We start from the raw sequence: 72,089 nt of genomic DNA on the forward strand, positions 1-72,089 counted from the left end.
GCAATAACATGTCCTCGCTGCATCAAAACACAACCCAATCCTTTGTGAGAAGCATCACAATAAATACAAAATCACCAGTACCTGATGGAATAGTCAACACCGGAGTACTGGTCAATCTCTTCTTCAATTCCAGGAAGCTGGATTCACACTCTTCTGACCAAACAAATGGTGCATTCTTCTGAGTCAACTGAGTAATCGACTTTGCAATACTGGAGAAATCTTTAATAAATCGTCGATAGTAGCCTGCTAGACCCATAAAACTACGTATCTCTGGCACTGATGTCTGTCTCGGCCAACTGATCACTGCCTCAACTTTGCTAGAATCAACATAAATACCATATCCAGATATAATGTGTCCCAAAAGTATCAATTGATTCAGCCAAAACTCACATTTAGACAGTTTTGCATATAATTTCTCATTTCTTATAATTCTCAATACAGTTTTCAAATGCTCATCATATCAATCATATTCTTCGAGTAAATCAGAATATCATCAATAAAGATAATCACGAAATCATCAAGATATTTCTGAAATATGCGGTTCATCAAACCCATAAACATAGATGGAGCATTCGTTAAACCAAACGGCATGACTATATACTCATAGTTGCCATACCTGGTTCTAAAAGCTGTCTTCGATATATCAGAATCTCTGACTCTCAGTTTATGATATCCAGATCTCAGATCGATCTTGTAATAAACAGAAAAACCCTGCAACTGATCAAATAAGTCATCGATACGAGGCAAAGGATATTTATTCTTTATCGTAGCCTTGTTCAGTTGCCGATAATCAATGCAGAGTCTCATTGAACCGTCTTTCTTTCTATCAAACAGTACTGGAGCACCCCAAGGAGAGACACTCGGTCTGATGTAACCCTTGGCCAGTAAATCTTCTAACTGCTCTTTTAATTCTTTCAATTCAATCGGTGCCATTCTGTATGGAGTTTTAGAAATAAGAACTGTACCTGATACCAATTCAATACTGAAATCTATTTCTTGGATTGGAGGCAAACCCGGAATCTCATCTGGAAAGACATCAGAAAACTCACATACTACTGGCAAATCTGCCAATGACGGGCTCGATTTCAGTACATCTACTTAATACACAAGGAATCCCTCTGCTCCTTTCTGTAATAATCGAGTCATAGACAACACAGATATCAAAGGAATTCTAGCTCTAGAACCCTTACCGTAAAATTTCCATTCATCAGCCATATCAGGTCTGAATCTCACAATCTTCTGGAAACAATCTACGGTAGCTCTGTACTTGGTCAGCATATCAATACCGATAATGCAGTCAAAATCAGAAAAACCGAGTACAATACAATCTAACTCAATCTCATTCCCATCAAACTGCAGTATACAACGTTTACCAGATTTCACTGATATCAGACCTCTCCCCAAAGGTGAAGAGATAGATACTACAGCAGATATTGAATCAACAGGAAAATCATGTAGCAATGCAAATCGCTCAGATATAAAAGTATGGGATGCACCCGTATCAATCAATACATAAGCAATGTAACCACAGAGAGAACAGTTACCTGCAACAAAATCATCTGGTGCTTCCTGTGCCTGTTCTTCAGTCAAAGCAAATACTTTAGCCTGCTGTCTCGGAGGCTGGCTAACAGTCTGGCTTCCTCCTGGCCTCTGCTGTGACTGAGTAGTAGTCGGTGGCTGGAAAGAGTGAACAGCAGATGATCATCTATCAGTCTGAGCCACTCATCTAGATGATTCTGCTCCCTGGGATCTTTGAGAATTTCGCTGTGGACAGACTCTGGCAAAATGTCCCTGCTGCCTATAGATGTTACAACTACCAAACACTTCTTGGCATTGCTCGGTAGGATGTCTTCCTCCACAAGTTCTGCAATAGATCCCTGAATAACTCTAGCTCTATCGTGAACCACTGGAGCTAGATGAACTACTACCAGATCTCTTAAACTGTCTTCCTCTGGCTTTCAAAAAATCTTTCTTCCCACTGCTGCTACTACCACTATCAAATCAGGGAGGGGGTTGGTGGAACTGAGTGGGAGGTTGTTGTTGTTTCGGTGCTGGAGCAACATACGAAGCTCCTTTCTGCTTAATCAAACCTATTTCTGCTCCTTTGGCTCTGTTCAATGCATCAGCAAAGTTATTCGGTCTCCTAGCATTTACCAGTGTAAAGATCTTAGGATTCAGCCCATTAATGAACTGATCAGCAACAATTTCAACATTCTCAGCAACATGTGGAGCAAACTGTAGCAAGGTCGAGAACTTGGCCACATATTCTTCTATGTTCAACTGACCCTGTCTTAGATTGGCAAACTCTGCTCCCTTGTCTTTCCTGTAGGATACTGGGAAGAATCTTTGATAAAATTCAGTCTTAAAGATTTTCCAAGTAATAACTGTACCTCGATGCTTCAAAGCCCTCTTAGTCGTGAGCCACCACTTCTTTGCAACGTCATGCAATTGATGCGCAATCAGTGTAACTCTTCGCTCATCTGTATAATCAAGTGAATCAAACAGCATCTCAATATCATCTAGCCAACTCTCACAGTCAACAGAATTCTCTGTGCCCTTCAAAGTAGGCAGTTTAAACGACTGAAATCTCTTCAGCAGTGTTTCCATAGGTGTCGCTGTAACATCCATTGGATTATTCGAGGTACTACCATGTTCTGGGATTCTTCGAGGAGGCATATCTGATTATCAAAAGGATTATCAACCAAATACAACAATTCTGTTTCAGTCCTCCTCTGATCATCTTACTGCTGATCAAGAATCGGTTCTGATTCATTCTCAAGTCATACATGTTTCAAATAAAATCAGATATTCAGGTAAACATGTATTAAAGCAGTAAAACATGCTGGCATGCAAGAGCAAGGAAAGAAAATTCAATCTACCACGATCACTCTCTTCTAAGTAAGTCTAAGGAACCTACTGCTCTGATACCACCTGCTGTGGGGACCCGGACGCTAATTCATCTTCTTATTCATTATTAGGATCAAATGTAACAATTAAGTAAACTGGGTCATAAAGTTTTTTTTAAATGTTGAACACTATATAAACAAGTGTACAAAGTCAATAACAAAGTAGGCTAATCTTATTCAAATCACAAGATCAAGTTAATATCTACAACATGATCCATAAGTACAAGTCTTGTACAAAAGTAATTCATAATAAACTACTGTTCATTCACTACATATCAAGTGATGGAAATCAACTCTACTTCTGGGTCCGAATCTCCACGCTAATCTCAATCTCTCATCATCTTCTCGACTCTGATCCTATCCCACCTGTTGTCATGCACACATACAAACACAAAAACAGCCGGATAACTCCGGTGAGAAATATATTCCTAGTATAAACAATGTATACATGCAATCATATAAACATATATATAAGCATGGAACATTTATCAATAACATGCATCATAATTTGAAAGACATGAATCGATATAAAACTATAAATCAAACTCTTTGACTCATAATCTCTGACTCGACTCTTCTCTAATCTAGGGATCCCGATCGAATAAGAATGCAACAGTCTCCCACCTACTCTCCCAGCTAGATGGTGGTACGTTATTATTCCCAGACTTTGGTATTCTATATCGAATCTCTACAATTGGAGTCGATCTACTCCTAAGCACATCGATATCACCAAAAGTCCAGTGACTTGGCACCTCTGCCAATGACTAGGCACATCTGCCCAATACTCTAACTCATGCTTTGCTATAAATCAATAGACTTAGCATATCAATCTCATGAATTGCAAACATCAATGCAATATAATAAAGTATGTGGTTTTGGGAAACTCAAATCGAATCTAACTCGAGTCGTATCTTCCCGGGTTAACATTGATTTATACCTTTCTTTTCGTAGATCAATCTGATCAATGAAATCAAATATCGGTCTGGCTCTGATCGTTCTTCGAAGTTATCAATACCCAATCTGGCAATGACATTATTGAGAAGTACGATATCAATATACAACCCAACCAATACTGGATATAATCAGAACTCAATCTAATTCTGTTTCGACGGCATAACAGCACAATCTCAATATACCCAGCAAAACAATATCAACAGATACCATCTCAACCACTCATAATCAATCAACAAACATAATCTTATACCAAATCTGTATATTCTCAATCAAATCAAATTTGAAAATGATAACAATTCCATCATCATCCGTTCTTCAATTTGGTTTCGATTATACGATTACAACAATCTCAGGAACGGATAATATAGATCAAATCATGATTTCTTCAATATCATATTTTCAAATCATGCTAAAAAGAAAATAAACTCACATATTCTTGAAGCTCTTGACGAGAGGAACACAGTACTAAACTCGGATCAAAATTCTGACGACCGGATCTTGCGTAAATCAACTTTTAGTACATGAAGAAATTCAATTCTTCTCTGGAGTTCTCGGTTCCTTTCTTTCTGAATCTGAAGGGGAATGAAGACTTAATATATGTACCATGCATGATTAAGAAACGTGGCTCACTTTTTTGTGCAGCATGTCTCGCGCATATGCGCGACCTTCCTCGGCGCATATGCGCGAGACTCTCTGCCTCGGCATTTTTCATTGCAACTGCTCGCGCATATGCGCGCCCTGTCCCCGCGCATATGCCCGAGACCTAGTGTCTCGGTACTTGACAATTCTACCTGCTCGCGCATATGCGAGCCCTGTCTCACTCATATGTATGAGGTTCTCTGCCCTGCTCGCGCATATGCGCCACTCGTGTCGCGCATATGCGCGATGTGTTCTGTCCTCGCACAACTCAAATCACATGCTTTACCAAATCTGGTCTCGGAGTGGTCCGTCTATAATCACATCAATTCATCAATCTATAATCTCAGATTAACAGAATAAAAATCTCGGGCATTACAATTCTCCCCCTTTAAGATCTCATATTGTACCCGAAATCACAGGAAATCAAATCACATATAAGAAGGAGATATACAGAAGCTAAATAAGAAAACTCACATCAATGAAATAACTTTGGAAATTTCTGTCTCATATCTGATTCAGTTTCCCAAGTAACTTTTTCAATGCCATGACGACTCCACTGAACTCTCACAAGCGGAATAGTCTTCGTTCTGAGCTGTTTTTCTTTTCGATCAAGAATCTGAATTGGTTTTTCAAAATAATTCAGAGTTTCATCAAGTTCTGCCTCGTCTGGCTGAAGAACATGAGAATCATCAGGAAGATACTTCCGCAGCATAGACACAAGAAAGACGTCATGTATACCAGATAAAGAAGACGGTAAAGCAAGTCGATGGGCACGATCACCTATCTTCTCCAGAATCTCATAAGGACCAATGTAACGGGGAGACAACTTTACTTTTTTGCCAAATCGTACAACGCCTCTGAAAGGAGAAATCTTCAAAAATACTCTGTCTCCTGTCTCAAATACCAACGGTCATCATCGAGCATTGGCATATTTGGCCTGTCTATCCTGAGCTGTCTTCATTCTCTGCTGAATCAGCTTCACTTTCTCAGTCATCTCTCGAATCATATCAGGCCCAATCTCAGGTACCTCAGATATCTCATCCCAATAAAGAGGGGATCTGCACTTCTTGCCATACAACGCCTCAAACGGAGCCATCTCTATACTCGTCTGATAGCTGTTGTTGTAGGAAAACTCACAAAGTGGCAAAGAATCTTGCCAGCTAGTGCCAAAATCTAGCACTACAGCTCTAAACATATCCTCTAATGTCTGGATAGTCCGCTCTGAGTGTCCGTCGATCTGAGGATGATATGCAGTACTCAAATGCAATTTTGTGCCTAGCGCTTGTTGCAGACTGTGCCAAAAGTGAGAAGTAAATCGAGGATCACGATCTGATACAATCGACTTAGACACACCATGCAATCTGACCACTTCTCTGACATAAATCTCTGCCTTCTCGTCATGTCTGTACATCATTCTGTACGGGATAAAACATGCTGATTTGGTCAATCTGTCAATAACGACACAAATCGTATCGCAACCTCGGGAGGATCGTGGTAGCTTCGTCACAAAATCCATATAAATGTGATCTCATTTCCATTCAGGAATAGATAAGCTATGCAACAGACCTCCTGATTTCTTTCTTTCTACTTTCACCTGTTGGCAATTCAAACATCTGGATACAAACTCTGCAATGTATGATTTCATCTGTTTACACCAATGTAAGGCCTGAGATTTATTAGTCTTCATTGATGCGATATTCAAAGATATGAGAATGCATGACATGTAATGAGAAGCAATAAATGAGATGGAGGAAGGAGAGACCTGAAAAATTAGAATTTTGAATGAAGGGCAGACCGCACCCGCACCATGAAAGATACCGCACCCGCGGTGCATGGACAGAAAATTGGTCATTTTTACAGTAGGGTCACCGCACCCGCGGTCCAAGAAAGAGTGCATCCGCGGTTGATAGACAGAGAGTTGGAAATTATTTACAGAAATGACACCGCACCCGCGGTTCAAACGTAACCGCACCCGCGTTGATGTCACCGCACTAGCGGTCTTATATGTAGGGCACCCGCGGTCGTCGATTTTGGAAAATGAATAGACTGCCGAAGCTTGAGCGCACGTGCGGTCTAGATGGAGCGCACCCGTGGTGCAGCATGCGAGAAAGCCACCTTTGTTTCTTATGATGACACATGGCCTATATATATATAGAATTGTGCTGAGTCTTCATTTTTAACACTTCCATCAGCTGAGAAACGAAGGAGAAAAGGGTTCCAAGCTTTCTTCCGTCTTTACTATTTGATTGTGTAAGATTTACTTATCCAAAAGTTAATCCAAGCTTAAATTCTTGTTCCTCACTTCAAAGGCTACAAGAGGATGTAAGTTTCATTCATTTCCTGCATGATTTGAGATATTGATGTTGGGGAAACTTGGATATGCTTGTGGCTATATGTTTTTATGATTATAAGCAACGGTTATTCGCAACCAGATCGAAGAAATGGTACCGTATGTAATTGTTATGAATTCAAGCATATGTATGATTTAACATTTTCAGATTTCAGAGTTAATGTGTATTATGAAGAGAATGGTGAATTGTTGATATTGATCATATTGTGTTGATTTATGAGTTGATCGGTATATCGAGAATCCGTCGTTATGCCGTCGAATTGTATTCAGATTGAAGATTGAGTCCTATATGTATTGATAGAATACACTTTGATCATGCCATTTCAGATTCTATTGGCAACTTTGATAGCGATACTTCGACTACGACAGATTGTGCGACGAAAGGTATAATTCATGTTTTGTTTGGGGAAGACACAACTCAAATGAGATTCAATTTGAGTTTCCCAACCAAATCACATACTAGAATTGTTGTCTATCTTTTGATATGATTTTGATTTGTTTATGGACTTATATTCTAATCCCTTGATATGATGATGCCTTGTTTATAGATTTATATTCAAGCATTTGAGATAGAAGAGTCATTGACAGACTTGCCAAACTAGACGTTCGGTGGTATCGACGCTTCGGATCAGATTCACTCCGATTGTAGACATTCGATACAGACAGGGCCGAAGTCTAGGAATAAGACGTACAGTTACCCCGATTTGGAGGGTAGGTAATAGACAGTGACGTCTTATTCACACCGGGATCCCTAGAGTAGAGTCGAGTCGAGTCAAGACATGATTTGATTTGAATTGCATGTCCATATAGATTGGTTTCATAGACTATGGAACCCATTGTTATTGCTTTCATGCATGAATTATGATTATGTATTAGCATGCATACATGTTTTATACTGGGATTTGTTCTCACCGGAGTTTCCGGCTGTTGTTATGTCTGTATGTGTGCATAACAACAGGTGGAGCAGGATCTGGGTTACGACAAAGATGAGTTCGAGATAGCGTGGTGACTTCGGGCGCCCAAGATTACTAGTTGTTTCTTACTAGACTTGTATTACTTGCGGTTGTAGTTTGTATTAAACACTGGTTTGTATGAATGTATTAGAACAAGACATGTAATTATGTTTATTGAAATAAAATAAAGAACTATCTTGTGCTTGTTTATATACATCTGAATTAATGTTAAAAAGCAAAATTTTGACCCACATTTTTGAATAAAGATCCGATTAATCCCGAAAAGAATTGAGTTAGAGCCCGGGTCCCCACAACCAAAACTGTTTCTTCAGATCATTGTACATCTTTCTGCCACTAGGATGAATACTGAATCGACTACTGTGCGCTTCTGACAATATCTGTCGTTTCAAATCTGAAACATCGAGCACAACTAGACGATTTTTCACATATAGTACATCATCACGTACCTGATATTCTGACTGATTCCCTGATCTGACCATCAATATCGAGTTCTGAACATTCTGATCAACTTTCTGAGCTTCTTTAATTCGAAGAATCAACTCTGGTTCGACTTGAATGGCATATAATCTCAGAGGTTGACAATCTGTTTCAAATACAAATCCAGAAAGACAGCAATCTTCAATCAAATTAGAAACATCAATCGTCGATAAGAATAAAGAACATACCTTTTGACTCAGTGCATCAGCTGCTGCATTCGATTTTCCAGGATAATATTTGATTTCACAATCAAAATCTTTCAATAAATCAAGCCATATTCGTTGTCTCATATTCAATTCAGATTGTGAAAATAGATATTTCAAACTTTTGTGATCAAAATAAATCTCAAATTTCTCACCGTATAGGTAGTGTCGCCAAATCTTCAAGGCAAATACAATAGCAGCCAATTCAAGAACACGAATCAAGTAGCGAGTCTCATGTGGTTTCAATTGTCTCGAGGCATAAGCAATAACATGTCCTCGCTGCATCAAAACACAACCCAATCCCCTGTGAGAAGCATCAAAATAAAAACAAAATCACCAGTACCTGATGGAATAGTCAACACCGGAGTACTGGTCAATCTCTTTTCAATTCCAGGAAGCGGGATTCACACTCTTCTACCAAGCAAATGGTGCATTCTTCTGAGTCAACTGAGTAATCGGCTTCACAATACTGGAGAAATCTTTAATAAATCGTCGATAGTAGCCTGCTAGACCCATAAAACTACGTATCTCTGGCACTGATGTCGGTCTCGGCCAACTGATCACTGCCTCAAATTTGCTAGGATCAACAGAAATACCATCTCCAGATATAATATGTCCCAAAAGTATCAATTGATTCAGCCAAAACTCACATTTAGACAGTTTTGCATATAATTTCTCATTTCTCAGAATTCTCAATACAGTTTTCAAATGCTCAGCATGATCAGTCATATTCTTCGAGTAAATCAGAATATCATCAAAAAATATAATCACGAAATCATCTATATATTTCTGAAATATGCGGTTCATCAAACCCATAAACACAGCTGGAGCATTCATTAAACCAAACGGCATGACTATAAACTCATAGTGGCCATACCTTGTTCTAAAAGCTGTCTTCGATATATCAGAATCTCTGACTCTCAGTTGATGATATCCAGATCTCAGATCGATCTTGGAATAAACAGAAGAACCCTGCAATTGATCAAATAAAACATCGATACGAGGCAAAGGATATTTATTCTTTATCGTAGCCTTGTATAGTTGCCGATAATCAATGCAGAGTCTCAATGAACCGTCTTTCTTTCTAACAAACAGTACTGGAGCACCCTAAGGAGAAACACTCGGTCTGATGTAACCCTTGGCCAGTAAATCTTCTAACTGCTCTTTCAATTCAATCGGTGCCATTCTGTATGTAGTTTTAGAAATAGGAACTGTACCTGGTACCAATTCAATACTGAAATCTATTTCTCGGATTGTACGCAAACCCGGAATCTCATCTGGAAAGACATCAGCAAACTCACATACCACTGGCAAATCTGCCAATGACGGGCTCGATTTCAGTACATCTACTTAATACACAAGGAATCCCTCTGCTACTTTCTGCAATAATCGAGTCATAGACAACACAGATATCAAAGGAATTCTAGCTCTTGAACCCTTACCGTAAAATTTCCATTCATCAGCCATATCAGGTCTGAATCTCACAATCTTCTAGAAACAATCTACAGTAGCTCTGTACTTGGTCAGCATATCAGTACCGATAAAGCAGTGAAAATCAGACCCGAGTACAATACAATCTAACTCAATCTCATTCCCATCATACTGCAGTATACAACGTTTAACAGATTTCACTGATATCAGACCTCTCCTCAAAGGTGAAGAGATAGATACTACGACAGATAATGACTCAACAGGAAAATCATGTAGCAATGCAAATCGCTCAGATATAAAAGTATAGGATGCACCCGTATCGATCAATACATAAGCAAACTAACCATAGAGAGAGTAGTTACCTGCAACAACATCATTTGGTGCTTCCTGTGCCTGTTCTTCAGTCAAAGCAAATACTCTGGCCTGCTTTCTCGGAGGCTGGCTAACAGTCTAGCTTCCTCCTGGCCTCTGCTGTGACTGAGTAGTAGTCGGTGGCTGGAAAAAGTGAACAGCAGATGATCGTCTATCAGTATGAGCCACTGATCCAGATGATTATGCTCCCTGGGATCTTTTAGAACTTCGTTGTGGATAGACTCTGGCAAAATGTCCCTGCTGTCCAAAGATTTTGCAAAAACCAAACACTCCTTTGCATTGCTCGGTAGGATGTCTTCCTCCACAAGTTCTGCAATAGATCCTTGAATAACTATGGCTCTGTCGTGAACCATTGGAGCTAGATGAACTACTACCAAATCTCTTAAACTGTCTTCCTCTGGCTTTCAAAAAATCTTTCTTCCCACTGCTGCTACTACCACTCTCAAATCTGGGAGGGGGTTGGTGGAATTGAGTGGTAGGTTGTTGCTGTTTCGGTGCTGGGGCAACATACAAAGCTCCTTTCTGCTTAATCAAACATGCTTCTGCTCCTTTGGCTCTGTTTAAAGCATCAGCAAAGTTATTCGATTTCCCAGCATTTACCAGTGTAAAGATCTTAGGATTCAGCCCATTAATGAACTGATCAACAACAACTTCATCATTCTTAGCAACATGTGGAGCAAACCGTAGCAAGGTAGAGAACTTGGTCACATATTCTTCTATGTTCAACTGACCCTGTCTCAGATTGGAAAACTCTGCTCCCTTGTCTTTCCTGTAGGATACTGGGAAGAATCTTTGATAAAATTCAGTCTTAAATATTTTTCAAGTAATAATTGTACCTCGATCCTCCAAAGCCCTCTTAGTCGTGAGCCACCAATTCTTTGCAACGTAATGCAATTGATGCCCAATCAGTGTAACTCTTCGCTCATTTGTATAATAAAGTGAATCAAACAGCATCTCAATATCATCTAGCAAACTCTCACAGTCAACAGAATTCTCTGTGCCCTTCAAAGTCGGCAATTTAAACGACTGAAATCTTTTCAGCAGTGTTTCCATAGGTGTCGCTGTAACATCCATTGGATTATTCGAGGTACTACCATGTTCTGGGATTCTTCGAGGAGGCATATCTGATTATCAAAAGGATTATCAACCAAATACAACAATTTTGTTTCAGTCCTCCTCTGATCATCTTACTGATGATCAAGAATCGGTTCTGATTCATTCTCAAGTCATACATGTTTCCAGTCAAATCAGATATTCAGGTAAACATGTATTAAAGTAGTAAAACATGCTGGCATGCAAGAGCAAGGAAAGAAAATTCAATCTACCACGCTCACTCTCTTCTAAGTCAGTCTAAGTAACCTACTGCTCTGATACCACCTGTAGTGGGGACCCGAACGCTAATTCATCTTCTTAATCATTATTAGGATCAAATGTAACAATTAAGTAAACTGGGTCTTAAATTTTTTTTTTAAATGTTGAACACTATATAAACAAGTGTACAAAGTCTATAACAAAGTAGGCCCATCTTATTCAAATCACGAAATCAAGTTAATATCTACATGATCCATAAGTACAAGTCTTGTACAAAAGTAATTCATAATAAACTATTGTTCATTCACTACGTATCAAGTGATGGAAATCAACTCTACTTCTGGGTCCGAATCTCCACACTAATCTCAATCTCTCATCCTCTTCTCGACTCTGATCCTGTCCAACCTGTTGTCATGCACACATACAAACACAACAACAGCCGGATAACTCCGGTGAGAAATATATTCCAAGTATAAACAACATATACATGCATTCATATAAACATATATAAAAGCATGGAACAGTTATCAATAACATGCATCATAATCTGAAAGACAAGAATCGATATAAAACTATAAATCAAACTCTTTGACTCATAATCTCTGACTCGACTCTTCTCTAATCTAGGGATCCCGATCGAATAAGAATGCAACAGTCTCCCACCTACTCTCCCAGCTAGATGGTGGTACGTTCTTATTCCCAGACTTTGGTATTCTATATCGAATCTCTACAATAGGAGTCGATCTACTCCTAAGCACATCGATATCACCAAAAGTCCAGTGACTTGGCACCTCTGCCAATGACTAGGCACATATGCCCAATACTCTAACTCATGCTTTGCTATAAATCAATAGACTTAGCATATCAATCTCATGAATTGCAAACATCAATGCAATATAATAAAGTATGTGATTTTGGGAAACTCAAATCGAATCTAACTCGAGTCGTATCTTCCCGGGTTAACATTGATTTATACCTTTCTTTTCGTAGATCAATCTGATAAATGAAATCAAATATCAGTCTAGCTCTGATCGTTCTTCGAAGTCGTCAATACCCAATCTGGCAATGGCATTATTGAGAAGTACAATATCAATATACAACCCAACCAATACTGGATATAATCAGAACTCAATCTAATTCTGTTTCGACGGCATAACAGCATAATCTCAATATACCCAGCAAAACAATATGAACAGATACCAATCTCAACCACTCATAATCAATCAACAAACATAATCTTATACCAAATCTGTATATTCTCAATCAAATCAAATCTGAAAATGATAACAATTCCATACGGTATCCGTTCTTCAATCCCGTTTCGATTATACGATTACAACAATCTCAGGAATGGATAATAGAGATCAAATCATGATTCCTTCAATATCATATTTTCGAATTATGCTAAAAAGGAAATAAAATCACATATTCTTGAAGCTCTTGTCAAGAAGAACACAATATTAAACTCGGATCAAAATTCTGATGGTCGGATCTTGCGTAAATCAATTTTAGTACATGAAGAAATTCAATTCTTCTCTGGAGTTCTCGGTTCCTTTCTTTCTGAATCTGAAGGGGAATGAAGACTTAATATATGTACCATGCATGATAAAGAAACATGGCTCACTTCTTTGTGCAGCACGTCTCGCGCTAATGCGCGACCTTCCTCGGTGCATATTCGCGGGACTCTCTGCCTCGGCATTCTTCATTGCAACTACTCGCGCATATGCGCGCCCTGTCCCCGTGCATATGCGCGCCCTGTCCCCGTGCATATGCGCGAGACCTACTGTCTCGGCACTTAACAATTCTACCTGCTCGCGCATATGCGCCAGGTTCTCTGCCCTGCTTGCGCATATTCGCGGCTCGTGTCGCGCATATGCGCGAGGTGTTCTGTCCTCGCACAACTCAAATCACATGCTTTACCTAATCTGGTCTCGTAGTGGTCCGTCTATAATCACATTAATTCATCAATCAATAATATCAGATTAACATAATAAAAATCTCGGGCATTACAAATTTCAAGTAGTTCAAAATATGGTACGTTTCAGTTGATATCAGAGCGGTGTTCTTGTAAAGGGTTATGCCTACTGCCAGTTGCGAGAAGCTCACGAAGTCACACCTCAAGTCTGTAAGTTTTAAAATTTTAAATTTTACGCAGGCTCAGATGCTTGCAAGGATGACCCAGTTCTTCGCACAGTTTGCGGGGAACCAGATTGCAGTAGATATAGGGGCGAAGCCCAGACCGGAGGCAGTTTATGAGAGGTTTAAGTGGATGGATCCAAAGGAGTTCTAGGGACTACTGACCCGATGATAGCGGAAGGATGGATTAAGTCCATCGATGTAATATTTGCGTTTATAGAGCTGCAGGATGCAGACAGAGTTAGATGTGCCACATTCTTGTTGACTGAAGACGCCAGGCTTTGGTTGGAAAGCGCGTCAGTATCAGTGAACTTACAAACACTGACGTGGAATGGGTTCGATGAGGTTTTCTACTCCAAGTACTTCATTGAAGAAGTACGCTCCTACCTGACCAGGGAGTTCATGTCGCTGCGACAGGGAGACAACAGCGTGGCAGACTTCATCAGGAAGTTTGATAGGGGGTGTAACTTTGTGCACCTGATTGCAAATGATGCCCAGAAGAAGTTGAGGCATTTTGTGGATGGGTTGCGGCTGATCTTGCACCGTGATGTTCGAGTTGATGGTCCTACAACTTATGCAGTTGCCGTGTAGAGATCTTTGGTGGCAGAGCAGGACCAGAGGGACATTGAGGTCGATAGGCAGGGCAAGAGGCCCTATCAAGCACCTCAGCAGCAGCAACAGCAGCAACCTCAGTTTAAGAGGCATTTCCCAGGACAGTAAGGGAAGAGACCATTTCAGGGACCACCGAAAGGAAAAGGTCATATTCCTCAACAGAAGTCTCTTCAGAGACCCGGTTAGTACCCAGTGTGCCGGAAGTGCAACCGCTAGCATCCGGGACAGTGTTTATTGGGATCGGGCAAATGCTTCAAATGCGGAGCCAACAATCATATGCTGAAGGACTGCGCACATTGGAGGCAGCCGACCCAGGGTAGAGTGTTCGCCATACATGCAGAGGAGGCGAACCTAGACATGACCCTGTTGACTGGAAATATTTTCATAAAGAGAGTAGCCACGAAGGCCTTGATAGATTCAGGGACAACTCACTCTTTTATTTCGGAGACGTTCGCTAATCACCTGGACGTCAAGTCTATTGGACTCGACGTGAGATACTCAGTGACAGTCCCATCAGGGGAAGAATTGTCAGCTACTAGCGTGGTCAGAGACATCGATCTCGAGCTGCAAGGCCACCTAGTGTATGCCGATCTAATCGTGTTGCCGATGCCACAATTTGATATGATCTTGGGAATGGACTGGCTGACGAAGTACAGAGTTCTTATTGATTTCCAGAAAAGGTCAGTGTTGGTAAGACCTTTGGGCATGGAGCAGTTTCTATTTGAGCCAGATAGATTGAGGAGTTTCCCTCGCATGATTTCTTGCATGCAGGCTCGGAGACTTATTCTGTAATGGCCGGTTACTCGTACAAATGATAATAATGCGTTTATGTCATTTAATATATAGTTATTTAGCTCATTATGTTTTACATGTTGATTGAGGTATCGATATTGAGATTGAATATGATTTCTAGATTGTCCATGGTGTATTGAGAATGAATATGTGTTTAAATAGTGATAGTAAGATGTGTTGGTAGAAGTAGTGTAATGAAGTTGGTAGGAAATGAGATGAAAATATGACAGTTTTTACGGGTTTTAGCATAAATATTAGAATATTTATCCAAATTGTGTGACGCCACAACCATTAGAAATCTAAGATATAATGCTACAACTTTCATGTTTTGGGTTTTGTCCAAGTCATTGTTGAAGACAAGCCAAAAGTGCCCCGAAGTGTGTCGTGTATATCGTCATTCCTTCATTGACACATGTTGGGAGAATAAGCATAGCTTTTTACTCAAACCTTCAAATGACATAAAACTAGTTGGAGATTCAAGCAAAGACATAGGGCTACAACTTCTATGTTTACCACCTTTTCAGATTATGATAGAAAGAAACATTTTTGGAGTGATTTTTGATGAACAAGTGCGCAAGGCTGAAAGTTGCTCGCCCGGGCCGAAGTGAATGTCCGCCCAGGCGGACCTGTATAAAATATTTAAATTTTAGGGCCGGGAGTTCCTCTCCCGGGCGGTTAAAGACGTCCGCCCGGGCATCGCCTCATGTATAAAAAGATAAGTATCGACTTTTCCAAGCTTATTTCACCAATCTTACCTTCTTCCCCAGCTTAAGCACGAAGGAAACCTAGAAAAATTCCTCCCAAAAGCTCCCTTCTTCATTCCTTTCATCATTTTGAAGTTAGAATTTAGTTCTCCATCACAAGAACTTCCCAAGGGTGTAAGTTTTCTTATCTTTTGGCTGTTCTACATGTATAATACAATAAAGGAATGATTTTCACCTAGTATATACATAGTAATTGGTTTATTGATGTATTTAACAGTATAGAAGTGAAAAACATTGGCTCAAACCAGTATTCATACGCTTAGACAGTAAGTTGGCATGTTCTTGAAGTAATACATGAGTAATATTATGAATTTCAAATGCTTCCCATTGATTATTGATATATGGACATTGTTAGTATGTTTATCGATGAAAACATAGCACCATATTCCATTGTTATGTATTAAATATGAAAGAAACTCATGAATATTGAAGATAGGTGCTATGACATGAAAATGAACATGAACATGAAAAGAAAATGACTGATTTTTACATGATATAGAACTTGTTGCCATCATGGGTGGTTTTAAGTCCACCAAACCTATTGGCCGATATATGTTCATGAGGCGTGGGGTTGCCAAAGTTTCTCCCTGACGTCCAACACAGTAGTAGCTATATAATAAATCAAGCACGGTAGTACAGGTCAACTAATGAGGCTCAAGCACAAAAATGAACATGAATATATGATATAGTATGACCTGGGTTAAAGATTCATTGTTGATCACGACTTGATATGTATGTTCCTTCTACGCATATTGATACGTATAAGTGCCAACTTATTGAGTTTTATAAACTCACGTAGCTCATGTATTATAGGATCAGGTAAAGAAGAGACATAGGATTCCGGTTTGCCATTGGATGCTTGTGACGTGCCTTACCTCGACAAGAACCATGACGTCTTATTGTATAGCTTTCGCATATATATTATAATGAATGTTATGTCAGGGTTTGAAACAAGTTTCACAATGTTATGATTATATGTATAACAATATGGTGTATGGTTGTGTATGAAAATATGTTTGATATTATTGCTTGAGTTGAGTTTTTGGCTTTTACAAGAATGTAAGGACATCATGCCGAAATTTTTATAAACCGTCATGTTGATGCCTCTTTTTTAAATTGCTTCATAATATAGATATATCATTCAAATCCTATTTTGATTATGGTAATCATATCAAGTATAGAGTAAGGGTGTGACATTTTAAAGTGGTATCAGAGTCCACGGTTCTTCGACAGGGAAAACACTGCACTTCATCCATACATGGGGAACTCGGAAAGTAAGTATCTTTGTATCCCATAGTTTATGCTAAGTTATGTGTTTCTACGTGACCTATATGTATGTTAAGATAAAAGACCATGCCACCTAAACGCAAGGTAGGCAAGGCCCCAGCAGTCGAAGGTGAGGGCAGTGCCCCACGACCTGTAGATGATTTTGCTCAACTGCTCCAACAACAAGCGAAAGTCCATGGAGAGCAGATACAACAATTATTTGAGATGCAATGGACTATTCATGAGCAGGCACACGCACAAGCCATGATACCCAGACAAGGGCCTATTTAAACAGATGTATATGATCGCTTTCGACGTCTGAATCCTCCTGAATTCATGGGAAGCACTGATCCGGCAGTAGCAGAAGAATGGATTAAATCATTGGAGTCCATATTCTCCTAACTTCATAAGGAAGATGCAGATAAAGTAACTTGTTCCATCTTTTTTTATTAACAAAACATGCAAGAATATGGTGGGAGAGTACAAGGGTGGCATTACCTGTGATACCATTGACATGAGATACATTTAAATCCACGTTTTACAACAAATATTTCAGTAAAGATGTACGAGCCAAGAAAGCTAGTGATTTCCTTAATCTGAAGCAAGGAACCAGGTCAATGGCGGAATACATACAACATTTCGAGGCTGGAGTTCAATATGTACCATATATTGCACAAGATGACACAAGTAAGGGCGAACACTTCATGCGGGGAATTCGCTATGAAATTAAAAGAGATGTACGGATGTCGAAGGTTGTTACATAGGGAGAGATAGTAGAAAGAGCATTTATGGCAGAACAGGATGAGCAAAACATTGACAGAGATAGACAACAACGAAGGCAGCAGTACTTTCAAAGGAGCCAAGGAACGGGACAAGGCAAAAATATTGATAGTAGGGGTACTCGACCAGAGGAACTTTGTGGCAAGGGTCCCCCTCCACGTAAAGAACAAGACAGACCACCTTGTCCTAAATGTGGCAAACTTCATGGCGGGGAATGTATGCAAGGTTCCAATGTTTGTTATCATTGCAAAAAGCCAGGGAATCTCGCCAGGAATTGTCCAGGAAGTTCAGAGAAAGTACATGGACGCCTTTTCGCCATGACTAAAGATGAAGTGGATGCGGATACATCGATGATCACTGGTATGTTCTTGATTTCTGGTATTACTGCTATTGTTTTACTAGATTCAGGAGCCACACATTCCTTTATTTCGGAATCATTAGTAAGGAGACTGGGCATTACAACAAGTACAACAGAGACACAACTCGCCATAGCTTTACTTTCTGGGCAAGAATTACAGACAGATCAGATTGTGTGAGGGTGTCCAATATATGTCCAAGGCCATCAGATGTATGATGACTTGATATTTCTGAGGATGACTGATTTTGATGTGATATTGGGAATGGATTGGCTCTCGAAGTACAGAGTTACTATCGACTGTGGAATAAAGATGATCAAATTTGCACCAGTAGGAGCTGAACCATTCACAGTAGCGAGTGCAGGTATATCCTTACCTCTTCGGATAATCTCTTGTATGAAGGCTTGTAAATTACTACAGAAGGGGTGTCAAGGATACTTAGCATCTGTTTTAACTATTGACCCACCTGTTCGTGAATTAAAAGATACAGATGTTGTTTGTGAATTCCCAGAAGTATTTACTGAAGATGTAACAGGCTTACCCCCAGATAGGGAGATCGAATTTGTGATTGATATTGTGACAGGAATTCATCCGATCTCAAAAGCTCCTTATCGATTAGCTCCTACAGAAATGAAAGAATTTAAAGAACAGTTACATGAGTTACTTGATAAAGGGTTTATTAGACCGAGTTTTTCACCGTGGGGTGCGCCTGTTTTATTTATGAAAAAGAAAGATGGCACCCTTCGTCTATGTATTGATTATAGGGAGTTGAACAAAGTGACAATTAAAAACAAATATCCACTCCCCAGAATTGATGATTTGTTTGATCAATTACAAGGAGCTGCTATCTTTTCGAAGATTGATTTACGATCAGGCTATCATCAACTAAAAGTAAAGTCAGATGATATCTCAAAGACTGCCTTCCGAACCAGGTATGAGCATTATGAATTTCTTGTAATGCCATTTGGACTAACGAATGCACCAGCTGCTTTTATGGATTTAATGAACAGAATTTTCAAGTCATTTCTAGACAAGTTAGTGATTGTATTTATAGATGATATTCTCATCTACTCACGAACTATAGAGGAGCATCGAGAACATCTGAAATTAGTTCTGCAGACTTTGAAAGATAAACATTTGTATGCCAAATGGAAGAAATGCGAATTTTGGCTTGAACAAGTAGCATTCTTGGCTTGAAGTTGTTAATAACTGGCTATGACCAACTACTGTTACTGAGGTACGTAGTTTTCTTGGGTTAGCTGGTTATTATCGTTGGTTTATAGCTGGATTTTCTAAGAACGCATTGCCTTTGACTGCTTTAACACGAAAGAATGTGAGATTTGTATGGAACGAAACATGCGAGCATAGTTTCCAAGAGTTGAAAATAAAACTGACGTCCGCACCGGTCCTTGCTATACCAGAAGGACCATGAGATTTTGTGGTATACAGTGATGCTTCGAAACAAGGTTTAGGAGCAGTGTTAATGCAGCACGGGAAGGTCATTGCTTATGCATCAAGACAATTGAAAAAATATGAAAAGAATTATCCCACACATGATTTAGAACTGGAAACAGTGGTATTCGCCTTGAAAATATGGCGCCATTATCTGTATGGTGAATGGTGTGAAATATACACGGACCACAAGAGTTTGAAATATTTAATCGCGCAAAAAGAACTGAATATGCGACAACGACGTTTATTGGAATTAGTGAAAGATTATGATTGTGTTATTAATTATCATCCAGGTAAAGCCAATGTTGTTGCAGATGCGTTAAGTCGAAAGTCCAGTTCTATTGCTGCAATGCAATTACAAGAACCAATTTTATTGGATTTACAGAACATGAAAATTGATGTTATTTCAAAAGGAGCTACAATCCAGTTATCCTCTCTCATGGTTCGATCCACACTTGCAGACATGATCAAGGCCAAAAAAAATGCAAATAATGAATTACAACAACTGAGACAGAGAGATGAAGAAAAAGGAAATTTGAACTTTGAATTGAATAGGGAAAAAAATATGGACATATCGAGGGAGAATGTGTGTGCCAAAACAAGGAAGATAAGAAATGACATTCTTATTGATGCTCATTCTACACCCTACTTGATCTATCCAGGAAGCACCAAAATGTACAAATATTTGAAACCATTATTTTGGTGGTCAGGTATGAAAAAGGACATTGCTCAATTTATTGCAGAATGTCTAACTTGTCAATAGGTCAAAACTGAACATCAAAGGCCAGCAGGACTCCTGAAACCATTACTCATTCCCGAGTGGAAGTGGGAACATATCACGATGGATTTCATCCTTGGTTTGCCAAGAACACAAAGAGGGTTCAATGCTATATGGGTTATTGTGGATCGACTTACGAAATCAGCTCACTTTCTACCTGTAAAGACCACATAAACGATGAATCAATATGTTGAAGAATACATCAAAGAGATAGTGAGACTTCATGGCATACCAGTGTCCATTGTATCTGATAGAGATCCCAAATTTACGTCTGCATTTTGGAAGAATTTACATCATGCAATGGAAACTCGATTGTCATTTAGTACGGCGTTCCATCCTCAAACTGATGGACAATTATAACGAGTTAATCAGATATTGGAAGATATGTTGAGGGCCTGTACTATTGATTTTCCAGGCAATTGGGACAGTAAACTACCGTTGGCTAGGTTTACATATTACAATAGCTATCAGTCAAGCATTGGAATGGCACCATATACTGCATTATATGGTAGAAAATGTTGTTCTCCGGTACATTGGGATGAAGTAGGAGAAAGAAAATTATTAGGCCCCAAATTGGTACAACAGACAGCTGAATTGGTAACTAAGATCAGAGAAAGAATGCACATTGCCCGAAGCCGACAGAAAATCTATGCTGATGTGCGACGTCGTCGATTAGAATTCCAAGTCGGTGACCATGTATTTGTAAAAATATCACCATTGAAGGGCATTTTGCGTTTTGGTAAGAAGGGAAAATTAAGTCCAAAATATATCGGTTCATTTGAAATCTTTGAAAGAATAGGAGACAGGGCCTACCGAGTTGCTCTACCACCGAACTTATCAAATGTTCATAATGTTTTTCATGTTTCCTTGCTACGGAAATATTTGACCAATCCTTCTCACGTTCTTCATTACGAACCATTGGAGCTTGCATCGAATCTCTCATATGAAGAACGACCGGTCCAAATCCTCGACAGGAAATCAAAAGTGTTACGAGGCAAGGAAATACCATTGGTGAAACTGTTATGGCGCAATCATGAAATTGAAGAAGCAACTTGAGATCAATAAGATGAGATACAACAGAGTTATCCTGAACTATATAATACATCAAATTTCGAGAACTTTGAAGGAGGGGAGAATTGTAATGCTCGGTTACTCGTACAAATGATAATAATGTATTTGTGTCATTTAATATATAGTTATTTAGGTCATTATATTTTACATGTTGATTGAGGTATCGATATTTAGATTGAATATGATTTCTAGATTGTCCATGGTGTATTGAGAATGAATATGTGTTTAAATAGTGATAGTAAGATGTGTAGGTAGAAGTAGTGTAACGAAGTTGGTAGGAAATGAGATGAAAATATGGTAGTTTTTACGGGTTTTAGCATAGTGATTAGAATATTTATCCAAATTGTTTGAGACCACAACCATTAAAAATCTAAGATATAATGCTACAACTTTCATGTTTTGGGTTTTGTCCAAATCATTGTGGAAGACAAGCCAAAAGTGCCCCGAAGTGTATCGTGTATATCGTCATTCCTTCACTGACACATGTTGGGAGAATAAGCATAACGTTTTACTCAGACCTCCAAATGACATGCAACCAATTGCAGGTTCAAGCCAAGACATAAAGCTACAACTTCTATGTTTACCACTTTTTTCAGATTATGAAAGGAAGATACGTTTTTGGAGAGATGTTTGATGAAACAGTATGCAGGGCCGAAAGTTGCTCGCCCGGGCCGAAGAGAATGTCCACCCAGGCGGACCTGCATAAAATTTTTAAAGTTTAAGACCGAGAGTTCCTCGCCCGGGCAGTAAAAGACGTCTGCCCGAGCGCCGCCTCATGTATAAAAAGATAAGTATCGACTTTTCCAAGCTTATTTCACCATTCTTACCTTCTTCCTCAGCCTAAGCACGAAGGAAACCTAGAAAACTTCCTCGCAAAAGCTCCTTTCTTCATTCCTTTCATCATTTTGAAGTTAGAATTTAGTTCTCCATCACAAGAACTTCCCAAGGGTGTAAGTTTTCTTCTCTTTTAGTTGTTCTACATGTAGAGGACAATAAAGTAATGATTTTCACCTAGTATGTACATAGTAATTGGTTTATTGATGTATTTGACAGTATAGAAGTGAAAAACATCGGCTCAAACCCAGTAAGTTGGCATGTTCTTGAAGTAATACATGAGTAATATTATGAATTTCAAATGCTTCCCATTGATTATTGTTATATGTACATTGTTAGTATATTTATTAATGAAAACATAGCACCATATTCCAGTGTTATGTATTAAATATGAAATAAAATCATGAATATTGAAGATAGGTGTTATGACATGAACATGAACATGAACATGAAAAGAAAATGACTGATTTTTACATGATATAGAGCTTTTTGACATCATGGGTGGTTTTAAGGCCACCAAACCTATTGGCAAATATATGTTCATGCGGCATGGGGTTGCCAAAGCTGCTCCCTGACGTCCAACACTGTAGTAGCTATATAATAAAGCAAGCATGGTAGTACAAGTCAACTAATGAGGCTCAAGTACAAAAATGAACATAAAGATATGCTATAGTATGACATGGGTTAAAGATTCATTGTTGATCATGACTTGATATGTATGTTCCTTCTACACCTATTGATACGTATAAGTGCCAACTTATTGAGTTTTATAAACTCACGTAGCTCATGTATTACAGGATCAGGTAAAGAAGAGACATAGGAAGCCGGTTCGCCAATGGATGCTTGTGACGTGCCTTACCTCGACAAGAACCGGGACGTCTTATTGTATAGCTTCCGTATATGTATTATAATGAATGTTATGTCAGGGTTTGAAACAAATTTCACAATGTTATGATTATATGTATAACAATATGGTCTATGGTTGTGAATGAAAATATGTTTGATATTGTTGCTTGAGTTGAGTTTTTGGCTTTTACAAGAATGTAAGGACATCATGCCAAAATTTTTATAAACCGTCATATTGATGCCTCTTGTTTAAATTGTTTCATAATATAGATATATCATTCAAATCCTATTTTGATTGTGGTAATCATGTCAAGTACAGAGTAAGGGTGTGACATATTCAAAAGGGGTGTCAGGCTTTCTTGGCAAGCATTATTTCTGCACCTGACGTACTCACTCCGTCGATATCTGATGTACCGATTGCTGGAGATTTTCCTGACGTCTTTCTAGACAACGTCACAGGCCTTCCACCAGAGAGAGGGGTGGAGTTCGCCATCGACCTTATGCCAGGCACTGTGCTAATTTCAAAGAAACCATACCGTTTAGCTCCAGCTGAGATGTTAGAGCTCAAGCATCATATTCAAGAACTTCTAGATAAAGAGTTCATCCGCCCTAGTTTCTCACCATGGGGCACACCAGTGCTCTTCGTAAAGAAGAAGGATGGAAGAATGAGGTTGTGAATCGATTACCGAGAACTAAACAAAGTAACGATCAAGAATAAATATTCACTACCAAAGATCGAGGACTTGTTCGATCAGTTGCAGGGAGCCACGGTGTTCTCTAAGATAGATCTACGATCTGGGTATCATCAGCTGAAGGTTAAAGATGCAGATGTTCATAAGACAGCCTTCAAAACCAAATATGGGCACTACGAGTTCTTAGTGATGCCGTTTGGACTAACGAATGCTCCAGCGATATTTATGGACCTCATGAACCGAGTATTCCAGCCCTACCTAGATCATTTCGTTATAGTGTTCATTGACAACATTCTCATTTACTCAAAGAGTCATGAGGAGCACAGTTAGAATTTGGGTACAGTTTTGCAGGTCTTGCAGAGTCGAAAATTATTTGCAAAATCCAGTAAGTGTGAATTCTGGTTGGAGAAGATAGCGTTTTTGGGTCATGTAATTTCTAGCAGTGGCATTGAGGTGGATCCGGCTAAGGTAGCAGCGGTTAAGGAATGGGTTGAGCCGAAGAATGCGTTAGAGATCCGCAGTTTCCTAGTCCTAGCAGGCTACTACAAGAAATTTATTCAGGATTTTCTTCGATAGCAGTGCCACTCACTTCATTGACTAAGAAAAATTCTAAATTCATTTGGAGTGTCGAGTGCCAGAAGAGCTCTGATACTTTGAAATAAGCTCTTATTTCAACGCCAGTGTTAGCCATGCCAGCAGGGCAAGGCAATTTTGTGATATACACTGATGTCTCTAAGCTCGGTTTAGGCGCAGTTTTGATGCAGCATGGTCGGGTAATAGCTTTTGCCTCCAGACAGTTGAAGGTGCATGAGAAGAACTACCCGACCCATGATCTTGAGTTAGCTGCCGTTGTCTTTGCGTTGAAGATATGGAGACACTATCTGTACGGCGAGAAATGCAAGATATTTACTGATCACAAGAGCCTCAAGTATTTCTTCACGCAGAAAGAGCTGAATATGAGACAAAGACGATGGTTAGAGTTAGTGAAAGACTACGATTACGAAATTAGCTACAATCCGGGGAAAGCTAATATTGTGGCAGATGCTTTGAGCAGAAAAGTTGCAGTCTTAGTACGAATGTCAGCGCAGAGATCTCTTCAGTAAGAGATTCAGAGGTTTGAGTTAGAAGTTATCCTAAGGGAAAGGCTCCTAAGTTGCCAAATCTGAAAGTCCAGTCTTTTTTGTTTGACTGAATTCGTCGAGGTCAGTCTTCAGATGAGCAGTTGCAGAAATGGAGACTGAAGGATGAAGCCAAGGTCAGTGTACTCTCACAGTGTCTGATGGTATTGTGAGGTACAGATGAAGGATGTTGGTGCCTAGTGTTGATTCAATCAGAGAAGATATTCTGACATAGGCACATGCATCTCCGTATTCTATCCATCCAAGAGGACCAAGATGTACAAGGATTTGCAGATTTTGTATTGGTGACCAGGTATGAAGAGAGACATCCATCGATTTGTGTCTGAATGTCTCACTTGTCAGCAAGTGAAAGCTGAGCATCAGAGGCAAGCAGGAATGCTCAAGCCACTCCTTATCCCCGAGTGTAAGTGGGAGAATATCACCATGGATTTCGTTGTTGGTTTGCCAAGGTCAGTCAGAGGATCCAATGCTATTTGGGTTATAGTGGATCGACATACTAAGTCGGCAAACTTCTTGCCAGTGAAGACGACTTTATCTATGACGCAGTATGCGGAGCTCTATATCAGGGAGATAGTTCGATAGCACGAAATCCCAGTTTCAATTGTGTCCGATAGGGGCCCGAGGTTTACATCGTCATTTTGGAAGAGCTTGCATGCAGCCATGGGGACGAAGTTGCTATTCAGTACAGCTTTCCACCCTCAGACAGATGGCGAGTCTGAGCGAGTGATTCAGATTTTGGAGGATTTATTGCGAGCATGTATGATCGATTTCCATGGGACTTGGGAATCTAAGCTACCTCTAGTGGAGTTTACCTACAACAACAGTTTTCAATCGTCTATAGGTATGGCTCCTTACGAGGCACTGTACGGGAGGAAGTGCATATCGCCGATTCATTGGGATGAAGTCGGTGAGAGATCAAAACTTGGTCCAGAGATTGTTCAGTAGACTGCAAATGTGGTGATCAAGATTCGAGACAGGATGAAGATCGCCCAGAGTCGTCAAAAGAGTTATGCTGACAAGAAGAGAAGGGATCTTGAGTTTGCCGTTGGTGATCACGTTTTTGTAAAGATAGCACCTATGAAGGGTGTTATGAGATTTGAGAAGAGAGGCAAGCTTAGTCCAAGATTTATTGGACCGTTCGAGATTCTTGACAGAGTTGGGACACTAGCTTATCATGTAGTCCTACCGCCGAATCTGGTTGGTGTACACAATGTGTTCCACGTCTCGATGCTGAGGAAATACTTAACAAATCCTTCGCATGTTTTGAGTTATAAACCATTGCAGCTTGCTCCAGATCTGTCATATGAGGAAAAACCTGTTCAAATCTTAGACAGACAGGAATGGAGACTTCGGAACAAAGTGACTAAGTTTGTCAAAGTCCGATGGTTGAATCAAGCAATGGAGAAGGCCACTTGAGAGACAGAAACAGATATGAGAAGTCGTTATCCGGAACTTTTTGGTAAGACTAAATTTCGAGGACGAAATTTATTTAAATGGGGGAGGAACTGTAGAGCCCAAATTCAGTACAAGTAAAACACATGCATTTATTTAATTGTTAAATTATTTATTTAAGCTTAAAATAATTTTTAGTGATGCATGATTTATTAAATTGCATTTTTTAATTATTACATGTTTATATGATGCACGTTAAAATGTTTTCTTCAGTTTCATGTTTCAGGCGATTATTCGATGCTGGATCGAGGAAAAGAGGCCGGTGAAGATTTTGGCAATTTTTAAAATGTGATATTTTTTTTAAGTTGGGTTTGAGGCATTTTAAAATGTTTATTTAATTATTAGCATTTTAAAAGTTTAATTTAATTATTAGGTGATTTTATAACTTTATTAAAAATTTGTCACTTGTACATTTTATTTTAAATTAAGAGATGTTATTTAAAGTTAGAGGAATGTTAGTATTTTAATTAGTTGTTAATTAGAAATTAAGCACATAATTTCTCCTAATTACCTACACTTACTCACGCACACACCCCCAATCACACACACATTTCAGCTATTTCACACACACACATTTTCCCTTGGTTTCATTCCAATTTATTGAGAGATAAAGATTAGGGTTCTTGAAGAAACAGCAGCCGCCACTTCCCCTAGGATTTTTCTAGCAAGTTTTCGTTGGCTTTTCATCAAGAAAATCGCTCCACGTTCGTCTAGGATCGTCTCTCGCACCCTTCCCGCTTCGGTGTCGTCGTTTCGATAGCTTTATATATCAAAAGGCATATATAATATTTTGTTTCTGCATCCATCATGTTATATTATGTTGGAAACTAAATTCCGGCGTTTGACAAAATATGAATCAACTGAAAAATACGAACCAACTGATCGAGTAAACTGAACTCAGCAACTGGACTTAATAACTGAAATCAACTGACTGATCAGTTGGTAACTGATCACTTGATATATTCAGCCTGATGCTAAGCACTCTTCAACTGAACATGTCTCGGGAAAGAACATAGCAGATTGCAACTGAATGTGGAACGACGAACTTGGAACAACGCATTTCGGCGAAAGCAATTAAGAGGCCGCATCACGATAAACGAAGCAAAGAATAATCAAGAAGAATTCAACGGATACAAAGATTCAAATTCATCTCAAGTTACTGTTGGAAGGGAAGCTTATAAATGTGACAGAAGAACAGCTAAAAAGACAACGAGATTATTCTAATCAAAAGCTTGTTGTCACTCTGTCAAAATCTCAGCTCACTCTTATTTGATAAATTCGTAGCAGTTAAGGCTACAATTTGAGCTCACTAGCAAGTTGTAAAAATCGTTGAAATTTGATAGTACTAAGATCAGTTACGCACTGAGAACATCCTGTTAAACTAAGAGTTTCAGTTTTGGCAGTGTTAAGTCCAAACTGAAGTGGGTCAGTACAATTCTTGTATTTGATCAAATTCTTTTAGTGGATATCATATCCGTGAGGTAGAAGGGGTGACATAGGAGTAATTAAATTCTCCGAACATCCAGAAACAACTCTTGCCTACTTTATTTCAGTTTCGTATTCTATCTTTCAGTCAGTTATTTTCCGCAACTACTTTAGTTTAACTGATTGTCATTGACCAACAAGATTCCGAGAATCAGTTTGTCACCAAACTGAACTCAAAATTCGAAAAAGATCAGTTTTAATTGTGAGTGTTTATTCAACCCCCCCTTCTAAACACTCTTGATACGTTAATCGATTCTATCAAGTGGTATCAGAGCGGTTGAATCTTGTTCTTGAATACTTTTGATCTATAAACTTGTCAGCATGACTTCATTCAACAAAATTCCTATGTTCTCCAGAGAAGAATTTGATGATTGGAAAATCAGAATGCAGGCTCATTTGGCTGCACAAGATGATGACATGTGGTATGTCATAACTGATGGACCCATGAAGATTTTAGAAACCAATATAGCAGTTGCCATTACGGAAGGAGCACCACAAAGAATAGAAAAGTCCAGAGATGAATGGACAACTGAAGATAAAAGAAAAGCGACTCTTGATAATGTGGCTAAAGACATTCTGTACAAAACGCTGGACAAAGTAACCTTCAGCAAAATAAAGATGTGTAAAACAGCCAAAGAAATTTGGGAGAAGCTGATCCAGCTGTATGAAAGAAATGATCAAACCAAGGAAAATAAACTTTATGTTGCTATGCAAAAGTTTGATAACATCAAAATGAAAGCATGAGAATCGATGCATGAGTATGATGAAAGAGTAAGCAGTGTCATCAATGAGTTAAATACACTTGGAAAAGTGTATACCAACAAAGAGATTGCCCTAAAGATAATGAGAGGTCTTCCCAAGGAATGGGATGTCAAAACCATGGCAATGAGGGAGTCCAAAGATCTAAACCAGATTGAACTTCATGATTTATTTGCTGATTTAAAGGCTTATAAGTTCGAGCTGCAGACCAGAGAAGGAGAACTATTCACCCCTCCAGCCACAACTGCCCTAGCTGCTGTCAGAACTGAACCAATCAATTCAGTCGAAAAATCTGCTGATCAGTTGAGTAATGATGCTATGTCATTGTTCATCAAAAAATTTGGAAGGTTCATGAGAAAAAATCAAGGGAACTTCCAGAAGCCATACCAAAGGAACAATTCCAAAGATGAACCAAATGCCTGCTATAACTGTGGCAAATCAGGTCACTTTATTGCTGATTGTCCTAAACCCAAGAAGGACAATCAAGGCTCAACTTATAGAAGAAAGAAACCATATGAACACAAAAGAAGACTCAAGGAAGATAAGAATTCCTTCAGAAAGAAACATAAAGTACTCTTAGCTGAAGAAAACAAATCCAAATGGGCAGAAACTGACAGTGAGGAGTCAGAACCAGAAAGCTCATACAGCTCCAGTGATGATGAGGAAGTCAAGTGTTTGATGGCTAATGATGCAGAAGAAGAGTCATCTAGCCAACAGGTATTTGATTTCAGTTCAACTGATTTTACACGAGAAGAACTAATTCTAACACTACATGACATGGTAAATGAGTATCAAAAACTTGCATCATCATTTGAAAAAATCAAAGCAAAGCAAACTGATCCCACAGACAATAAAACCAAAACTAATGAATCAGTGGATGAATTTAGTCTAAAAAGGGAGATTGCTAAGTTAAAAGAAGAGAGAAATAAAAAGCAGTCATTAATCCAGAAGTTGATGCTTGAAAACTCAAAACAAGCTGAGCTCATTCAGTCTTGGAACAAGTCATCAACTGCACTAAGTGAGATGCAGAATTCACAAAAATCAGTTTCTGATAAAACTGGTTTAGGGTTCAACACTCAAGGAGAAACGTATCCAAAAGATACTCAACCAAAGCTAACAATAGACAAAGGGAAATACATTCACTTTGTCAAATCAGCAGTGGTACATGAACAAATTAAGCCCAGTAAACTAATTGAGCAACCTACTGAGAATATGAACAAGGCTAGAAGACATGGGATTGGTTATAGTAAAAAATTCTCAACTGATTCACAAAGTCAGTCATCAAAGAGATTTTACAAAAACTATTCGAATGGCTATTCCAATTACTATAACTGCAAGCCAGTTCAGAAGAGATATAGACTGAACAATCGGTTGAATAAAGCTAAAACACATATTTTATCATCCGTACACTACATAAGCACACAAAAGCCGAGAAAAACCATTTGGAATACAGCTACTGGAAAGTCTGTGAGACTAATTCCAAGTATGCGTTCCTAAGGGACTAATCAGTTCAGGACGCAAATAGATGTGGGTACCAAATTATATTATGTGTGTGACTGCAGGTAACAGGTACAAACAAGAACTCAATATGCTATTTGGACAGTGGATGTTCGCGACATATGACAGGAGATGCAAGTGTGCTATCTCAACTGATCAAATACAGTGGTCCAAATATCAGTTTTGGGGACAATTCCAAAGGTAGAACTGTGGGTAAGGGTAAACTTATCCATGGTAACTTTACTTTAAAGATGTTCTATTAGTAGAAAACCTGAAGTATAACTTGATCAGCATCAGTCAGTTATGCGACATTGGATTCTCAGTACATTTTGACAAAAACTCATGTTCAGTCAAAACTTCAACTGATGAAATCATACTAACTGGCAAACGTTGTGGAAACACATATAAAGTCAGTTGGAATGATCAAACTTATGCACCAGTTTGCTTTATTGCTTCCAAATCATCTAAAAACTGGTTGTGGCACAAGAGACTAAGTCATCTAAACTTTAAATCCATTGCCTATCTGAGTAAACATGATCTTGTAACTGGTTTGCCCAAAATAGAATTTTCAAAAGAAAAACTTTGCTCAGCATGTCAGTATGGTAAACAAGTACGATCTTCTTTTAAAAACAAGGGTTGTAAATCTTCATCCCGATGCTTAGAACTGTTGCACATGGATCTCTTTGGTCCTATACCAGTCATGAGCTTAGGGGGAATGAAATACACCTTGGTAGTCGTAGATGATTTTTCAAGATTTACTTGGGTTATCTTTCTCAAATCCAAAGATCAAACTGCTTCACAACTTATAAAGCTCTTCAAAAGACTTTTAAATGAAAAATAAGTTGGAATTGATCGAATCAGATCAGATCGAGGAACTGAATTCATCAATCAAACTCTTTCAAATTTTCTAGAGAATACTGGAATTAAGCATGAGCTCTCAGCAGCCAGAACTCCTCAGCAAAATGGTGTAGCTGAGAGAAGAAATTGGACCTTTAAAGAAGCTGCTAGAACAATGCTTGCTGATTCTGGTATTTCTCAAAGGTTTTGGGCAGAGGCAGTAAACACTGCGTGTTATACTCAGAACAGATCAATGATAAATAAGAATCATATGGAAACACCATATGAGATCTGGCATGGAAGAAAAAGTATAATTATTTATTTCAAAATATTCGGCTGCAGATGTTTTATCCTTGATAATGGTAAAAATTATTTAAAAGCGTTTGATGCTAAATCTGCAGAGAGAATATTTCTTGGATACTCATAAGTTAGTATAGCTTATAGAGTCTTCAACAAGAAAACCCTAAATGTTGAAGAATCAGCTCATGTTGATTTCGATGAAACTGAACTAACTGATAAGCCAACTGATCAAGTTGAGCTAGTTGATCGATTTACTGATATCAGTTTGGAAGATGATGACAAAAATGAATGTCATAATAATCAAAACATATTTCAAACACCTGAACCAGAAGTACTGGATAAATCAGATGCACAGGAAGTCGTTGCTAATGATCAGTTGATAGAACACAGTGATAACATTCAAATACCAGTTGACAAAGCACCAACTGAGACTGAAAACTGCGTTCAGTTACCAACTGAAGAAATTGCTGATACAACAAATACTGAATACAGATGGAGAAAATCACATCCACCTGAACTGGTAATAGGAAATCCATCTGATCCAGTAAGAACTCACAATCAAATGTTAAATTTATTTATCTATTCAGCTTTTGTATCACAACTAGAACCAAAGAAAACTGATGAAGCTCTTGCTGATCCTAACTGGGTAAATGCAATGCAAGAAGAGCTAAATCAGTTCACTCATAACAATGTCTGGAACTTAGTTCCAAGACCAGTTACAAAAACTGTTATATGTACAAAATGGGTGTACAGGAATAAACTGAATGAGGATGGTTCAGTTGTGCGCAATAAAGCGAGACTAGTAGCACAAGGATATAGGCAAGAGGAAGGAATTGACTATGATGAGACATATGCTCCAGTTGCAAGACTGGAAGCAATTAGAATGTTTCTTGCTTATGCATCATACAAGAACTTCAAAGTCTATCAAATGGATGTCAAAAGTGCATTCCTAAATGGCCAGCTACAAGAGGAAGTATATGTTGAACAACCCCCAGGTTTTGTAAATCACAACTTTCCTGATCATGTATATCATTTGAACAAAGCCTTATATGGTCTTAAACAAGCTCCCAGATCTTGGTACGAAACTCTTTCAAAATTCCTAACTGATCATGATTTTTCTGTTGGATCAGTTGATAAGACCTTGTTCAAATTCACCAAGAATGATCACATTCTATTAGTTCAAATTTATGTTGATGATATAATATTTGGGTCAACTAACCCCAAATTATGCGAGAAATTTGCTAAGCTAATGCAGGATAAGTTTGAAATGAGCATGATGGGTGAGCTGACATTCTTTCTTGAACTACAAGTGAAGCAACTGGAAACTGGCATATTCATCAGTCAGACTAAATATACAAAGGAGATGCTGAAGAAATTTGGCATGGAATCATGTTCAGCTGCAAATGCTCCCATGAGCTCATCAGTAAGATTGGACACTGATCAAGGGGGAATATCAGTTGAGGCGACATTATATCGAGGTTTAATAGGGTCATTGTTATACTTAACCTCCAGTCGCCCTGATATTGTATTCGCTGTGTGTATGTGTGCTAGATTTCAAGCAAATCCTAAGCAATCACATTTCTCAGCTGCTAAAAGAATTTTGAAATATCTTAAGGGCACACAAAATGTTGGGTTATGGTATTCTAAAGACTCTAATTTCAATTTAGTTGGATATTCAGATGCAGACTATGCAGGATGTAAGCTTGATCGCAAAAGTGCAAGTGGGTCTTGTCAGTTTCTAGGAGACAAACTGATCTCTTGGTTCAGCAAGAAGCAAACATCTATAGCTACCTCAACAACTGAAGCAGAATACCTTGCTGCTGGTAGTTGCTGCGCACAACTGATCTGGATCCAGCAACAACTGAAAGATTATGGAGTAATTACAAATAATTCGCCCATATTTTGTGACAATACGAGTACAATTGCCATCACCTATAATCCAGTTCTTCACTCAAGGACAAAGCATATAGATGTAAGACACCACTTCATCAGAGATCATGCTTTGAAGAAGGACATTAGACTGGAGTATATATCAACTGAGCAACAAGCAGCTGACATTTTCACCAAACCATTACCCGAGACTAAGTTTTCTCACTTTCGCAATATTCTTGGTTTAATTGATCTATCTTAAAATTATTACTCATGTTGCTTTACTAATAGAATTACTTGCAGAAAATAAGAACACAACAAATTAAAAATAATACTTTATTAAGAATACCATCGATCCCAATTTACAGTAGATATCATAGAACCAACTGAATCCTGCCACTCTCTAATCCAATCATTCAACTCATAAATTTGGATTCTAGAAAATGACCTAGTTGTAGAAATCTTCTCAACCACATGCCATTCCTTCCATAGCATTGCTTCTAACAGACATTTGTCATCAATCAGATCTGTAACATGCCTAACTTCAAAACGATCAATGTATTTTCTTGTTGTTGCTGCTTGAGCACGAGTAGGAACAGCACCACTACTACTTACCCTCTGCAAATCATGAATCTTGAACCATGTTGACATCACTTTCATCAAGACATATTCTTCTATTTTCTTCTTCAACTCTTCTAAATAAGGACTTATTTGCTCATTAACTTGAATATGTGAACTACTGCATGCATCAGAGTTACTTGAATCCGACATATTGAACTGTTATTATCACATTCTAATCATCTTATTTATAGACAGATAAAACTTAAATGTTGAGGAAACTGAAGAGACTCAAATCAACCGAAGCGTTTTTCTCATTTACCGAGGCTTCTTAACTATCAGTCGTTAATTATCAACTGATATCAGTGTGACATTTATTACTTAACATTTAACCAATCATCAGTTCGATCGCAATTCATATAACTAATGAAACTTATTACTTGCAGGAAAAAGAAAAACAAAGTTAAACCAAAATAAATGTTTTATTCAACTATAAATATTTTCTTGGATTACATCTTCATATTTTTCCTCTATATCATCTATCCACATTCTCAACCAAACGGATAGAGATGAGGAAGATGTCTTGAGAAAGCTGTGAGAAGAAGCTATGCGATTAAGGATCTCCAGTTCCTTTCGAAGCATCAGCTGATAGATACGACCATCCGTAAAGATGTCTACCCACACAGCTAGGTGCAAGTGCTCCCGCACTTCTCTTAACTCTGCCATCAATTCCGGAGTGGTAGCCTCTCCAAAATTATACAGGAACGCAAGCTCCTGTAACTTTTCCCAGTAGGGAAGACTCTTGTAGAAGACTTCGTCTTCTATAACAGCCTTCCTAGCTTCCAGAGAAAATGGCGAAGCACTCGAGCTACTCGCATCTGCCATTCTTTCGTCTTGAATATTTTCACCAATATGACTGAAACTAACCGTGTTACTTCTATTTATAACAGAATATCAAGGAAGCTGAAGGGTCGTCAACGTTTCAGCAAACGATAATCTTTCTGACCTTTAAATTTATTCACTTTAACTATTTTATGAAAGACAAATGTTAGTAAACTCTCAACTGAAAGGACACAGTCTTACAACTGATCGTTCAGTTGGGTATTTCACTAATCTTTTCATATAAGTTAACTAATTAAAACATTTTATATTCCAAATCAAGTGACGTGACTGTCTATTATCTAATGATGAATCTCATTTTGAAAACGTGGAAGCATTTGAACCGTTTAAATTGTACACACGCTTATAGCACACGTACACACGTTTTTACTCAAAATTTTTTAATGGACTGACACGTGTCCCAAATTTGAACAGTCACGAACAATTGTACTAAGCTCGCTTCAAATCAGTTTTCTTCTTACGCATACAATCAGTTTCTAAGAACACACTAATTCAGAGTTTATCGTTTACGAATTTCAGATCATTTTATCAAAATGGCGAATCAAACTCCTGCTTATATGCTGAATGCAATGGCTATCAACTTCGGATCCATTCTATCTTTCGGCGACGCTGATGTCAAGAAAGCTTTTCAAAAACTCGAAACCGCTGGGTTAAGGACATTCTTGGGACAATCATCACAAGAGATCTACCCCAAAGAAATTCAGGAATTCTACTCTAACGGTATGATCAATTCTGATGGAAACATCGCTTCTACTATCAATGGTCAGTTACTGACCATCTCTGAAGATTCCTTTGGAGAAATTTTTTCTTTACCATCTGATGGACTGACACACTTCTCTAATGTTAAAACATCTGACGTTGAAAAAATGCAAACCTCACTTTCTGCTGATGGACGGAAAATCAATGTTTCCGATCCAAAGAAGGAGCTGAAGCACGAGGTTCAGTTAATTGCTGATATAGTCGCCAAAGGAATTTTGGCAAAAGCTGGATCTTTTGCTGCACTTACATTGGAAAAATTTCAAGCCATTTCTATCATTATGGCTGAACGTAAATTCAACTGGAAGCATCTTATATTCAATATTTTAAAGAATATGTTTCTATCATCCAAACAGTCTAAAGGCTTTGCAGTGCAACTGAGCTATCTGCTGAAAGTGAACGAGTTAGTGACAGATAATTCAGAAAAATCATCCAAATTCAAAGTCTTCAATGCGAAGAATACTATGCCACCCAAGACAAAATTGGACATTTCTCCTGCTCAGTTTGTAAAGATAAAACAGGAGATTGGGACTCAACAAGCGGCTCCTAAATCAGTGAAAAAGGCCAAGACATTGGCTCAACTGAATCAGCAAAAAGGAAATTAGTTGTGGAGGAATCCGATTCAGAGAAAACTCCTTCCCCAAAGATTGCCAAGAAACCAAGAACACAAAGGATTAAACAAACAACTACAGAGGAATCTATTCCTACTGACAAGCTAATATCTTCAGATGCTCAGTAGCCAATTGAAGCAGTCCCTCTGAAGATCATCCCACCAGAAAAATCAGCTGGTGCAAAGAGAGAAACAGTTAAGATCAAAGCCCCTCTGATTAATATTATTCGTCCTACTGTCCTGGCACCTGCCCGACCCAAAGGCATCAGTATTATAGAACGGGTGGATACTACTCGAACTGGTCTGGAAATTCCACACATCCTCAGTTCTGATAAAGGCAAGGGCAAATTAATTGAAGAACCAAGGCCATCCAATCCCATTCAAACCCACATTGATCTTGTTTGGGATGAGGTTAATGATTTTGCAGCATCAAAACTTCAACTCTATGATGCTTGGACAGCCTACCGTACACATATTTTTGCCAAGCAACTAATAAAGAAATCTCAGCTGAACAAGTTCATCAAACTGGAAGCTTCTATCCTCAAGATAGTCAAAGCTGCCACCATTGCTCAAGCTATGGAGAGAAAAACATATTTGTTTGATCAGATGAGAGTCAAGAAGTTAGCACAAATTATTGACATACTGAAGGCTAACTACGTTCCAACAAATCCTACTGCCTATGCTGATCATGCGGTGATTACTCAGCTAGACACCGATCTGATTGGCTTGCTATCTCTGATAAAGTTTTGGGAAATGGATCAAGAGTTAGTCCTTCATAAAGGAGATTCAGACGATGATGAAGAGGAAATAGTTTGTAAGGCCCGAGATGTTATCAATTTTATGAGACCCCGAAAAGAAAATATTATTGATGACATTTTTGTAATTAAGTGGAAAAATACTTAATTTAAATTTGATGGCAATTTTGTAATTAAGTGGAAAAATACTTGATTTAAATTTGATGGCAATTTAATAATTCTTGGGGGGCGATTTGCAAATAGTGAAAAGTTGAGGGACTAAAGTGCAAATATGGAAAGTTGAGTGGGACACTTGTCACCACTAGACAACTTGATATATATAAATGGTCTTCATTCTTCAAGCCTTCAGCATGGAAACAAGCGAGAGTTCCATGAAAATCCTTAAATTCCTTACATCTTAAAAAATTGATTTTGCGAGTACCGGTGATCCGATTTTTAATCCGAGCACAGTTGTGAGTTCCCCTCGTCAAGAGCTACACAAGGACGTAAGTTTTATTAAGTTTTATCTTGATTCAAAAATATGATGTTGGAGAAATTGTGATTTGATCATTGTTATGTGTTCTGGGAATACTAGACATTGCATAATCGAAGTCAGATCGAAGAACAGACTGATTATGAAATTGTTATGATTTTCAGATTATACCGATTGAAAATGGGACAGATTTGGATTATGAATTGATTATGGATTATATTAGATATGGGTTATGATTTTTAATTAATATCTGGTGATATTGTATTGACGGGAATATCGGGATTGTGCAGTTATGCTGTTGATTTTGAATTAAATCCAGATTAATCAGATTCAGTGTTGAATTGAGAATGGAATATTGATATTATGATTCTCAATATGTCGTTTCAGATTTACAGAGACAGCCTTGAGTTCAGAACTGATATTGCTTCAGACTGATACTACAAACGAAAGGTATAATTCATGTGACTTTGGGGAGATACTACTCAAATGAGATTCAATTTGAGTTCCCAACAAAATCACATACTAGAATTGTTGTTTATCTTTTGATATGATTATGATTTTTCTATAGATTTATATTCAAATCTTTTGATATGATTATGCTTTTTTTATTGATTTATATTCAAGCATAAGAGACATTGGCAGATTTGTCAAACTTCTAGACGTTCGGTGTATCGACGCATAGGAGCAGACTTCCTCCGATTGTAGACATTCGATACAGACATGACCGAAGTCTAGGAATAAGACGTACCGTCACCCCGATTGGGAGGGTAGGTGACAGACAGTGACGTCTTATTCACACCGGGATCCCTAGAGTTAGAGTTGAGTCGAGTCAAGACTGGATTTGATTGAATTGCATGCTTATATGATTGGTTTCATAGACTATGGAACCTATTGCTTTTGATTTGATTCATGATAGTATGCTTCATGATTTATTTTGTGTATATGCATGCATAACATGTTTTATACTGGGATTTGTTCTCACCGGAGTTTCCGGCTGTTGTTATATGTCTGTATGTGTGCATAACAACAGGTGGGGCAGGATCAGGGTCACGACGGAGATGAGATCGAAATAGAGTGGTGACTTCGGGCGCAGAAGATTTCTAGTGGTTTTTACTAGACTTGTACTACGTGTGAATTGTAGTTTGTATTAAACATTAGTTTGTATGAATTTACTAGACCAAGTCATGTATTTATGTTTGTTGTAATAACATAGAAATAGATCTTGTGCATGTGAAAATAAAGTAAAGATGTTGCTTATGTATTGATTTTATACATTTGAATTTAGATAAAAAAAAACAAAATTTTGACCCACATTTTTTTTGAATAAAGATCCGATTAATCCCGAAAAGAATTGAGTTAGAGCCCGGGTCCCCACAACAGGTGGTATCAGAGCGATAGATCCTTTAGACTGAGATAGAGTAGAATGACCGGGGTAGATCGAGTCTTCTTCCTTGCTTTTGATGTGCTAGCATGATTTATTGATTTCCCTATTACATGTTGTATTGTTATTTGAATTATTGCAGCATGTAATTGTAATGACTGAATCAGAACTGATTCTGGATCAGAGGTATATGATCAGAGGAGGGCTGAGACAGCTTGTATAGATTGTGTACTAATCTGTTTGATTATCAGATATGCCTCCTAGAAGAGCGGCAGTGCCTTTACGTCCTCCGGTGCCAGAGCAGGGCAGTACTTCCGGTGATCAGATGGACGTTACTGCTACACCGATGGAGACTCTATTGAAAAGATTTCAGTCTTTCCGACCCCCAACACTGAAAGGTACAGAAAATGCAGTGGATTGTGAAAGCTGGTTAGACGACATAGAGGTGCTGTTTGAATCTCTTGCCTATACAGATGAACGAAGAGTGAAGCTAATTGGACATCAGTTGCAAGAAGTGGCAAAGAGTTGGTGGCTGACGACGAAACGAGCCTTGGAGCATCGAGGCATCGATATAACTTGGAAGGTATTTAAAGATGAGTTTTATCAGCGTTTCTTTCCGGTCTCCTACCGCAAAGACAAAGGGGCAGAATTTGCCAATTTGAGACAGGGGCCATTGAACATAGAAGAGTATGTTGCCAAGTTTTCTTCTTTACTCCGATTTGCGCCACATGTAGCAGGAAATGATGAAGCGGTCGCAGATCAGTTCATCAATGGCTTAAACCCTGATATCTTTACTTTGGTGAACACGGGACGACCCAACACCTTTTCTGATGCACTGAACAGAGCGAAAGGAGCAGAGGCTGGCTTGATTAGGCAGCGAGGAGCTTCCTATAGTGCTCAGAATCAGAGACCGCCACAGGCCGCCGCCCAGTTTCCACCACCTCCTCTTCTATTTGATAGTGGAAGCAGTAGTAGTAGCAAGAAGGATTTTCTGAAAGCAAAGGGCAAACAGTTTAAGAAATCAGGGAGCAGTTCGTCGAGCTCCAGTGGGTCAAGACAGAGAGGTCCTGGCCAGAGTGCAGAGTATACTGGTGTTTATTGCAGTTCTTGTGGAGGTAGGCATGCCACTGAGCAGTGTCAAGGAGTGTTGGGCCGATGTAATATTTGTAGGCAGCCGGGACACTTTGCCAGAGTCTGTCCCCAGAAAGGTGCACAACCAGCTCAGAGTGCAGGAACATCTGGTTCAGTATCTCAGCCCGAGCGGCAAGCCTCATCGGTTCATTCCTTTCAGCCGCCACCTACACGACCTCATCCTCGAGCTAGAGGTGGCCAGACAGTGAGCCAACCTCCCAGACAACAGGCTCGGGTGTTCGCATTGACAGAGGAGCAGGCCCAGGATGCGCCAGACGATGTGATTGCAGGTAACTGTTTTCTTTGCGGTTATCCTGTTCATGTATTAATAGATACAGGTGCATCTCATACTTTTATATCTGAATGCTTTCCATTGATGTATGCTTTGCCTGTCGAGTCATTGTCTACTGCAGTGTCTATTACTTCTCCGTTGGGAAGTGGTCTGATATCTGTAACATCAGTTAGAAATTGCATATTACAGTTTGAAGGACATGAGATTGATTTAGATTGTTTTGTACTTGGCTTATCTGATTTTGATTGTATTGTCGGGATTGACATGTTAACCAAGTACCGAGCCACTGTAGATTGTTTCCATAAGATTGTCAGGTTCAGACCAGAGATGGCTGACGAATGGAAATTTTACGGTAAGGGTTCCAGATCTCGGATTCCCTTAGTATCTGCTTTAACTATGAGTAGATTATTGCAGAAATGAGCAGAAGGGTTCCCTATCTATTCTGTAGATTTACAGAAGTAGAGCCCGGCATTGGCAGATTTGCCAGTAGTACGGGAGTTTGCGGATGTGTTTTCTGACGAGATTCCAGGGTTACCGCCAGTGCGAGAGGTAGATTTTAGTATTGATCTTGTGCCAGGTACCGTTCCTATTTCGAGAGCTCCCTATAGGATGGCGCCTATTGAATTGAAAGAATTGAAAGCACAACTAGAAGATCTTCTAGCTAAGGGATATATCAGACCTAGTGTATCTCCTTGGGGCGCTCCGGTTCTTTTTGTTAGAAAGAAAGACGGCTCAATGAGATTATGTATTGATTACCGGCAACTGAACAAGGCAACGATAAAGAACAAATATCATTTGCCTCGCATTGATGACTTATTTGATCAGTTGCAGGGATCATCTGTTTATTCTAAGATTGATTTGAGGTTAGGATATCACCAGCTCAGAGTTCGAGATGTTGATATACCGAAGACAACATTCCGAACCAGGTATGGACATTACGAATTTATTGTCATGCCTTTCGGTTTAACGAATGCTCCAGCGGTGTTTATGGGATTGATGAACCGCGTTTTCCAGAGGTATTTAGATGAGTTTGTGATTGTTTTTTCCGATGATATTTTGGTGTATTCTAAGAATAGAAATGAGCATGCAGAGCATCTAAGAATTGTATTGCAGACATTGAGAAATGAGAGGCTGTATGCTAAATTGTCAAAGTGTGAGTTTTGGTTGAATCAAGTTGTCTTCTTGGGTCATATTATATCCAGAGATGGTATTTCTGTAGATCCGAGTAAAGTTGAAGCTGTGATCAGTTGGCCAAGACCGACTTCTGTGCCAGAAATACGCAGTTTCATGGGTCTAGCAGGATACTATAGACGATTTATTAAAGATTTCTCCAGTATTGCAAAACCAATTACCCAGTTGACACAGAAGAATGTGCCATTTGTGTGGTCTGAGGATTGCGAGTCTAGCTTTCTAGAGTTGAGAAGAGGCTGACCAGTGCTCCAGTATTGACGATACCTTCAGGTACTGGTGATTTCGTTGTATATTGTGATGCTTCCCACAGAGGGTTAGGATGTATTCTTATGCAGCAAAGACATGTGATCGCATATGCCTCTAGACAGTTGAAACCACACGAGACTCGATACCCAATTCATGATCTTGAATTGGTGGCTATTGTTTTTGCCTAGAAGATCTGGAGTCACTATCTTTATGGTGAGAAATTTGAGATCTATTCAGACCATGAAAGCCTGAAGTATCTATTTTCTTAGTCAGAATTGAATATGAGGCAGCGTAGATGGCTTGATCTACTGAAAGATTTTAATTGCGAGATCAAATACTATCCAGGAAAGTCAAATGCAGCAGCAGATGCCTTGAGTCGAAAGGTATGTTCTTTATCCTTATCGACGATAGGTGTTTCGAATTTAGTTGAAGATTGTTGTTTGTCTGGATTAGTCTTTGATACAGATCATAGACCATTACGACTTGCCACGATTCAAGTTGAGCCAGACTTGATTATGCGAATTAAAGAAGCACAAAGAACGGATCAGAATGTTCAGAGATCAATTCAGATGGTCAGATCAGGGCATGTGTCAGAATATCAGGTGCGTGATCATGTGCTATACGTGAATAACCGTCTTGTAGTGCCAGATGTTTCAGATTTGAAACAACAGATATTTTCAGAAGCGCACTGTAGTCGGCTTAGCATTCATTCTGGTGGCAGAAAGATGTACAACTATCTGAAGACACAATTCTGGTGGAAACAGATGAAGTTAGATATTACAGAATTTGTGTCTAAATGCTTGAATTGCCAACAGGTGAAGGCTGAGAGAAAGAAGCCCGGAGGGTTACTTCAGAGTTTAGCCATTCCTGAATGGAAATGGGATCACATTTCCATGGATTTCGTGACGAAGTTACCTCGATCATCCCGAGGCTGTGATGCGATTTGGGTCATTATTGACAGATTGACCAAATCTGCATGTTTTATTCCGTACAGAATGACGTATCGGCATGATCAGATGGCAGAGATATATGTCCGAGAGGTAGTCAGATTGCATGGTGTGCCGAAGTCTATAGTATCAGATCGTGATCCACGATTCACTTTACATTTTTGGCACAGTTTGCAGCAGGCTTTGGGTACAACATTACACCTGAGTACTGCATATCATCCTCAGACAGACGGACAGTCAGAGCGGACTATCCAAACATTAGAGGATATGTTGAGAGCCGTAGTGCTAGATTTTGGCACTAGTTGGCAAGATTCCCTACCTCTTTGCGAATTCTCTTACAATAACAGCTATCAGACGAGTATCGAGATGGCACCATTTGAAGCTTTATATGGTAAGAAGTGCAGATCTCCGCTGTACTGGGATGACATCTCAGAGGTACCAGAACTTGGGCCTGATATGATTCGAGAAATGACTGAGAAAGTAAAGATAATTCAGAAGAGAATGAACTTGGGCCTGATATGATTTGAGAAATGACTGAGAAAGTATCGAGATGGCACCATTTGAAGCTTTATATGGTAAGAAGTGCAGATTTCTCATGTCATTCAACCTGACGAAGCCGAGCTTGATCAGACTTTGAGTTATGTTGAGGGACCATTGCAAATTCTAGATCGCAAAGAAAAACAGCTCAGAACGAAGACTATTCCTCTTGTGAAAGTCCAGTGGAGTCGTCATGGCACAGAAGAAGCGACTTGGGAGACTGAATCAGATATGAGACAGGAATTCCTAGAGTTATTCCACTGATGTGAGTTTACTATTTCAGTTTCTGTCATTTCTGATTTGATTGCCTGGGATATGATTGATTGAGATTTCGAGGACGAAATCGTGTCTCAGAGGGGGAGAATTGTAAGGCCCGAGATGTTATCAATTTTATGAGACCCCGAAAAGAAAATATTATTGATGGCATTTTTGTAATTAAGTGGAAAAATACTTAATTTAAATTTGATGGCAATTTTGTAATTAAGCGGAAAAATACTTGATTTAAATTTGATGGCAATTTCGTAATTATTGGGAGGCCGATTTGCAAATAGTGAAAAGTTGAGGGACTAAAGTGAAAATATGGAAAGTTGAGTGGGACACTTGTCACCACTAGACAACTTGATATATATAAATGGTCTTCATTCTTCAAGCCTTCAGCAAGGAAACAAGCGAGAGTTCCATGGAAATCCTTAAATTCCTTACATCTTAGAAAATTGATTTTGCGAATACCGGTGATCCGATTTTTAATCCGAGCACAGTTGTGAGTTCCCCTCGTCAAGAGCTACACAAGGACGTAAGTTTTATTAAGTTTTATCTTGATTCAAAAATATGATGTTGGAGAAATTGTGATTTGATCATTATTATGTGTTCTGGGAATACTAGACATTGCATAATCGAAGTCAGATCGAAGAACAGACTGATTATGAAATTGTTATGATTTTCTGATTATACCGATTGAAAATGGGACAGATTTGGATTATGAATTGATTATGGATTATATCAGATATGGGTTATGATTTGTAATAATATATGGTGATATTGTATTGACGGGAATATCGGGATTATGCCGTTATGCCGTTGGTTTTGAATTAAATCCAGATTAATCAGATTCAGTGTTGAATTGAGAATGGAATATTGATATTATGAATCTCGATATGTCGTTTCAGATTTACAGAGACAGTCTTGAGTTCAGAACTGATATTGCTTCAGACTGATACTACAAACGAAAGGTATAATTCATGTGACTTTGGGGAGATACAACTCAAATGAAATTCAATTTGAGTTCCCAACAAAATCACATACTAGAATTGTTGCTTATCTTTTGATATGATTATGATTTGTCTATAGATTTATATTCAAATCTTTTGATATGATTATGCTTTGTTTATTGATTTATATTCAAGCATAAGAGTAATTGGCAGATTTGTCAAACTTCTAGACGTTCGGTGTATCGACGCATAGGAGCAAACTTCCTCCGATTGTAGACATTCGATACAGACATGACTGAAGTCTAGGAATAAGATGTACCCGTCACCCCGATTGGGAGGTTAGGTGACAGACAGTGACGTCTTATTCACACCGGGATCCCTAGAGTTAGAGTTGAGTCGAGTCAAGACTTGATTTGATTAAATTGCATGCTTATATGATTGGTTTCATAGACTATGGAACTTATTGCTTTTGATTTGATTCATGATAGTATGCTTCATGATTTATTTTGTGTATATGCATTCATAACATGTTTTATACTGGGATTTGTTCTCACCGGAGTTTCCGGCTGTTGTTATGTCTGTATGTGTGCATAACAACATGTGGGGCAGGATCGGGGTCACGACAGAGATGAGATCGAAATAGAGTGGTGACTTCGGGCGCAGAAGATTTCTAGTGGTTTTTACTAGACTTGTACTACGTGTGAATTGTAGTTTGTATTAAACACTAGTTTGTATGAATTTACTAGACCAAGTCATGTATTTATGTTTGTTGTAATAACATAGAAATAGATCTTGTGCATGTGAAAATAAAGTAAAGATGTTGCTTATGTATTGATTTTATACATTTGAATTTAGATTAAAAAAACAAAAAAAACAAAATTTTGACCCACATTTTTTTTTAATAAAGATCCGATTAATCCCGAAAAGATTTGAGTTAGAGCCGGGTCTCCACATAGTTGAAGAACCTCCCTCTAAGCAGAAAGAGTCATCCTCAGAACAGGCTAATATTCCAACTGAAGAGCCAGTTCAGGATATGTCTCAATCACCTACTGGTGAACATCAAATGTACACTGAAGCAGAATTATCTTTCGCAAACATTGATGAAATTATTCAAACAGTGGTTCAAGAATCCCAATTGAGTGAATCTATTTCTGATAAAGCTGATCATCCCGTTGATCAAATCAATCCAGAGCCTCCTATCTCTTCAGAAGCACCAGTTCAGCCAGATTCATCTGCTGAACAAACTATTCCAACTGTTGTGCCAATTGATCCCCAAGATCATCCTCTAGAGGCTCCAATTTTGGCTTCATCAGACTTTATTATTCCTCCAGGCAGCTCATCTGCTGATCAAAATCCACTTTCTCCGTCTCAAGTTCCAGAAGAAATTGCTGCAACAATTACTTCAGTTCAGAATGTTGCTGAAACAGTAGCAACTAACCAAGAGTTAGTTATATTTTATCAAACCACAAGAGGACCGGAATCCTCTCATCAGTCACCTCCTCCTCAATCCACAGAAATGGATCTTGTTCTTGAAGAAATCCAAAATATGCAGCACAATATGCAGCAAATGATTACTGAAATCAAGAGAATTCAATCTACACAATTGTCTCATACTGTCAAATTGGATTCTTCAATTGAATATGACTCTGCAAAACTGAAAGCTATTCAGGCAAACATGGAGTCTCTTTCCAAAACTGTGGATGAGATGAAGAGAGGTCTAGCTCAAAGTCTATTTACAACTCAGGATATAATTAGTCAACGAGTTCAGCGATTGGAAACTTCTGTCTCAAATAAAATGGAATTGCTGCAGACTTGTTTACAAACAGCTGTCTCAAGTATCTCCGCAGATGTCAAAATTCTTTCCACTGACGTTCGAAAATTATCTGAGAGGATGGAATTGTTTGACAAAAAGGAGGAAGAAATCAAAGATCAAAGAGCATCTTGAGAAACAGCAAAAGAAATCATCTTGTTAAAAAGTAGTTAACCAGATTATTAAATTCAGTTGTTATTAAATCAAGACTTCTTTCAGTACAAGAAATTCAATCTCTTATTTTATCTACAATAATCTCAGACGTTCAGTTATTATCTACTTAGTCTTGTCAAACACCATAAAGGGAGAAATTGTTGGAAACTAAATTCCGGCGTTTGACAAAATATGAATCAACTGAAAAATACGAACCAACTGATCGAGTAAACTGAACTCAGCAATGGACTTAATAACTGAAATCAACTGACTGATCAGTTGGTAACTGATCAGTTGATATATTTAGCCTGATGCTAAGCACTCTTCAACTGAACATGTCTCGGGAAAGAACATAGCAGATTGCAACTGAATGTGGAACGAAGCACTTGGAACAACGCATTTCGGCAAAAGCAATTAAGAGGCCGCATCACGATAAACGAAGCAAACAATAATCAAGAAGAATTCAACGGATACAAAGATTCAAATTCATCTCAAGTTACTGTTGGAAGGTAAGCTTATAAATGTGACAGAAGAACAGCTAAAAAGACAACGAGATTATTCTAATCAAAAGCTTGTTGTCACTCTGTCAAAATCTCAGCTCACTCTTATTTGATAAATTCGTAGCAGTTAAGGCTACAATTTGAGCTCACTAGCAAGTTGTAAAAATCGTTGAAATTTGATAGTACTAAGATCAGTTACGCACTGAGAACATCCTGTTAAACTAAGAGTTTCAGTTTTGGCAGTGTTAAGTCCAAACTGAAGTGGGTCAGTACAATTCTTGTATTTGATCAAAGTCTTTTAGTGGATATCCTATCTGTGAGATAGAAGGGGTGACATAGGAGTAATTAAATTCTCCGAACATCTAGAAACAACTCTTGCCTACTTTATTTCAGTTTCGTATTCTATCTTTCAGTCAGTTATTTTCCGCAACTACTTTAGTTTAACTGATTGTCATTGACCAACAAGATTCCGAGAATCAGTTTGTCACCAAACTGAACTCAAAATTCGAAAAAGATCAGTTTTAATTGTGAGTGTTTATTCAACACCTTCTTCTAAACACTCTTGATACGTTAATCGATCCTATCATATTATATGTTCTTATGTTTATTATGCGTAAAAATCCATGTATGTTGTAAAAAGTTTGAACAAAAATTTGTTGGATCGGTTTTGAAACGGTTTTAGATCTGTAAACTCAAAATTTGTTGTCATTTTCAATACTGCAACTTTTTGGTCGATTTTATAGAAAGACTTTCAAAATATAAATCGTAGAACATTTTGATACCTTCAATTTGACAGTAAATTCGAAATATTTGGATAAGAACTGAGTGAGTTATGATTGTTTTCGTGGGACTGCTCAAACTGCGTTTTTTGAAAAATACGTTCCTGATGTGTTCTTGAAGTTTTTGAGTTGCAGGCTTCATTGGGCACCGCCGGGCTTGTGCTACTGCATTTATATATGTTATGGGATGTATTTAGGTTTTATTTAGTGGTTTGTTTGGGTCAGGAATGGCTTGGGATGTAATAGAAATCATAGGAAGCGAAATGATGTTGAATTACGTGTTATTGTTGTATTGAAGTTGCTTGTCGATGCTTGGGGACGTTTGGGGTGTTACTACGGGTTTGAATCTAGGTAATAGCATACTAGGATGAGTGTCGAGGTGTTGGTTCATGGTCCCTAGGCTTGGATTCGAAGAATGGATCAGTAATTTAGTGAATTTTCGCAAGTTTGCAAGTCCAGAGGCTACCCGGAACCCGGCACAGAGTCCGTGTACATTTTTTCTTCAAAATGAGAATTTCCAGCATCTATATGGACCCCGACACAGATCCTTACACATGGTCGTGTCCTTTTAAAAAAAATTATTTTTTTAGGGATTGTTTTGGGATTTGATGTTACGATTTAGTCCAATGATTAAACGAGGTCAAGTCCTGAGAGATTTAGAATGTTTTGTCATTTTTGGGTGTGAGCATTACTATAGTCTAATTTATGCAAGATAGGTATTCGAACTCATGTTAGTCTATGCAGCAGTGGCCCCAAACGAGATCCAACGAACCCCTCAACACCATGTAAGTATGTTCGACGTGCAAAAGAAAATATTTTTAACTTTTTGAGGTAAGCTAAATGTCTTGTGACCAAATTATGAATGGGTTTGGAAGTCGGTGAATGTGGCCAAGGACCTCTCCAACCTGGTAAAGCATGACTGGGTTTAGATCAGGATTAGAAAGCGGTAAAGTATGACCAAGGACCAATCCACGCGTTAAAGCATGAACGGGGATCTCATGTATGTGGTAGTGGACTTTCTCTGCCAGTCCAGTACTGTGATTTAGTCTGATCAGGCACTTTTATGTATGGGTCACTTGCTTTGAAACATATCTCAACGCAAAATGATGTTATGTATGTTCAAGTATGTATGATGCAAGTATGTTTAAAAAAAGTCTTATGATGATAGCACGTCTACGTTTATACTTCTACGTTCAAGTTTCAAGTATGTTTATGCTATTACGTTCAAGTTTCTAGTACGCAAGCCCTACTTTAAAGATGCATGTGGTTTTATTATGTAGTACTTGCTATCTCCAGTTTATACATGTTGAGTCTTTAGACTCACTAGACTTGATCGATGCAGGTGAGGATGACGTTGAGGAGACGAGGGATTGGGACCAATGAGCCGGCTTGGACTGCACAGGAGGCTAAACCCGAGGACCGCCCATGTTTTAAGATTTTATGCATGACGATTTTTAATACTCTGATTTCATGAAGTGGTTTATGATGTTTAAACGATTATTACTTTTGGCAAACTTGGTTTTAGTTGTTTTTATTGCAAATTTTTTTAGACGAGCAAGTTATTTTAATGCAAATTTGAAATTTTATTTTTTATTTAAGAAAATTTTTATTTTTGCGAAAATTTCAAGTAGTTCAAAATATGGTACGTTGCACTAACTCCAAGCCCAGCCCATATCTCAACCCTAGCGCAAACTACGCCGGACCAGCCTCGAACCAGCCACTACTAGGACTTGACTAAACCCTCCTAGACTGACCTAACCATGGTCCCCTGCTCCATGCACACTGTAATGCCCGAGATTTGCATTCTATTAATTTGAAATTATTGATTTTGAATTGATATGATTATAGACGGGCTATTCAGAGACCAGATTGGCCAAAGCATAGGAAGGGTGCAATTTTTTGGACAGAACTACTGGCGCCCGAGCGGTAGAAAATGACCGCCCGAGCGTCAATGATCAACAAGAACATGGTTCGGGCAGAAGATGCGGTGCCCGGGCTGTAGTTTGTGACCGTCCGAGTGCCAATGTGCAATCCGAAAGTATTTGGGCAGAACATTCCGCGCCCGGGAGTAAATGCATGACCGCCCGAGCGCCAACCAGAATTGAAGAAAAATGTGACACGTAGCTTAACATGCAACTATGATATATATACTTATCTTTCCTTGCAAATCTTCAGAAGAAAAGCTCCCGAGAAATCCTCCCGCTTCTTCGTAGCTTTGAATTGTGATTGTACGAGATCCTTCCGTTTGATTTTTAATCCGATTTCAGTACCGTGTTCCTATTAACGAGAGCTTTAACTGGACGTAAGTTTTCTTCTGTTTTGATATGTTTTAAAATTATGATACTGTCAGAATCGGATATGATTCATATATGGTGTTCTCGACATGTTAGACATCGTATAAACGAAACCAGATTGAAGAACAGATACAGTATGAAATTGTTATTATTTTTAGAGTTAATTTGATTGAGATTGATATCAGATTTGTGTTATATCGATTATGAGTTGTGGTAATTGATATCTGTTGATATTGTATTGACGGGGATATTCAGATTGTTCCGTTATGCCGTTGATTTTGAGTTAGATTCAGATTGATCAGATTCGGTATTGATTTGAGCGGTATATTGATATTGTACTTCTTGATATTGTAATTGCCAGATTGAGTATTAACAGACTTCGAATTCCAGACTTGAACGTTGTAAGAACTGCAATTAAAGAAAGGTATAAGTCATTGTCGAAGAGGGAGAATGAGTCGAGTGTGAAATACTTGAGTTTCCCTAAACCACATACTTATTGTTATTGTGTGCATTGATTGGATTGATTTGCTTGTTCTATTAATTTATAGAAAGCATGTATTAGACGGTTGGTCTTGTGACAGACGGGCATGATGGTGATGGAATCGTCACTGACCCATTGCACATTGTCACCAAATAGTGATTGGCGGACGTTGCCAAAGTCTGTGACGGATAGGTCAAGACACTGGATGTTTGGTTTATATCGATGTTTGATTAGAGGTGGAGTTACTTCTTTTACTGAAATTCGATATAGTATGCCAACATCTTGAAACCGGGATCCCTAGACTAGGAATGAGTCTAGTCTGAGATATAGAGTCATGAGTTGATTAACAAATTTATATTGAATTATGTTTTCAGATTTTGATACATATTACTGATATCTGTTTCCTGCTTTATATTGATTATATGATTGCATGTATCGTTGATTTATACTGGGATGTATTTCTCACCGGAGTTATCCGGATGTTGTCATCTTTGTATGTGTGCATGGCAACAGGTGGGACAGGATAAGGGTCGAGGAGATGAAGAGAGATCGTGATTAGAGTGGAGACTACAGACTTGGATTTTAGATAGGGTTTGAACACTTGATATGTAGTTGTTAACCCTTAGTTTTAAATGACTGTATACGGTACAAGACTTATACTTTGTTTCGATGTATATATTCGAATGAATTCCAATACGTTCCGCATTTGACACTTGTATGTTAAAAAAAAATTTAGACCCTGTTTATTATAATTGATTTAATTATTCCCACAGACGATTAAGAAATGAATTAGCGTCCTGGTCACCACAACAGGTGGTATCAGAGCAATAGATCCTTTAGATTGAGATAGAAGCTAGGGAGCGGGGTAGATTGAGTTTTATTTCTTGCTTTTGATAACTAGCATGTTCTACTGCTTTATAATGCACGTTTATCTGTTTATCTGACTTGATATGGAAACACGTGTTATTGAGAATGAATCAGAACCGATTCTTGATCAGCAGTAAGATGATTGGATGAGGACTAAAACAGATTTGTTGTATTTGGTTGCTAACCCTTTTAGTAATCAGATATGCCTCCTCGAAGAATACTAGAACAGGGTAGCACTTCGAATCCTCCAATGGATGTGACAGCAACACAGATGGAAACATTGCTGAAGAGATTTCAGTCATTCCATCCACCGACTCTGAAGGGTACTGAGACTTCAATGGATTGTGAGAGTTGGCTAGATGACATTGAGATGCTGTTTGAGTCCTTGGATTACACCGATGAGTGGAGAGTGAAACTGATTGGGCACCAATTGCATGACGTCGCAAAGAATTGGTGGATTACGACGAAGAGAGCATTGGAGCATCGAGGTACGACTATTACCTGGAATATATTTAAAACCGAATTTTATCAGAGATTCTTTCCAGTGTCGTATAGAAAGGACAAGGGGGCAGAGTTTGCAAATTTGAGACAGAGCCAGCTGAAAATCGAGGAGTATGTGGCCAAGTTCTCTACCTTGTTGAGATTTGCTCCACATGTGGCTGAAAATGACGAATCTGTTGCAGATCAGTTCATTAATGGCCTAAATCATGAAATATTTACATTGGTGAATACGGAGCGACCGAATAATTTTACTGATGCCTTGAATAGAGCCAAGGGAGCCGAAGCTGGTCTGATGAGACAGAAGGGAGCTTCGTTTGTGCCTCTAGCACCGAGACCACAGCAACCACCTCCCCGGTTTGAGAGTGGCAGAAGCAGTGGTGGAAAGAAAGATTTCCTGAAAGTCAAAGGGAAGCAGTTTAAGAGATCTGAAAGCAGTTCATCCAGTTCTAGTGGCTCGAAACAGATCGGTCAGGGCCAGAGTTATACAGGAGCCTATTGCAGCACTTGTGGAGGAAAACATGCCACAGAGCAATGCCGAGGAGTGTTTGACAGTTGCCGTATCTGTAGACAGCAGAGACATTTTGCTAGAGTTTGTAACCAGAGAGATTCTCAGAGATCACAAGGTGCCGAATAATTTGGATCAGCGGCACAGACTGATAGACGATCAGCTGCTGTTCATTCGTTCCAGTCAGCACCATCTCAGTCACAGCAGAGGCCAGGAGGTAGCCAGACAGTGAGCCAGCCTCCTTGACAGCAGACCAGAGTATTTGCTTTGACAGAGGAGCAGGCTCAGGAGGCACCTGACGATGTTGTTGCAGGTAACTGTTTTATTTCTGGTTATCCTTCATATGTATTGATAGATACTGGTGCATCGCATACATTCATATCTGAGGGGTTTGCATTGATGCATTCTTTGCCTATTGAGTCATTATCTGCTGTAGTGTCTGTCTCTTTTTCTTTGGGGACGGGTTTGATATCAGTGAAGTCTGTGAAACATTGTATGCTACAGTATGATGGGCATGAGATTGAGTTAGACTGTATTGTGCTTGGGTTATCTGATTTTGACTGTATTATCGGTATCGATATGTTGACCAAGTACAGAGCTATTGTTGATTGTTTCCACAAGATTGTGAGATTCAGACCGGATATGGCTGTTGAGTGGAAATTCTACGGTAAGGGTTCTCGATCTAGAATTCCTTTGATATCCGTATTGTCTATGACTCGATTATTACAGAAAGGAGCGGAGGGATTCCTTGTCTATTCAGTTGATCTATTAAAATCGAGTCTATCATTGGCTTATTTGCCAGTGGTTTGCGAATTCGCTGATGTCTTCCCAGATGAGATTCCTGGATTGCCTCCGATTCGAGAGATAGACTTCAGTATTGAGTTGATGCCTGGTACAGTTTCGATTTCTAGAGCTCCGTACAAAATGGCACCGATTGAGTTGAAAGAGTTGAAAGAACAGTTGGAGGATTTATTGGCCAAGGGGTATATCAGACCGAGTGTGTCTCCTTGGGGTGCTCCAGTACTGTTTGTGAAAAAGAAAGACGGTTCAATGAGACTCTGCATTGAATACCGGCAACTGAACAAAGCAACGGTAAATAATAAATATCCCTTGCCTCGTATTGATGATTTGTTTGATCAGTTGCTGGGTTCTTCAGTATATTCCAAGATCGATCTGAGATCTGGATATCATCAGCTGAGAGTCAGGGATTCTGATATATCGAAGACAACATTCAAAACCAGGTATGGACATTATGAGTTTATCGTCATGCCGTTCGGTTTGACTAACACTCCAGCTGTGTTTATGGGTCTGATGAACCGCATATTCCAGAGATATCTTGATGATTTTGTTATTATATTCATTGATGACATTTTGATTTATTCGAAGAATATGATTGAGCATGCTGAGCATCTGAGAACTGTATTAAAAATTCCGAGGGCTAAGAAATTATATGCTAAACTGTCAAAATGCGAGTTTTGGTTGAGACAGATTGTATTTCTGGGTCCTATCATATCCGAAGATGGTATATCAGTTGATCTCAGCAAGGTTGAAGCCGTGATTTCTTGGCCGAGACCGACATCAGTACCCGAGATTCGTAGTTTTAGGGGTTTGGCAGGATATTATCGTCGATTTATTAAAGATTTCTCGAGTATTGCCAAGCCTATTACTCAGTTGACTCAAAAGAATGCTCCGTTTGTATGGTCTGAAGACTGTGAGTCCAGTTTTCTTGAACTAAAGAAACGACTGACCAGTGCACCGATATTGACTATTCCATCAGGTACTGGTGATTTTGTGGTTTATTGTGATGCATCTCACCGAGGATTGGGTTGTGTTCTGATGCAGCGAGGACATGTTATTGCTTATGCCTCGAGACAGCTGAAGCCACATGAGACTCGTTACCCAATTCATGATCTTGAATTGGCTGCCATTGTATTTGCTTTGAAAATATGGCGACATTATCTATACGGTGAGAAGTTCGAGATTTATTCTGATCATAAAAGTCTGAAATATCTGTTTTCACAGTCAGAGTTGAATATGAGACAACGAAGATGGCTTGATTTTCTTAAAGACTTTGATTGTGAAATCAAGTACTATCCGGGGAAGTCCAATGCAGCAGCAGATGCACTGAGTCGAAAGGTATGTTCTTTATCCTTATCGACGATTGGTGTTTCAAATTTGATAAAAGATTGTTGTTTGTCTGGATTGGTATTTGAGACAGATTGTAGACCACTGAGATTATGTGTTGTTCAAGTCGAACCAGAGCTGATTTTGAGAATTAAAGCGGCTCAGAGAGTTGATCAGAATGTTCAGAATTCAATTTCGATGGTCAGAGCAGGGCATCGATCAGAATATCAGGTACGGGATAGTGTACTGTATGTGAATAATCGTCTTGTTGTGCCGAATGTTTCCGATTTGAAACGACATATATTGTCAGAAGCACAAAACAGTCGATTCAGTATTCATCCTGTTGGCAGAAAAATGTATAATGATTTGAAAAGACAGTTTTGGTGGAAACAGATGAAAGCTGATATTGCTGAGTTTGTATCAAAATGTCTGAATTGCCAGCAGGTGACGGCTGAGAGAAAGAAACCACGAGGATTATCACAGAGTTTATCTATTCCTGAATGGAAATGGGATCACATTTCCATGGATTTTGTGACGAAATTACCGAGATCCTCCCGAGGTTGTGATGCGATTTGGGTCGTGATTGACAGATTGACCAAATCAGCATGCTTTATTCCGTACAAGATGACGTACCGACATGACCAGATGGCAGAGATATATGTCAGAGAAGTGGTCAGATTGCACGGAGTACCGAAGTCGATTGTTTCAGACCGTGATCCTCGGTTTACTTTGCACTTCTGGCAGAGTTTACAGCAAGGTCTAGGTACGAAATTACATTTGAGTACCGCATATCATCCACAGAATGATGGACAGTCAGAGCGAACTATCCAGACACTGGAAGTTATGTTGAGAGCGGTAGTGCTTGATTTTAGCACTAACTGGCAAGATGCATTGCCGCTTTGTGAATTTTCGTACAACAACAGCTATCAGACGAGTATTGAGATGGCTCCTTTTGAGGCATTGTACGGGAAGAAGTGCAGATCCCCTCTTTATTGGGACGATATCTCTGAATTTCCTGAGATTTGACCTGACATGATCAGAGATATGACTGAGAAGGTGAAGCTGATTCAGAAGAGAATGAAGGCAGCTCAAGACAGACAAGCCAAATATGCCAATGTTCGACGTAGACCATTGGTATTTGAGGCAGGAGACCGAGTGTTTTTGAAGATATCACCTTTCAGAGGAGTTGTCTGATTTGGCAAGAAAGCGAAACTTTCTCCACGTTATATTGGGCTATATGAGATTCTCGAGAAGATAAGAGATCGTGCCTATCGACTCGCATTACCGCCTTTTTTATCTGGGATACATGATGTCTTTCATGTATCGTTATTGAGGAAATATCTTTCCGATGCCTCTCATGTTATTCAGCCAGACGAGGCTGAACTGGACGAGACATTGAGTTATTTTGAGAAACCGATTCAGATTCTCGATCGAAAAGAAAAACAGGTCAGAACGAAGACTATTCCGCTTGTGAAAGTTCAGTGGAGTCGTCATGGCATCGAAGAAGCTACCTGGGAGACTGAGTCTTATATGAGGCAGAGATTCCCAGAGTTATTTCACTGATGTGAGTTTCTATTTAGCTTTTGCTACATTTATTTCTGATATGATTTGATTTCCTGTGATTTCGGGGACGAAATCGTATCTTAGGGGGGGAGAAATGTAATGACCGAGATTTGCATTCTATTAATCTGAAATTATTGATTTTGAATTGATATGATTATAGACGGGCTATTCCGAGACCAGATTGGCCAAAGCATAGGAAGGGTGCAATTTTTTGGATAGAACTACTGGCGCCCGAGCGGTAGAAAATGACCGCCCGAGCGTCAATGTTCAACAAGAACATGGATCGGGCAGAAGATGCGGCGCCCGGGCTGTAGTTTGTGACCGTCCGAGCACCAATGTGCAATCCGAAAGTATTTGGGCAGAACATTCCGCGCCCGGGCGGAAATGCATGACCGCCCGAGCGCCAACCAGAATTGAAGAAAAATGTGACACATAGCTTAACATGCAACTATGATATATATACTTATCTTTCCTTGCAAATCTTCAGAAGAAAAGCTCCCGAGAAATCCTCCCGCCTCTTCGTAGCTTTGAATTGTGATTGTGCGAGATCCGTCCGTTTGATTTTTAATCCGATTTCAGTACCGTGTTCCTATTAACGAGAGCTTCAACTGGACGTAAGTTCTCTTCTGTTTTGATATGTTTTGAAATTATGATACTGTCAGAATCGGATATGATTCATATATGATGTTCTCGACATGTTAGACATCGTATAATCGAAACCGGATTGAAGAACAGATACAATATGGAATTGTTATTATTTTTAGAGTTGATTTGATTGAGATTGATATCAGATTTGTGTTATATCGATTATGAGTTGTGGTAATTGATATCTGTTGATATTGTATTGACGGGGATATTCAGATTGTTCCGTTATGCCGTTGATTTTGAGTTAGATTCAGATTGATCAGATTCGGTATTGATTTGAGCGGTATATTGATATTGTACTTCTTGATATTGTAATTGCCAGATTGAGTATTAACAAACTTCGAATTCCAGACTTGAACGTTGTAAGAACTGCAATTAAAGGAAGGTATAAGTCAATGTCGAACAGGGAGAATGAGTCGAGTGTGAAATACTTGAGTTTCCCTAAACCACATACTTATTGTTATTGTGTGCATTGATTGGATTGATTTGCTTGTTCTATTAATTTATAGAAAGCATGTATTAGACGGTTGGTCTTGTGACACACGGGCCTGATGGTGAGGGAATCGTCACTGACCCATTGCACATTGTCACCAAATAGTGATTGGCGGAGGTTGCCAAAGTCTGTGACGGATAGGTCAAGACACTGGATGTTTGGTTTATATCGATGTTTGATTAGAGGTGGAGTTACTTCATTTACTGAAATTCGATATAGTATGCTAACATCTAGAAACCGGGATCCCTAGACTAGGAATGAGTCTAGTCCGAGATATAGAGTCATGAGTTGATTAACAGATTTATATTGAATTATGTTTTCAGATTTTGATACATATTTACTGATATCTGTTTCATGCTTTATATTGATTATATGATTGCAAGTATCGTTGATTTATACTGGGATGTATTTCTCACCGGAGTTATCCGGCTGTTGTTGTGTTTGTATGTGTGCATGGCAAAAGGTGGGACATGATCAGGGTCGAGGAGATGAAGAGAGATTGTGAATAGAGTGGAGACTACGGACTTAGATTTTAGATAGGGTTTGAACACTTGATATGTAATTGTTAACCCTTAGTTTTAAATGACTGTATACGGTACAAGACTTATACTTTGTTTCGATGTATATATTCGAATGAATTCCATTACGTTCCGCATTTGACACTTGTATGTTAAAAAAAAATTAGACCCTGTTTATTATAATTGATTTAATTATTCCCACAGACGATTAAGAAATGAATTAGCGTCCGGGTCACCACACACACAGAAGTGCATGATTCACTCGAACGACCCACCAGGGTCTGATCCAAGTCCTAGAACAGTCCTTGCACCGCAGCTCATATCCTTTAACCCGATCGAGCCAAAACCTAGCCCAAAAACATGAGGATCTGATCGCACCCTTACATGCCTCTTTCCAAGTCTGATATTTCCACTTAAACCCTCTCTAAATCTTCTGTGAATCATCCCGTAATCATCAAAACCTATCAGAACCTTCATCTATGTCAAAAACGTGAGAAAAAAGTTGAGAAAATCCAATATTTTCATGTAAAAACCATGTGAAACCATTTCATATAAGTAGATCTATAACATGGCATGCAAGATCAATCGAAATACGTAATAGGATGTGAAAGATGAGAAAACAGAGGTATAGGACTTTCCTTAGCGTCTAAACACTCGAAGATTCACACAAACGACGCAAGAGACAAACACCGGAGGGACAGGATCGCAACTTTTACGATTTTCTTTAAAAATAACGTGACAAACCTACTAAAGATGGGAGGGTGTGTGGCCGAGAGAAAGGGGGGAGGCTAGGGTTTGAGTGAAGAATAAAATGAATGAATGGTGGGATAATGTGCCTAGACTTTAAAATATTAAAATGTAGAGGTCGGTCTTGGCCCAAAATCCTACTAAAACAACCCCAATAGGCCCAATAACACGCACTTATAATATTTCGTTACGGTAATTTTTTAAAAATAATCCCTCAGCCCTCAAAAGTCTTTCATTTTACAAAAAATCGAACATCGATTTAAAAATATTACTCGGCATGTAAAAATATCCTAAAATTACTCATTTTCGAAAATTTCAATATAATATGCCTTATATCAAATAATTAAAGATAATTATTTTATAAAAAGATTTTCTTTATTTTGTCCTCGTTCTTCATTCCTCGTTTGAGCATCGAATACTGCCAAAAGCCCTAATTTATGCAATTCTAGTAAACCATACAGTAAAATACCTAATCATGTCATGAACATGCATTTAAAACATTTAATTAATCATTTTTAATAATACTCTAGATTTGCATGCAGTCAGGTTACATCGCTTGAATTTCTAGAAATTACATTTCTCCTCAATAGTCGTACCTTTGACAAAGCTCAGACAAAAAAAACTCCAAATTCAACTGGAACAAAGAATGTGAGAAACGTTTCCAGACATTAAAGGAGAAGCTTGCATCCACAACGGTGTTAGTATTGCCAACTGAAAATAAGGACTTTGTCATCTACAGTGATGCTTCAAAGAAAGGTCTAGGATGCATGCTCATGCAAGAAGGAAGAGTCATTGCATATGCCTCTAGACAACTTAAGCCACATGAGCATCACTACCCGACTCATGATCTTGAGTTTGCAGCAGTGGTCTTTGCTTTGAATATTCGGAGGCACTACCTCTATGGTGCCAAGTGTGAGATCTTCACAGATCACCAAAGCCTCAAGTATTTGTTCACCCAAAGAGAATTAATGTGGGGACCCGGACGCTAATCATCTTATTAATCGTCATTGGGACTAATGTAATTAATTATAATAAACAGGGTCTAAATTTTTTTTTTAAATGCGGAACGTAATGGCATACATCTTAACATACACGTCAGTATTAAAAGTACAAATCTTGCACTATATACAATCAGTCTCAACTAAGGTTTAACAACTACATAACAAGTGTTTAAACCCTAACTCTAGTCCAAGTCCGTAGTCTCCACACTAACTCGATCTTTCTTCACCTCTGTGACCCTGAACCTGTCCCACCTGTTGCCATGCACACATACAGACAAGACAACAGCCGGATAACTCCGGTGAGATATAAATATTCCAGTATAAACAATGTATCAATACAATCATATAAAACATATATAAAAGCATAAACAATCATTAAAACATGTATCCAATCTGACTAAATGCACCAATACGAATCTGTATTTAAGTCAATGACTTATTATCTTATCTCAACTTATTTCTAACCTAGGGATCCCGATCTAATTTAGACTTTGGTATGCTGTATCGAATGTCTACAATTGACGTCGATCTACATCTAAGCTCATCGATACACCGTAAGTCTAGAGTCTTCGCGGTTCTGACAAAGACTCAGCGGTTCTGCCCTAGCTAGGCTGATCTGCCCTAGACTCAAGCTCGGGCTCCGCTATAATTCAATAGACTAAACATATAAATCTGATAATCTGCAAATATCAATGCAATAAAATAAAGTATGTGATTTTGGGAAACTCAAGTCAAACCTAACTCGAGTTGTGCAATCCCGAATCAACATTTATTTATACCTTTCTTGCTGTCGCTCTGATACAATCGAAATCATTACTGAATCTGATCAATATCAATCTACTGATGTCTCGACGGCATAATAATACAGTCTCGATAACCCCGTCAATCTCAACATTACAGAGATACTACCAGAATTCACAATCAGTATCAATACAATTCATAATCTTAATATCGGTACACTTAATATCAGTAATAACACAATTCTGATATCAAATCTCAATCAATATCTTTCGAAAATCATAACAATTGTATAAACAGTCTATTCTTTAATCTGACTTCAATTATACACTGTCTACTGTAGCAGAAACACTATATCTGATTCATATTCAATTCTGACAATATCATAATTTCAAATCATGTCTAAACGTAACAAAACATACGTCCAGTTGTAGCCTGTGTCGATAGGAACACAGTACTGAAGTCGGATTCAAAAACAGACGGACGGATTTTTCGTAAATCTCGATCAAAAGCAGAAGCTGCTTCTTCTGTTCCTTTCTTTCTTTTTCCTTCTGAGGATTAACGTTTGTATGTTTATATATATACCGTGCATGTTTCCCTAAAACGTGGTTCATGTCTTTGTGTTGCACGTCTCGCGCATATGCGCGACCCCAATCGGTGCATATGCGCGAGACACTCGGTCTCCGCGCGTATCCTGCACATCGCCTCGCGCATATGCGCGACTCATCTCCGCGCATATGCGCGAGACTCTCTGGAGTTCCTCGCATAGGCTTCGCGCATATGCGCGACACCTTCCGCGCATATGCGCGAGGTCTTCTGCCTGTTTGGCGCATGTGCGCGCATCCGGTCGCGCATGTGCGCCGATGCTACTGTCCTCGCACATCAATTTTCACACGCGATCTCATTTCGTGCCTCGGTTAGCCCTTTCATAATTATCTCGATTGAAAATCAATAATCGTAATTTAACACGATATAAAATCTCGGGCATTACAATTAAGTATGAGGCAAAGATGGTGGATAGAACTTTTGAAGGACTATGATTTAACTATAAGTTACCACCCGAGTAAATTTAAAAAGTGGTTGATGCTCTGAGTCGAAAGAACATGAGTAAAGTGATCTTACTTCAATCTCTACCCAGCCATGGTTGCAAGAAACTGTCAGGTTGAGCTAAAGTCGAGACCCTGTATTGACAGAACTCAAGGAACAAGTCAAAAAAGGAAAGTCTCAGGATCTACGGATCGACGACAAGCGAATTATATGGATTAAAGGATGACTTTGTGTACCTGACGTCGAAAATCGTCGACAAGAAGTAATGACTGAAGCTCACAAGTCAAAATTTTCAATTCACCCTAGTAGTACAAAGATGTACCAAAACCTCAAAAATAACTTTTGGTGGAATGGAATGAAAGGAGATGTCGTCGAGTTTTTCTCTAGATGCCAAGTCAGTCAGCAGGTGAAAGCCGAGCACCAACGACTGAAGGATTGCTCCAACCATTACAAATTCCAAAATGGAAGTGGGAACACATATCCACGAACTTCGTGGTAGGGATACCGAAGTCGAAACAGAGCCACAGCGGGATTTGGATAATCGTAGATGGACTTAAAAAATCTGTGCAATTCCTTCCCGTTCGCATGAACTACTATCTTGATAAATTAGCAGCTCTTTACATGGAAAATATTGAACGAATCCACAGAGTACCAGTAAGAATTCTTTCATACAGGGACCCAAGGTTTGTCTCGCGTTTTTGGGAAAGCTTTCAAGAAGCCATGGGAACAAAGGTTACTCTTAGTACGGTCTATCACCCTCAAACTGATTGCCAAATCGAGAGAACGATTCAAACCCAAGAGGATATGTTGCGAGCATGTGCTCTAGAGTTCAGTGGAAATTGGAGCACATATTTATCACTAATAGAGTTTTCTTACAACAATAGCTACCATAGCAGCATTGGGATGGCCTCATACGAAGCTTTGTATGGGAGAAAGTGAAGGTCACCTCTGTATTGGGATGAATTAGGAGAAAAAGTCATTTTTGGACCGGATTTAGTCCAAATGACAGTGGACAAGGCATTAATCATCAGAGAAAGACTCAAAGTTACCCATGATTGACATAAAAGTTGGGTGGATCTGAAGAGAAGACCAGTGGAATTCAGTGGTGGTGATAAGGCCTACATGAGAGTCACACCTATGAACGGTTTCCAATTCAGTAAAGCTAGAAAATGGAACCCCAAATATTTAGTACCTTATGAGATTCTTGAGAAAGTTGGCACCTTGGCATACAGATTAGCATTACCACCCGACATGTCAAGGATTTACAATGTATTCCACGTGTCACAACTAAGAAAGTACATTCCAAACCCAAGTCATGTATTGGAAATAGAACCACTCATGATTGAAGGTAACTTGGGAGAAGAACTGAAATACAAAGAATTTCTCATCAGAGTTGTGGATACCAAGGACCAAGTGCTAAGATGACGCATCATCCTTTACGTCAAGACCCAATGGTCTAACCATACTGAAAGAGAAGCCACATGGGATTGGAAGAAAAGATGTGCGAGCAATAATATCCTTATATGTTGATAAACCAAGCCAACCCAAGTTTCGAGGATGAAACTCCCAATAAAGAGGGAGGGATGTGAGAACCAAGATTTCCGAGTTTCGTAATTAATTAATCATGTATAAGATTTTTTTTCAAAGTTAGTATTTGTATAAATTATCTACTCGATACCATAAATTCGAATCCATGATTATATATTGATCAAGTCTAAAACAATTAAATATTTAGTAATATTTTCATGGCATGACAATTATTATGGAAGGATTTTTCATATATTTAAAAGGGTGTGTGATATTTCACATATATGTAATAAGATATCACTAAAAAATTAATTGGTGCAAGAACTTTTATAGATGGATACATGAGATTTCTTTTTGTAATCAATCACCAAGATTGGGAGCCAAATCAACAATGATTGGAACCAATTCATATTGACCAAAATTATAGAACAAAACCTCTATGTTTTGAGCTTGAGTGGCTGAAAATTTGCGCATGCAATCACCTAAAAATTAGACCATCTAATCAACCAAGATCTAGGCATCAATCCACCGATCAATTGAGGGGCTAACCACCAAAATTTGGGAGCCAATCATAGCCTTAATTCATGCTCCTCAACCACTATAAATACGCGTGGTGTAGAGGAGCAAGAGGCACAACTATCCGCTAGCAATTCCCTTACTTTTACGAGCTCCTTGCTGGTAGAATTCGAAGTGCTTCTTGGGGGATTCTTGTTCGATTTCAAAGCTAGTAGCAAAGCACCACTTCGTCCAACATTCAAATTTCTTCAAGTATTACAGTAAGTCGGCTTGATTTAAAATCATGAAATTGTTATACGCTCCTCTGTTTTTTTTTTAAATTTCAGTTGAGCATCATTATTCCGTTTCTTTCTTGATATGACGATCATATGAACTATGTTATGGCACTATGAGGATTCCACCGGATATGGGAGGGAATCCCAAATATATGATATGACCCTTACATAGTGGGGATGTAACCGTGGCCTTTCTCCCTTAGAGGAGGAAAATTAGGGACTGATATCAGTAAACTATAAAAAGTAGATTAATCTTAGTGCCTAAGAGAAATTATGTTTATGTTTACGAAAAATGTTGTGCACAATTATTTATGCATGATATGTTCTTTGTTTCAAAATCATGTATATTGTTATGTATGTGCTCGAACGACCCCCGCTTGCTGAGTATTTTCTAAAATACCCACCCATTACGTTCTCACTCTTAGTAAAGGATGAGGAGCAAATTTAAGAAGAAGAACAAGAACAATTTTGGGAATGGTAGAAGATCTCGAAATGTCCCCGAAGTTTTAAATATTAGTTTATGTTTATCGCTTCCGCACTGTTAAAACGTTTATTTTTTTGCTGATTTTTGCATTTAAGTTGTAAATACAATTTGTTTTATTGATTATGAGAAATAAACTGGTTTTGGTATATAGTGGACTACGAGGTTTGTTGTTTGATAATTGTATGTAGGGATGTAAACGATCCAAATCAAACTAAACAGTATCAGGCTTGAGCTTGGTTCGTTTAAAATTGTTTGAGGCTCGAGCTCGAGCTCGATTCGAGTTTTTATTATCAGGCTCGAGCTTGGTTTGTCTTGAAATTACCAAGCTCGGGAAAAGCTCGAGCTCGGCTCATTAAAAGCTCGTTTAGCATGTTAATCAAGCCAGACTCGAGCTTGATTTATTAATAGCTCGTTTAGCATATTTAACAAGCCTGGCTTGAGAACGGCTCGTTTTCGAGCTCGTAAAGCATAGAATTGAGCTCGAGTTTGAGCTTGATTCGAGCTTGTTAAAAATTAAATATATCTATAAACTAATTTTAAATCAGACATAAAAATGTAAATTCATTCATAAATAATAAAAATGACACAAATAAGTGCTAAAAAAACAAAAATCAATATATTATTTAACATTCCAAAATAATACATCTAGAATATTCATTATACACTGATATCACCATACAAATAACAATGAAATAATTTCACCCCTTTAATACTTCAACTAAGTTTGGTGAGAAAGTAGGGAGGACGTCAAAGAATCCATTAAAATTATGAATTACAAAATCATCTACAATAACAACTAGTCAAGTATCCTGCAAAGTTCATAATAACATTAATACTAATATTTTTATTTGTCCTGTGTTCAATTCCTTCCATTGATATTAGTACTAATTTTTTTATTTGTCAACTCAATAAATGAGTCAAGCTCAAGCTTAGGAGCCACCTAAACGAGCCGAGATCGAGCTCGAGCTCGCGAGCTTATTATCAAACATGTTTGCGAGCTCACGAGACGAATATCTCTAGGCTTGAGCTTGGTTTGATTAAATTTTCGAGCTCAAAATCGAGCTTGAGCTTGGCTTGATATGATTAACAAACGAACTCAAATGAGCTTTTTATCGAACCGAGTTTCGAAGCTCGGAAAACGGTTTGGTTCATTTATATCCCTAATTGTATGATCATTGGACAAAGTCGGTATCGACTAACCCCAATCCCGGGACGTGACAGACCACTTGGGAAAAAATATCTTTTAGCAAAATGAGATCCAAGGATGAGATAAAATCCTTCTAAAATAAGCATGACATGAAGGTGTTAGTAGTCGAGGAAAGCAAGTCAAAGTGGGTTGACTCAGACTCAGGGTCATCTGAATAAGAGTATTCAAGTATTTCCAATGATGATGATGAAGTAAAGTACTTGACAGCCAATGATGCTGAGCTGATATACATGTATTTGATTTTAGCTCAACTAATTTTTCACTAGAGGACCTTGTCAATGAACTTTATGACATAGTCAATGAATACCAAAGACTTTCTCAATTATTCGAGAAAGTTAAAGCAAGGAAAATTTGACCAGCTAGCCAACAAAATTGAATGAGAAAAATCTAGTGAAATGTTGAGTCTAAATGTAGAGATTACTAAACTAAAAACTGAGAATGAGAGAATACAAGATGAGAATCAGAGGATAAAATGTAAGAATATAAAAATAATGGAACTAATTTTGTCATGAAACAAATCTTCGGTTACCCTCACTGAAATGAAAGAGTTGCAGAAGCCTATTGAAGAAAAAACCGATTCTTAGTTTCAGCAACAATGAATGCATTACTAATAAAAGTACTCGACCGAAACTGGATATGTGCAAAAAAAAATACATTCATTGTGTTAGATCTAATTTGGTATATGAACATCAAGAACTCGTCCCTCAAGTTGCAAACCTTGTTGAAAATATGAGTGAAGGCGTAAAGTTTGGTATTGGTCAAGTGTCTGAGAAATTAAATGATAAGCCAAACTGGAAGCCTAACCAAACCATTTTAACTGGCATAACTCGATGAAAGACAAGTCTAACCGATACTTTAACAGCAAGACTATTCAGAAAGGATGTAGGCTGACTAATTGAGTTGAAAAGGGTAAACAACATATGGTTTCTACTGAACATAGAACACGCCAAACATATAAATATGCACAACCTATTTGGAACAAAACAAGCGGTTGGTCAGTCAGACTATTCCAAGCTTTGGTTCCAAAAGAACTAATCCCGTATGGACCCAAGTGGTTATGGGCACCAATATTTATTCTTCATTTGTAACTGGAGGGCACAAGAACTGAACTAATCAAGAAGTCGGTGTTGTACTTGGACTATGGATGTTCAAGGCACATGATTGGTGAAGATAAATTGTTATCTGAACTGACTCAATTTACTGGACCTAAGATTACTTTTGGAGATGCTTCTCAAGGTATAACCGTAGGTAAGGGTAAAATTATTCATAATAACATTATTATTGAAGAACTACTTTTTGAAATCTTAAATAAAATTTTATTAGCATAAGTCAACTTTGTGATCATGGCTACTACCGTCAAATATATTTCTAGAATATTATAATGACATGTTAAAGATGTGGCAATACATACAAAATAATTTATACACTTCAACCGAGTGAACCAATGTGCTTCATTACGTCTAACTCACCAAGGAATTAGTTGTGGCACAAGAGGTTAAATCATTTAAATTCAGAGCCATTGCAAATAAGAGCGAGAATGATTTGGTCACTTGTCTGGCCAAAATTGAAGTTTCAAAATACAAATTTTTTTCAGCTCAAGTTTGGGAACCAAGTTATGTCATCTTTTAAAAACAAAAGTTGTAACTTACCAACCCGAAGCTTAGAACTATTACACATGGACATGTTTGGTTCTATCCAAGCCATGAGTTTAAGAATAATGAAATCAAATCTAGTTATTATGGATAATTTCTCAAGATTCACTTGAGTAGTTTTCTTAAAATCAAAAGACCAAACAACTATTCAACTCTCAACTAATCAAAATTTTCAAAATACTTTTAAATGAAAAATAAAAAAGGATTGATAAAATCAGATCTGATAGAGGAAATAAATTTGTCAACCAAACATTTTTTACCTTTTTAGAAAATCTTGGCTGAGAACACATCAGCAAAATGGAGTTGTTGAGAGAAGGAATATGATCCTTAAAGAGGCGGTTCGAACAATACTTACTGATTCTAGAATTTCTCAGATATTTTGGGCTGAGGCACTGAAAATTGCATGCTATATTAAGAACAAATCAATGATTATCAAGAAACTAAGCTAGACACCTTATGACATCTAACATTGCATGTGGTATCCTACTTCAAAAATTTTGGCTTCAAATATTTTATCCACAACAATGGTGAAAATCATTTGACTGCTTTTGAAGCTAGATGAGGGTATATTTCATTGATATTATTCAGTTAGCAAAACTTATCGATTATTTAAAAAACGAACTTTAAATGTTGTAGAATATGTGCATATTGTGTTTGATGAAACAGTGTCGACTGACTAACCGACTGATCCAGGTACACTAAACAAGTGATTTGAAGAATTCAATCTCATGATGAAAGTGAGGATGAAGTTCATATCAACAAAAGAAGAATACTTCTTTCCCTATAACCTTAGATGTTTGTCCAATCAATTGGACAAGATGATGCTCTAGTTATCCAGCTTGTTGATAAACAAAGATCTGATGAGATCCCAACTGAAGTCAACCTAACTAAAGTCAACCAATCTGAAGTCAACCTAACTGATTCAGTTCCATACAACAACAATGATGAACCCTATTTCATTTGGAACAAAAATAATTCACTCGGATTGGTAATAGGCAACCCAACTACCCCTATAAGAACCAGAGGTTAGATGATCAATCAATTTTTACATGCTACATTTATTTCCAATATTGAACCTAAAAGATTGATGAAGCTCAATGATAAGTGAAAGTTTTGCACTTAAATTAACCAATGAATTGTGTTGGAACATTTCATGTTCACAATCTTGATTTTGATGTTAACAAAATATGTTTACTTGTTTCTAATGAGTTCACCCAAGGGCGCAGAAACTGAAACTGATCAGGCTTCGAACTGATCAGTTACATAGCTTAAATTGAAGCTATCGAGACGCAAACTGAAAGTGCCAACTGATTGATCGAACTGAACCAGTACAACTGAAGTATCAAGAACAGTTCAACTGATTGTCCAGTTGATAGGTGGTTCAACAGAAGACTTTCAGAAGTCCCGGCCAGTTGATGAAGTGTTCAACTGATAAAAAACTCAGCTGACCAGTTCAACAGAATCAGTGAAATCAATTTAGCTGACAAGTCAATTGATTTCACCTCACCAGTTCAACTGAGCAGTTCAGAACATCAGTTAGGAGCGAACCAGTTTGCAGATGCCACAAGTTTAATCCAGTTGTGCACAAAGGTACAAAAGCTATTGTACGATCAAGGTACAATAAGAGACGTTGCAGCAGCGCTTAAAGCCAAAAGTTCCATATATCTATTTGGGGGAACAAATTCAAACTGCAACGGATTCATTTACTGAGTCTCACTGTACGTTTAGCCAGACGTCTGTAAATAGAATCTGAAGCTCAGTGAAGACAGAGGATGAGAGTTGACGAGTAAAAATATAAAATACAAAGAGGGAACGCATAATGCTTATCGGCTTTGAAAAAGTAATCAACCCAAAGGGACACTTCAACGTGTCATCAGCTTAGTTTTAGAAGCATATTTCTCTCATTGTGTGAGAAAACTTTCGGGTTGTTTTCAGAGATCATATCTCATGCACACACACACACCACCATTCAAATTTCTTCTTGCACAAAGATATAAAACTTGTGTATGTAGTCTTTGGCACACAGACGTTAAACAAGTGTTGGCTGGAAGGTAATGCTTTCAGTCTAGACTAGAAGTTCAGTTAGGCAGTGGGTAAGTCCTAAGTTGGGTGGGTTATTACACTTGTTGTAATTAATCAAAGTCTTCTAGTGGACCTATCCGAGGTGGTAGAAATGGTGACGTAGAAGAAATGATGACGTAGGAGCAGTGGACCTATCAAAGTCTTCTTGTGTATTCTAACTATTAACCCCTAGCATTAAATTGACTTGATCAGTTCGAGTATCTATCAATTCAGTTCTCCAATAACTGAAATGCTACATGCGAGAACTGATCACCCTTATCTTCGGTTAATTAGTTACACAAGATTAAAAGCTTTAACTGTATCAGCTTTCCTAACGAAGGATTACTTCGAGTATTTTTCGCTTGGTTTTTAACCAAACTCTATTTAATTCATCGATGTACACATTCTTAGAGCTATTGCAACTCGTCACATTTTTAGAGGATTTTCTCGATCCAACAAATTGGCATGAAAATGTGCGGTTATCGAGCAGATTTACGTGTTTTTGGCTGTAGTTTATGTCACTGCAGGAATCAAGCATTGGTGCATAACTTGTGATCAACGAGGAATAAACTAAAATTTGAAATGTAAGAATGAAGGGTCAAACAAGAAAGCAGAGGAAGTGAAAGCTCAAAAAAAAAATTATTTCGTGAACAATAGAACGCGTGCTGCTGTGTGGAAACCCACTCCCCTGCGTGAACGCAGCTACAGAAAACTATAGCATGCATGCGGCTACGCGAGAACCCATGCCCCCGTGCACACCCAGGCAAAAAACATAGAATTTGATTGGGAATTTTTGGTCTTTCGCAACCATTCACGCACTTAAAATAATTTAAACCCTAGCCATGAAACGGAGAAGTGGAGAGCCGTATTCACAAAAAATAAATCCAGAGAATGGGAAAAAGAGGGAGAACGAAGAACGAAGCCGAAGAGCGCATCTACCGGGGACGGAGTTGCAATTCTGATTCGATTCTTCTTCCCTTCTTCTTACTTAATTTTATTCTATTAGTGATTTTGGAAAACATGAATTTTTTTTATCGTTATTCCATTATGAGCTAATTTCTTTAATCTAGAGGACGACGTAGCTTGGTCGAATCTTTATTTATGAATTGTTGATTGTTATATGCGATGTTCTTCTTGTTTATTTATATTTTTCGGATTTTATTGCGTCCAATTACTTGATAAATATTTGAATTATCATATTTGTTTGAGATCTATCACTTGGGAGAGGGGATTCTAAATAGGACCGTAGGAAAATATATCGTTTGTGTTTATAGAGCTAGGAAGACCGATAACTCCAACGAATCCATCTAAAAAATTATTGTGCAATTGAAATTATTTATTGTTTGATTATTTTTAGGGATATTAAAGTTGACTTAGATAATTTATTTCTACGCACCACTTGGGAAATGGAGTAGAAATAGTTAAGAATTCTTGTTTAGTAAATGTGTTGAAATTATTAATACTGATGTCAATGATAATTTAATATAGTGAAGACCTAGTGAAATCGTACCTCTAGATTTTTATTCTCACTGATTTTAAAACGTTTGCGCGCTTCATTAATTTTAGTTCATAACTATTAACAAACATTCTAGTGAATTTTCTAAATAAAATCTGATTATTATAATTGTGTTAATTAATTTATATTGCATGTGGGATCGACATCAGTACTCCACCGAGCACTAAAACCTGACATCGTACATTTGCAGGGTAGCAAACATTGTAACAAGTTTTTGGCGCCGCTTGCCGGGGAGTGCTCTAATTAATTTTAATATTAATATCACTACCAATTAGTCTAAACTTTAATTTAGATTTTTTTTTATGATTTATTTATTTACTAATATAGTTCTCCTCTATTTCAGTTTATGCTAAAAACACAAGGCCTCAACTCATTGCTTTTGACCAATAAATTGCTTCTCTATTGCAGTTGTCTCCAATCATTGCCGCTAGGGAGCATAACTACTTGGCATGAATTGGCTACAAAATTCCTTGCAAATTATTTCCCACCTGCCAAGTCTGCACAGCTGAAGATCAAGATCAACACCTTTTGGAAGACCGAATATGAGCAGTTGTACGAAGCTTGGGAACGTTACAAGGAACTTCTCAGAAGATGCCCAAAGCATGGATACGAAGATTGTGTGCAGATTCATTTGTTCTACAACATGTTGAATGGCCAGACACGGACGAAGGTTGATGCAGCCGCTGGTGGTACAATATTTGCGAAATCTCCTGACCAAGCATACAATTTTCTTGAGGAGATGACTATCAACAAGCTATCAGTGGTACAATATTTGCGAAAATCTCCTGATCAAACATCTAATGCACAAGTTTCGGCACTAACTACCCAACGCATAGCAATAAATAAAGGACAATATACATTTGAAGTACCAGCTATAGCTGCAAAAGAAGGGCCAAGCATGGAAACAGCACATTACGTCAATAATCATGGATATGGCGGCTATCGAGGTAACTCTTTTCCTAATCAATATCATCCTAGCCTACGTAACCATGAAAATATTTCGTACGCCAACGACAAGAATGTGTTGAATCCTCAGGGGTTCAATGCACAAAAGGTAGAAAGAAAATCATCTCTTGAGGATTTGGTCAGTACTTTTGTGAGTGAGTCTTCAAAGAGGATGGAGTGGACATAGACTAGGCTTGACAACATATAGAGACACATGGCCAATGTTGGTGCTTCCTTGAAAATCCTTAAGTTGCAGTTTGGGTAGATAACGAGGCAAATCATGTCTCAATCTTCAGGCACAGTACCAAAGACTGCAGACACGAATCTCAGAACACCATTTTCAAACATCATGAGGAGATTGGAATGAAAGATGGAAAAGACAAAAAGGTTGATCCCACACCCATCCAAGAAGAAGAGTCCATTCCAAGCAAAGGCATACGAGGTAAGAATTGTAAGATATACGATTTTGATCAGTGCATTAATATCTCTTTACTTCCCGACCCCCACAGATTTATACAGTTGAATGATGATTTTAAAAAGAAAAAAAGGTTTTGAAGATTTCATAAACTTACACATTAACATTTAGTCTGCAGATCTGGATGAAGTGGCACTTACCGAAGGAGGCGACGAGGAGATACAAAGAAATTTTCCACGAAAGCTGCAAGACCCCTAAAAATTCGCTGTACCATGTACAATAGGGGCCCAAATGGTGGGAAAAGATATTTTTGATTCATGGGCGAGAGTGAATGTAATTCCAAGTTCTCTTTACGAGAAACTTGGATTTAGCATGATGAAGCCAATAGAGCTGATCTTGCAGTTGGC

This window comes from Primulina tabacum, chromosome 11 (assembly GCF_025594145.1).
Source record: "Primulina tabacum isolate GXHZ01 chromosome 11, ASM2559414v2, whole genome shotgun sequence".
NCBI lineage: Eukaryota > Viridiplantae > Streptophyta > Magnoliopsida > Lamiales > Gesneriaceae > Primulina > Primulina tabacum.